Source organism: Peromyscus eremicus, chromosome X, assembly GCF_949786415.1.
Source record: "Peromyscus eremicus chromosome X, PerEre_H2_v1, whole genome shotgun sequence".
Taxonomy (NCBI): domain Eukaryota; kingdom Metazoa; phylum Chordata; class Mammalia; order Rodentia; family Cricetidae; genus Peromyscus; species Peromyscus eremicus.
In genome coordinates this window covers 124,565,258-124,637,346 of record NC_081439.1, presented here as the reverse complement: position 1 = coordinate 124,637,346, position 72,089 = coordinate 124,565,258, and the positions used below count along the sequence as shown (strand labels likewise).

Here is a 72,089-nt window from a genome sequence, read left to right as displayed (position 1 = left end):
ACATAATATCCCTCTATAAGATGTGTAGTTCATAAGATTTTTGCCCAATCTAAAGAGGCCTTTTGCCCAAATGATGGTATCCTTTGCCATACAGAAGGATTTCAGCTACATGACCTAACATTTATTAATCCTTCTCAGTACATGTGTATGGTGACATTTTAATTGTACTGAAATGTGATTTTATTTGTATGTTAATAAATAAAGTTGCCTCTCTGAGAAAAAAGACAGAGGTGAAGATTAGTTAGTTACAGTTGAAGATTAGTTAGTTATAGTTGAAAACTAGTGAGGATAGAAAGTGAATTAGGTACATTTTAGACTTACCAAAATAGGATAGATAATGGGATTATTTTCTCTGAATTTGTCAAATACAAATAAACTAGACATTGTTTAGGTATTTATTGCTTGTATATATGGTATATAGTTATTGTGCTTTTGTATATAGTTTTTCTTATATTAGTTATAACCTTTTTCATTTTTTCTTTTTATTAAAATAGAAAAGGGTAAATATGGTGATATTTTAATTGTACTGAAATGTGATTTTATTTGTATGTTAATAAATAAAGTTGCCTGGCGGTCAGAGATAATAGCAAATCACAGCAGAAACTGGGAGGTGTTGGTGCATGCCTTTAATCCCAGCTCTTGGGAGGCAGAGCTAGGCTGACCTCTGTGTGTTCAAGGATACAGCCAGGATGGAGACACATGCCTTTAATCTCAATACCAACCATAGAAAGACCTGGAGGTCTGTACAGACAGGCAGTGATGAGGAGGTCATGTGGTTGTGTTTACAACCAATGAGAAGGAAGAATGGGAAGTCTATAAAAAAGACAAACAGGAAATAGCTCTCCTGCTGAAGAGGACAACAGCAGCAGTGAAGGGTAAGGTTTTTAGCTCTGACATCTTGGGCTTTCATCTCTGCATGGGCTCTGTGTTTCTTATTTAACAAGACCGTTCATCTACATTTGGCGCCCAACATGGCAAGAATTCATTAAAAACCTCTTGGCTTGGCTTGGCAGCGGGTCCAGTTTCCCACCTAGGCGGCCCAGCTCCCTAGCTCGGGCCCAGCTCGGCTTAGTTCTCAGGCTCGACTGACCATAGCTACAAGCTGTTACCACAGCTGGAGATACTTGCTTAAAGCCAATGCTACAAACAACTCAGGCCTGCCTTGCCAGAGCTACAACTAATTGCAGTGGACAGAGCTTAAGGAAGCCTGAGTCCAGGCTCAACTTGACTCAAGTGGGAACATATGGTTGGATATAAGCTTTTAGCCAGAACATGTGGCTCCACTTTCTTGCTTTCTCTCTCTCTCTCTCTCTCTCTCTCTCTCTCTCTCTCTCTCTCTCTCTCTGGATTCATACCTCAGACATTAGGTAGCTGTTCTGAAATTCCCTCATTTTTCTACTGTTCTACGCAGACTTGGTAAGTCAATTAAGATATCAGATATTTTAAAGAAATTTCTTTTCTAACAGTCTTAGAAAACCTGTTAAACCTGTAAAAATGAATTATAGAGAAATTCAAATTCAGACAGAAGAAATTAACAGTGAAGTTGTTTCAAAATTGGATCATAAGGTTACAGAAAGAAAGCCTGTTTTCACACAATCACCTTTAATTTATCCGGTAGCCTTACAGCAGGTACCTGGTGAAGAAAATGGACAAAATACTTGGATTCCAATTAAAATGTTAGACTTACAGAGATTTAAGGAGGCAATAGCATCTTATGGCATGCATGTCCCCATATGTAAAGCAAATGTTAAACACCTGGTCAACTTATAATAGGATTATAAAACAGGACTGGCAGAGCTGGCACATACTGTTCTGGAACCCAGACAACAGCTCCAGTAGCAAATGTGGTTCAAAAATGAGGCTAAAAACATAGAAAAACAATGGAGGGATAAAAGTATAGAAGTCTTCCAGGATCAGCTTGTTGGAGAAGGCCAATATGCTGTAGTACAAACACAATGATTATATGATATCCAAACCTTGATTTTATGTCAAATAGCAGCCTTGAATGCATGGGACAGAGTTGAGGAACCAGGAAAGAAAACTGAGTCATTTACAAAGGTTATACAGGGCCCAAAAGAATCTTTAACAGATTTCTTACAAATATTGACTTCAGCAGTAAAGAGAATGGTCCCAAATTCAGAAGCTAGTCAGATAATAATTGAATCGTTGGCTTTTGAGAACACGAATGCAGCATGTAAGAGAAAAATCAGGCCATTAAATGCAAGATCTGCACCCTTGGAAGATTGGATTAGAGACACAGTTAAAGTTTAGGCTCATGACCATGATGATATGTGGGTAGGAGAAGCAATTTTAAAAGGTTTGAGGAATGTTAGATGTTTTGGATGTGGAAAGCAAGGAAATTTGAAAAGGGATTGTAAACAGGGCATTCCTAGAAACAATGTTTCTTCAAGGAATAATGGCAACAGAATGCCACTTCCTTCTGGAGTATGCAGAAGGTGTGGTAAGGGAAAATACTGGAACAATGAATGCAGATCAATAAGGGACAGGCAAGGTAATCCTTTGCCTCAGTCTTTGAGAAACTCCCAGAGGGGCCTCAGGCAGACCCCCACAGCAAATCCAGTTCAGACCTTTCCTGCAGTCGTAGAGGAAACCCCTACTCAAAGCAATTAAATAATCAAATGCCTAAGGGAATAAATCAGTCTGCTGAGGCTAATGAAAGAGCTGAGATAGAGAGAACAAAAAATTCAGGAGAAAACATAAAGAAAAATTTTTGGCAAACTTCGATAAATGAACAAAGACCAAAATTAACAAAAAGAATAAATGGTGTTTTGTTGTCTGGTCTGGTAGACACAGGTGCTGACATTACCATAATTGCACCACAATTTTGGCATCCAACTCGGCATCTTCAGGAGGTAAACATTCAGCTGTTAGTGATTGGAACATTATCTCAAGTGAAACAGAGTGCAAGATGGCTCGAATGTATAGGTCCAGAAGGACAGAGAGGAAAAATAAAACCATATGTGGCTAAAATAGCTATGAACCTGTGGGGTCGAGACCTGTTGCAACAGTGGAATACTCAGATTAACATCCCTCCAACCTCAGAAAAAAATCATAAACTAGCACATGTTTCTGAATGAAATATTAGAAGATATTATTCTAATGAGTTGTCACCAGACATCCATATTATACAAGAAGAGGGCACAACAACTGATGATCTTCCAAAAACACTAACACCTCTACCTTTAAAATGGTTAACAGACAAGCCTGTATGGGTTCAGCAATGGCCTTTAACAACAGAGAAACTCCAGGCTCTAGAAGAGCCGGTAGAAGATCAGTTAAATCCTCAGCATATTGAAGAATCAAGCAGCCCTTGGAATTCTCCTGTATTTGTTATTAAAAAGAAATCTGGTAAATGGGGAATGGTAACAGACCTTAGAGCAATTAACAAAATAATTCAGCCAGTGGGCTCTCTACAATCTGGAATGCCTTTGCCTACTCTGTTACCAAAAGGATGGCCTCTCTTACTTATTGATTTAAAAGACTGTTTCTTTTCAATACCCTTACAAGAAAAAGACAGAGAAAGATTTGCCTTCACGGTGCCAACTTACAATAATTCTCAACTGGTTAAAAGATTTCAGTGGAGGCTCCTCCCACAGGGAATGTTGAACAGCCCAACCCTGTGCCAATATTTTGTACAACAGCCATTGGAAGTGATACATAAAAATTCCTAAGTCTATAATTTATCATTATACGGATGATATTTTGCTAGCTGACTCAAATGCAGATACTTTAGAAAGAATGTTTGAAGAAGTAAAGAAAATTTTGCCTTGCTGGTATTACAAATTGCTCCTGAAAAGATACAAAGAGGAGATTCTAATAATTATTTAGGACATAAAATAGAGCTACAAAAAAATTAGACCCCAAAAGGTGCAAATTAGGAGAGGTCGACTACAGACACTTAATGACTTTCAAAGAATATTTGGAGACATTTCTCATCTAAGAACTATTGTTGAGGTAAAAAATGATGAACTGAATAATTTGTTCACAACCTTAGAAGGTGACAAGAACTTAAATAGTCCAAAAGAATTATCACCTGAAGCTGAGAATGAATTGGCCTTGGTAGAAAAGAAAGTACATGAAGGACACGTGGATTATATTAATTCAAAGCTGGATTGCATTTTGGTTATTTTACCTTCTAGGCATTCTCCTACAGGAATATTAATGCAGAGGGAAGATATTATAATGGAATGGATATTTTTAGCAAATAAACCAAACAAAAAATTAAAAACTTATGTGGAAAAAATCTCTGACTTGATTTGGAAAGGAAAATGAGACTTTGTCAATTAGCAGGAATAGACCCAGAAGAATTTGTCATACTTTTAACTAATGAGGACATTGAAAAACTATGGACAGAAAGTGAACCTTGGCAAAGAGCTTGCAGTAATTTTTTCAGATAAATTAACAGCAAATATCCCAAAAGCAATAGAATTGATCTTATAAAGAGAGCTGATTAGATCTTGTCTTGAATTATATGTGAAAAACCCATATCTGGAGTTTGTACATTTTATACAGATGCCAACAAACAAGGAAAGGCAGGTTACAAATCAGAAAATTTAAGTAAAGTGGTTCAAAGTCCTTATAATTCAGTTCAAAAATCAGAATTGTATGCTATTTTGTTGGTATTAATGGATTTTTCAGAACCTCCCAACATAGTAACTGAATCTCAGTATGCTGAAAGAGTAGTATTACATATTGAGACTGCAGAATTTATCCCTGATGCTTCAGAATTAACTTCACTATTTATTCAATTACAAGATACAATCAGGAAAAGGAGTCATCCTTTATATATAACTCACATTCAATCCCATACTGGTCTGCCAGGCCCTCTAGCACAAGGCAATGATGAGATTGATAAATTATTGATAGGAAATGTGCTGGAGGCCTCAGAATTTCATGAAAACACATCATGTCAATATTAAAGGTTTAAAAAAGGATTTTTCCATAACCTGGCAACAAGCCAAAGAAATAGTAAAGAAATGTCCTACTTGATCCTTCAAAAATCAAACGCCATTACCAGCAGGATGTAACCAAAAGGGTACTCGGAGGAATTAAATCTGGCAGATGGACATGATTCACTTTGCAGAATTTGGAAAATTGAAATACGTACACCTTACCATCGATACTTATTCAGGATTTCAATGAGCAACTGCCTTGAGTTCTGAAAAAGCTGATTCTCTAATCACTCATTTGCTAGAAGTTATGGCCACCATGAGCATACCTGCACAAATCAAAACTGACAATGTTCCATCATATGTCTCTGTTAAAATGAAACAGTTTTTTTGCTTATTGCAATATAAAGCATATTACAAGTATACCTCATAATCCTACAGGTAAAGCAGTTATAGAAAGATCAAACAGAACTCTAAAGAATATGCTAAATAAACAGAAAGGGGTAACAAAACCTCCCAGAAGTAGACTGCATAATGCTCTATTAACTTTGAATTTTCTCAATGCCAATGAGAAAGGAACAACAGCTGTAGAGAGACATTGGGTAATAGAAAAAAATACAGAATTAAATCAGCCTATATACTTTAAGGATGTGCTGACCTCAGAATGGAAAACAGCATATGTGTTACATTGGAGATGAGGTTTTGCTTTTGTTTCTACAGGAAAAGATAAGCTGTGGGTACCATCAAAATTGATAAAGGTTCAATTTGAACAAGAGAGACCTCTTAATTAGAGGAGGTGATAGTTCATCAACCAGCATGACCATCCAATTTAAACTAACTTATACCAGTAACACATGCCTTTTCATTTAATCAGATAATAATTTGCCAAAAAGGAACATCCCCAAAATTAGTCTTGGGGAAAGGTTTTTGTTTTTATCTTTTAGGAGAATGAAGGTTAAGGAATCTGAAGAACACTGGACAAATGAGACAACTGAAGAAAAGGGACAAATCGTGTATCCCAGGAAACAGAGTGAAATGGCGTATGGGTGTATCATCTAAAAAATTTTATAAGTCTTCCTAAATGTTTGTTTCTGCTTTTCTCTAAAGAAATTTAGCATTATTAGTCTTCTAATAGTCCCAGTTCAATTAAAATTTAAAGCTGACTTTGGAGTTGGAGAATGGCTCTCTCCTTCTTTAAACTCAAGCATGTTGTTAAAAGGAAAATGCAAACTCCTTGTATCATGCCAGAAGAAAAGAGCCATCTTCTGCTATGGGACAGGAGAAAAAAAACAAATTAATTAAGGGATTATTTTATTACTAATCTCAACTCATTGATTCTACTCTGATTCTTTAAACTTTTCTTAAAGCATGAATTTTATATCAAAATTTACAAGATTAATATACAGATATATATATATATATATATATTAAACTTTTTTAAGATATGAATGATCATATAGAGTACTAACTAACTCTAGAAAAAATGCTTCAATTAGCTGCTTATATATGTCTTTGTGTTCGAGTCTCTTATCAATTTTCTGCAGGAAATCATGGCCAGGCCTAACATCAACTGAAGTCTCCAGAAAGAAGATGGGGCCCCACAACAACAATTCCATGTGGATAAAAATAATATCACTAAGCTGACAAACATCATCTACAGATCAGCTTTAACTACAAAGTGCTCAGAGCAATTTTGAGATGACTAGCTGTGATGATCCAGTCTCAAAGACTACTTGAATAAGGACTTGAGATAAACCCTGGACTTTGGCATTATACCCAGACTGGATAATGAAGGATATAGTTACCCCAAAAATTTGACCAAGGAACTCATACAGCTTATAAACATCTTCAGCAACATAGCAGGATACAAGATTAACTCAAAAAAAGTCAGTAGCCCTCCTATATACAGTTAATAGGGTGAGAAAGAAATCAGAGATACATCACCCTTTACAGTAGCCACAAAAAATATAAAATACCTTGGGGTAACTCTAACTAAACAAGTGAAGGACCTATATGACAAGAACTTTCAGTTTCTGAAAAAAAGAAATTGACGATGATGTCAGAAAATGAAAAGATCTCCCATGCTCATGGATAGGCAGATTTAACACAGTAAAAATTGCAATCTTACCAAAAGCAATCTAGAGATTCAATGCAATAACCATCAAAATACCAACACAATTCTTCACAGTCCTGGAAAGAACAATACTCAACTTCATATGGAAAAACAGAAAAACATAGGATAGCCAAAAGTGTCCAGTACAATAAAACAACCTCTGGAGGCACCACAATCCCTGACTTCAAGCTCTACTATAGAGCTACAGTAATAAAAACAGCTTGGTACTGGTATAATAACATGTAGAAGGCTGCAAATAGATTCATATCTATCACCGTGCAAAAGTCTTAAGTCCAAGTGGATCAAAGACCTCAACATAAATCCAGTTATTCTGAACCTGATAGAATAGAAAGAAGGAAGTAGTCTTGAATGCATTGGTACTGGAGATCACTTCCTAAATATAACACCAGTAGCACAGACATTCAGAGAAATAATTAAGAAATGCAACCTCTTGAAACTGAGAAGCTTTTGTAGAGCAAAGGACATGGTCAACAAGACAAAGCAACAGCTTACAGAATGGGAAAAAGGTCTTCACCAACCCCCATCTGACAGAGGACTGATATCCAAAATATATAATGAATTCAAGAAATTAGACATCAAAATGCCCCACAGTCCAATTAAGAAATGGGCTATAGAACTAAACAGAGGATTCTCAACAGAGGAAACTCAAATGGCTGCAAGACTTTTAAGGAATTGCTCAACATCCTTAATCATCAGGGAAATGCACATCAAAATGACTCTGAGATACCACCTTATACCTGTCAGAATGGCTAAGATCAAAATCACTGAAGACACCTTATGCTGGAGAGGATGTGGAGCAAGAGGAACTCTCCTCCACTGTTGGCGGGAATGCATGCTTATACAGTCACTTTGGAAATCAATATGGCACTTTCTTAGAATACTGGGAATCAATCTCCCCCAAGACCCAGCTATACCACTCTTGGGCATATACCCAATTAATGCTCAGTCATACCACAAGGGCACATCCTCAGCTGTGTTCATATCAGCACTGTTTGTAATAGCCAGAATCTGGAAACAAAGTAGATGCCCTTCAACTGAAGAATGGATAAATAAAATGTGGTGCATATACACAATGGAGTACTACTCAGCAGATAAAAAACAATGACATCATGAGGTTTGCAGGCAAATGGATGGAACTAGAAAATATCATTTTGAGTGTGGTAACCCAGACTCAGAAAAACAAACATGGTATGTACTCACTCATAAGTGGATAGTAGATGTAAATCAAAGGATGACTACGTTGCTACTCACAATTCCCTGGAGTCTATCTAGTAAAGAGGACCCTAAGAAAGACACAGGAATTGCACAATGACTGAGAAATGGATAAGAGCTACATGAGCAAACTGTATGTGAGGGGGGGATAATGAAGGGCAACATTTGGGGGAAAGAGCTTAGGGGATTGAGGATCCCAGCTGGATCAAGAACAGAGAGGGAGAACAAGGAAAGGGATACCATGATAAATGATGACCCCATGGGAATTGAAAAAAGCAAAGTGTTAGAGAGGTCCCCAGAAATCCACAAAGATACTTCCACAATAGACTACTGGCAATGGTTGAGAGAAAGCCCGAGCTGGCCTACTCTGGTGATCAGATGGCCAAACACCCTAACAGTCATGATAGAACTCTCATCTAATGACTGATGGAAGCAGATGCAGAGATCCATGGCCAGGCCCCAGATGGATCTCCAGGAGTACAACTGGCGAGAGCAAGGAGGGATTACACGAGCAAGAGATATTGAGACCATGATTGGAAAAAGCACAGGGACAAATAGCCAAACTAGTGGAAACATGAACTATGAATCAATAGCTGAGGAGCCTCCATGGAACTAGATCAAGCCCTCTGGATAAGTAAGATAGTTGATTAGCTTGAACTATTTAGAAGGCCCCCAGGCAGTAGGACTGGGACCTGTCCTTAGTGCATGAACTGGCTTTTTAGAACCTAGGGCCTATGCTGGGACATTTTGCTCAGCCTGGGTGAAGGGAGGAGGGGACTAGACCTGCCTGGACTGAATCTACCAAGTTGAGCCAAATCCCCAGGGGAGTCCTTGCCTTGGAGGAAGTAGGAATGGGGGGTGGATTGGTGGGAGGGCGGGGGGTTGATGGGAGAAGAAAGGACAGGGGAATCGGTGGCTGATATGTAAAATTAAATTAATTATAAAATTTTTAAAATATTCTTAGAAATACTAAAAGAAACAGCAAAGAGGTGTGTGACTCTTTGTAAAATATTTTCAAATGGTTTATTGAAGGATATCAGCTATTAAATAATGTTTATATTTTTACTTCAAAAATTAAGAACAAATATGTTTCTGGATAAGTATCTATTCCTGTACCAAATGCAATCTTGTACCAAAAGCAATGTACCCATGGTGAACTGAATGCATCCCTAAAATCTAAGTGTTGGATACATATTTCCAGTGTAACAACATTAAGGGGTTAGACTTTTAAGAAATAATTAACAGAGCTGAAGATGTCTGATAACACTCATGTCTTTTGTTTTTACTTTTCCAGTCTTTTTGGGAATAAGCTTGTAATACAAAGCATGCATTCTCTGAGATAAATGATATTGGACAATTTCTTTCAATGAAAGAAAGGAGAAAGAAATCAAGGGAAAAAAGAAAAGAAAGAAGTAAAGGAAGAAAGGAGAGACTGGGGTGTGGTGATATATTATATATCCCAATAAAGCTTACCTGGAGATCAGAGGACACAGACAGTCACTAGATTAGACAAAGAGGTCAGGCAGTGGTGGCACACACCTTTAAATCTATCAAGCTGGAGGCAGAAATCTATCTGAATCTCTGTAAGTTCAAGGCCATACTGGGCTACATGAGAGAAACAGAAACAGGCAGTGGTGACACATGCCTTTAATTCCAGGAAGTAATATGTCAGAGCAGAGAAAGGTATATAAGCCATGAGGAAACAGGAACTCACTCTCTTGTGAGAGTGAGGATTTCGTAGAGGTAAGAACTAGTGGCTGGCTGTTCTGCTTCTCTGATCTTTCAGCTTTCACCCCAATATCTGGCTCTGGGTTTTTGATTATAAGATCTTTTAAGATTCATATTACACTAGGGGGCAGCGGGCAGGATGAAAAGCTCTGAAATGTAGAAAACAGAGAATCAGTCAAAGAAGGAACAGCATTTCAATTAAGATGTGCTTAGTGACAAGTGCAAGAGACTGCAGTACAGAGGATGGTATCTAAGGTTAGAAATAACCTGAGAACCTCAGAAAGATACACACTGTACTTTCAATATGAAAAATCTGTAGAGATATGAGGAGAAGCAGGAAAGACAATGTTACAAATTGGGGGAAAATAACCAGATGGAAGGAGGGGTAGAAAATAAGAGAAAATTAATAAGTAACAGTAATTAAGAAAACAATGCTGGAGAGCCCACCAGCACCCAATTGGACTAAGAGGTGAGTCTTTATCCTTATACCCAAACACCCCAGCCCCTAGGCCTTGATCCCAGGGTCACAACTCTGTACCCCTACACCACCACCGATTGCAGTCCCAGTTTCAGGCCAGTCAGCAGAGGCAGACCTACTACAGACAGGTCAGACTACCACCATCCCACAACAGACCCTGTAACACAAAGCCTCACCCCTCCCAAGTCCCACCCACCCTCCGAGACTGAAATTGTTCCCTGAGACAGAGCCTGCCAGTGCCAGATTGGACTAAGAGGTGAGTCTTTGTCTAAGTGGGGTCCAGGGGCACAACCCTGTGCCCCAACACCACTACCCATTGCAGTGGCAGTCTCAAGCCAATAGGCAGGCCTCCTGCAGATAGGTTTGACTACCATCATCCCCTACCAGACCCTGTAACCCACAACCCCCATCCCTCCTAACCCACCCACATGCAGAGATTGCAGCTACTCCTGAGCCAGAGTCCACTAGTGCCAATTAGACTAAGAGCTGCTCCCTGAGACAATCAGCACCAACTAGACAAAGAGTTCCCACTGGACAAAGAGTATCAATCAGACCAAGAGAGCCTCCCTCAAATACAGACACCACTTGCACCAAGTGGAGAAAGAGATGAGTAGTCACCAGTGCAAAAATACAGCCAACAACATAAAAACCAATATGGCTCCATCAGAACCTACATCAGCAAGATCAGAACATCCCAACACAGAAGAAACAGAAGAAATTGACATTAAAAATGACCTTAAGAGGATGATAGAGATCTTTAAAGAGGAAGTGAAAAAATTTCCTTAAAGAAATTGAGGAAAAGTCAAACAAAAAAGGAAAGAAATCAGTAAATCCCTTAAAGAAAGCCAAGAGAAAGCATTTAAACAAGTGTGAGAAACAGTCCAAGATTTGAAAACTGAAATTGTGACAATAAAGAAGACACAAATTTGAGGGAACACTGGAAGTGGAAAATTTGAGTAAATGAACAGGAACTACAGATGCAAGCATAACAAACAAAATGTAAGAGATGGAAGATAGAATCTGTGGCATTGAAGATTCCATAGAGGAAATAGATTCATCAGTCAAAGAAAACACTAAAGCCAACAAAATCATGAGTCAAAATGTACAGAAAATTTGGGATACCATGAAAAGACCAAATCTAAGAATAATAGGGATAGAAGAAGGAGAAGAATACCAACTCAAAGGCACAGAAAATATATTCAACAAAATCATAGAAGAAAACTTTCCCAACCTAAAGAAGGAAATGCCTGTAAAGATAAAGAAGGTTACAGACCACCAATTACAATGGATCCAAAATAAAGTCCCCTTGGCACATAATAATCAAACCACTAAACATACAGAATAAAGAAAAATATATTAAGAGTGGCAAAGGAAAAAGGCCAAGTAACATACAAAGGCAGACTCATAAGAATAACATCTATGCAGTCACTAAGAGACCATGAATGCCAACCCAGACTATTATACCCAGCAAAACTCTCAATCAACATAGATGGAGTAAACAACATTCCATGATAAAACCAGATTTAGACATTATATATCCACAAATCCAGCCCTACAGAAAGCACTAGAATGAAAAATACAATGTAAGGAAGTTAGATACACCCATGAAAACACAGACAATAGATAGTCCCACACCAACAAATACAAAGAAGGGAAACATACAAAACTACCACCAAAAATAACAGGAATTAACAATCACTGGTTGTTAATAACCATTAATATCAATGGTCTCAATTCACGCATAAAAAGACACAGGCTAAAGACCTGAAAAGCGAAACAGAAAAAATGAAGAAGACACAAGCAGAGGGAATGCGGGAAATAGAAAATCTGAGTAAACGATTGGGAACTTCAGATGCAAGTATAATCAACAGAATGCAAAAAATGGAAGAGAGGATCTCTAGCATTGAAGATACAGTAGAAGAAATAGATTCATCAGTCAAAGAAAACACTAAAGCCAACAAAGTCATGAACCAAAATGTCCAAGAAATTTGGGACACCATGAAAAGACCAAACCTACAAATAATAGGGGTAGAAGAAGGAGAAGAATACCAACTAGAGGGCACAGAAAATATATTCAACAAGATCATAGAAGAAAACTTTCCCAACTTAAAGAAGGAAATGCCTATGAAGATACAAGAAGCCTATAGAACACCAAACAGACTAGACCCCCCCAAAAAAGTCCCCTCGCCACATAATAATTAAACAACTAAACGTACAGAATAAAGAAAGAATATTAAGAGCAGCAAAGGAAAAAGGCCAAGTGACGTACGTATAAAGGCAAACCCATCAGAATAACACCCGATTTCTCAATGGAGACTTTGAAAGCCAGAAGGACCTGGACAGATGTAATGCAGACACTAAGAGACCATGGATGCCAGCCTAGATTAATATACCCAGCAAAACTTTCAATCATCATAGATGGAGTGAACAAGACATTCCATGACAAAGCCAGATTTAAACAATACTTATCCAAAAACCCAGCCCTACAGAAAGCACTAGAAGGAAAATTCCAACCTAAGGAAGTCAGATACACCCTCAAAAACACAGGCAATAGGTAAAGCCATAGCAGTAAACCCCAATGAAGAGAAGTACAAACACATCACCAACAAAAAATAACAGGAATGAACAATCACTAGTCATTAATATCCCTCAATATCAATGGACTTAATTCATCTGTAAAAAGACATAGGCTTACAGAATGGGTATGAAAGCAGGACCCATCTTTCTGCTGCATACAGGAAACACATCTCAAATTCAAAGATAGACACTACCTTAAAATAAAAGGCTGGGAAAAGACTTTCCAATCAAATGGTCTTAAGAAACAGGCGGGTGTAGCTATCCTGATATCCAGCAAAATAGACTTCAAACTAAAATCAATCAAAAGAGATCAAGAAGGATATTACATACTCATCACAGGAAAGATCCACCAAGATGAAGTCTCAATTCTGAACATTTATGCCCCAAACACAAGGGCACCCACATATGTAAAAGAAACATTACTAAAGCTTAAATCACATATAAAACCCCACACATTAATACTGGGAGACCTCAACACCCCAGTTTCACCACTGGACAGATCTCCCAAATTGAAACTTAACAGAGAGATAAAGGACTTAACTGATGTCATGACTCAAATGGACTTAATTAATATCTACAGAACATTCCATCCTAACAAAAAAGAATATACCTTCTTCTCTGCACCCCATGGAACCTTCTCTAAAATCGACCATATACTTGGCCACAAAAAAAATCCAAACAGATACAAAACAATTTGAATAACCTCCTGTGTTCTATCAGACCACCGTGGTCTCAAATTGGATTTCAACAACAACAAAAACTACAGAAAACCTACAATCAACAACAACAAAAACTACAGAAAACGTACAATCCCATGGAAACTGAATAATACCCAACTGAATCACCAATGGGTTAAGGAAGAAATAAAGAAAGAAATTAAAGACTTCCTAGAAATCAACGAAAATGAAGACACCACATATCCAAACCTATGGAACACTATGAAAGCACTAAATGCTCACATAATAAATAAGTTGGAGAAATCTCACACTAGTGACTTAACAGCACACCTGAAAGCTCTAGAACAAGAAGAAGCAAAGTCTCCCAGGAAAAACAGACGCCAGGAAATTATCAAAGTGAGACCTGAAATCAATAAAATAAAAACAAAGAGAACAATACAAAAAAATTAATGAAATAAAGAGTTGGTTCTTTGAGAAAATCAACAAGATAGACAAGCCCTTATCCAAACTAACCAAAAGACAGAGAGAGAGCATCCAAATCAACAAAATTAGAAAAGAATAGGGGGACATAACAACAGACACTGAGGAAATCCAGAGAATCATCAGGTCATACTTCAAAAACCTCTATTCCACAAAACAGGAAAACCTAAAAGAAATGGATAATTTTCTGGATAGGTACCACATACCTAAGTTAAATCAAGACCAGATAAACTACTTAAATAGTCTAATAACCCCTAACGAAATAGAAACAGTCATTAAAAGTCTCCCAACCAAAAAAAGCCCAGGACCAGATGGTTTCAGCGCAGAGTTCTACCAGATCTTCAAAAAAGAGTTAATACCAATACTCTCTAAATTGTTCCACACAATAGAAACAGAAGGAACATTACCAAACTCCTTCTATGAGGCTACAATTACCCTGATTTCTAAACCAAACAAGGATACAACAAAGAAAGAGAACTACAGACCGATCTCCCTCATGAACATTGATGCATAAATACTCAATAAATTACTGGCAAACAGACTCCAAGAACATATCAAAACAATTATCCAACATGATCAAGTAGGCTTCATTCTAGGGATGCAAGGATGGTTCAACATACGAAAGCCCATCAATGTAATACACCACATAAACAAACTGAAAGAAAAAAAAACACATGATCATCTCACTAGATGCAGAAAAGGCATTTGACAAAATCCAACACCCCTTCATGATAAAGGTCTTGGAGCGATCAGGAATACAGGGAACATACCTAAACATAATGAAGGCAATTTACAGCAAGCCAACAGCCAACATCAAATTAAATGGAGAGAAACTCAAAGCAATTGCTCTAAAATCAGGGAATGAGGCAAGGCTGTCCACTCTCCCCATACTTATTCAATATAGTACTTGAAGTTCTAGCCAGAGCAATAAGACAACATAAGGAGATTAAGGGGATACAAATTGGAAAGGAAGAAGTCAAGCTTTCCCTATTTGCAGATGACATGATAGTACACTTGAGCAACCCCAAGATTCCACCAAGGAACTGATACAGCTTATAAACACCTTCAGCAACATAGCAGGATACAAGATCAACTCAAAAAAATCAGTAGCCCTCCTATATACAATGGACAAAGAAGCGGAGAAGGAAATCAGAGATACATCACCCTTTACTATAGCCACAAATGACATAAAATACCTTGGGGTAACACTAACCAAGCAAGTGAAGGACCTATATAACAAGAACTTTAAGTCCCTGAAAAAAGAAATTGAAGAAGATGTCAGAAAATGGAAAGATCTCCCATGCTCATGGACAGGCAGGACTAACATAGTAAAAATGGCAATCTTACCAAAAGCAATCTACAGATTCAATGCAATCCCCATCAAAATACCAACACAATTCTTCACAGACCTGGAAAGAATAATACTCAACTTCATATGGAAAAACAAAAAACCCAGGATAGCCAAAAGAATCCTGTACAATAACACAACCTCTAGAGGCATCACGATCCCTGACTTCAAGCTGTACTATAGAGCTACAGTAATAAAAACAGCTGGTACTGGCATAAAATCCGACATGTGAACCAATGGAATCGAATTGAAGACCCTGAAATTAATCCACACACCTATGAATATATAATTTTTGACAAAGAAGCCAAAAGTGCAAAATGGAAAAAAGAAAGCATCTTCAACAAATGGTGCTGGCAAAACTGGATATCAACATGTAGAAGGCTGCAAATCGATCCATATCTATCACCGTGCACAAAACTTAAGTCCAAGTGGATCAAGGACCTCAACATAAGTCCAGCTACTCTGAACCTGCTAGAAGAGAAAGTAGGAAGTAGTCTTGAATGCATTGGCATAGAGACCACTTCCTAAATAGAACACCAGTAGCACAGACACTGAGAGAATCAATCAATCAATGGGACCTCTTGAAACTGAGAAGCTTTTGTAGAGCAAAGGATACAGTCAACAAGGCAAAGTGACAGCCTACAGAATGGGAAAAGATCTTCACCAACCCTACATCTGACAGAGGACTGATATCCAGAATATATAAGGAACTCAAGAAATTAGACATCAAAATGCCCGACAGTACAATTAAGAAATGGGCTATAGAACTAAACAGAGCATTCTCAACAGAGGAAACTCAAATGGCTGAAAGACATTTAAGGAATTGCTAAACATCCCTAGTCATGGAAATGCAAATCAAAACAACTCTGAGATACCACCTTACACCTGTCAGAATGGCTAAGATCAAAAACACTGATGACACCTTATGCTGGAGAGGATGTGGAGCTAGGGGAACTCTCCTCCACTGCTGGTGGGAATGCAAGCTTGTACAACCACTTTGGAAATCAATATGGTACTTTCTTAGAAAATTGGGAATCCATCCCTCCCAAGATCCAGTTATACCACTCTTGGGCACATACCCAAGGAATGCTCAACCACAGCACAAGAGCACTTGTTCAGCTATGTTCATATCAGCATTGTTTGTAATAGCCAGAACATGGAAACAACCTAGATGCCCTTCAACTGAAGAATGGATAAACAAAATGTGGTACATATACACAATGGAATACTACTCAGCAGAGAAAAACAATGACATCATGAGGTTTGCAGACAAATGGATGGATCTAGAAAAAATCATCCTGAGTGAGGTAAACCAGACTCAGAAGACAAACATGGTATGTACTCAATCATAGCAGGATACTAGATGTAGAACAAGGATGACTGGACTGCTACTCACATCACCAGGGAGGCTACCTGGAAAACAGGACCCCAAGAAAGACATGGGGATCGCCCAATGACAGAGATATGGAATGAGATCTACATGAACAGCCTGGACATGAGTGGGGGTAGTGAAGGGCGAGGGACGAGGGAAAGAGAGCTTGGGGGAGCGGGAGATCCCAGCTGGATCAACAACAGAGAGGGAGAACAAGGAATAGGAGACCATGGTAAATGAAGACCACATGAGAATAGGAAGAAGCAAAGTGCTAGAGAGGCCCACAGAAATCCACAAAGATACCCCCACAACAGACTGCTGACAATGGTCGAGAGACAGCACGAACTGACCTACTCTGGTGATGGGATGGCCATACATCCTAATTGTCATGCTGGAAACCTCATCCAACTACTGAGGGATCTGGATGCAGAGATCCATGGCTAGGCCCCGGGTGGATCTCTGGGAGTCCAATTAGCGAGAATGAGGAGAGTTTATATGAGCGAGAATTGTTGAGACCAAGGTTGGATAAAGCACAGGGACAAACAGCCAAACGAACAGAAACACATGAACTATGAACCAATGGCTGAGGTGTCACCAACTGGATCAGGCCCTCTGATTGGGTGAGACAGTTGATTGGTTTGATCTGTTTGGGAGGCATCCAGGCAGTGGGACCGGGTCCTGTGCTCATTGCATGAGTTGGCTGTTTGAAACCTGGGGCCTATGCAGGATGGCTTGGCTCAGCCAGGGAGGAGGGGACTGGACCTGCCTGGACTGAGTCTACCAGGTTGATCTCAGTCCCTGGGGGAGGCTTTGCCCTGGAGGAGGTGGGAATGGGGGGTGGGCTGGGGGGAAGGTGAGGGGGGCAGGAGGGGGGAGAACAAGGGCATCCGTGGCTGATATGTAGAACTGAATTGTATTGCAAAATAAAAAAAAAAAGACACAGGCTAACAGAATGGATATAAAAACAAGATTCATTCATATGCTGCATACAAGAAACACACCTCAACTTCAAAGACAGACACTATCTCAGAATAAAAGGCTGGGAAAAGATTTTCCAATCAAATGGATTTAAAAAGCAAGCTGGTGTAGCCATCCTAATATCTAATAAAATAGACTTCAAACTAAAATCAATCAGAAGAGATCAGGAAGGACATTACATATTTATCACAGGGAAAATCTGACAAGATGAAGTCTCAATTCTGAATATTTATGCCCCAAATACAAGGGCACCTACATTTGTAAAAGAAACATTACTAAAGCTTAAATCACACATCAAACCCTATACACTAGTAGTGGGAGACTTCAACACCCCACTCTCAACAATGGCCAAGTTTGCCAAACAGAAATTTAACAGAGAAATAATGGAACTAACAGACATTATGACCCAAATGAACTTAATAGATATCTGCAGACTATTCCACCCTAACACAAAAGAATATACCTTCTTTTCAGCACTCCATGGAACCTTCTCTAAAATCAACCACATGTTTGGTCACAAAGCAAATCTCAACAGATAAAAAAAATTGAAATAATCTCCTGTATCTTATCAGACCACCATGGCTTAATGTTAGGTTTCAACAACAACAAAGTTACAGAAAGCTTACAATCTCATGGAAACTGAATAATGCCCAATTGAGTCACCAAAGTTCAAGGAAGAAATAAAGAAAGAAATTAAAGTCTTCCTAGAATACAATGAAAATGAATGTACAACACACACAAACTAATGGCACACCATGAAAGCAGTGATAAGAGGAAAATTCATAGGTCTAAATGCTCACATAAAGAAGTTGGAGAAATCTCACACTAGTAAATTAACAGTACACCTGAAAACTCTAGAAAGAGAAGAAGCAAACTCACCCAGGAGAAACAGATGCTTGAAAATAATCAAATTGAGGGCTGAAATCAATAAAATAGGAACAAAGGGAACAATACAAAGAATCAATGAAACAAAGAATTGGTTCTCTGAGAAAATCAACAGGCTAGACAAGCCCTTTTCCAAATTAACCAAAAAGCAGAAAGAGAGAGCATCCAAATTAACAAAATCAGAAATGAAAAGGAATAAATAACAGACAATGAGGAAATTCAGAGAATCATCAGGTCATACTTCAAAAACCTGTACTCCACAAAATTGGAATATTTGAAAGAAATGGATAATTTTCTGGATAGGTACCCCATACCTAAGTTAAATCAAGACCAGATAAACTATTTAAATTGACCAATACCCCCAAAGAAATAGAAATGGTCATTAAAAGTCTCCCAACCTAAAAATCCCAGGACCAGATGGTTTCAGTGCAGAATTCTACCAGATTTTCAAAGGAGAGCTAATATCAATACTCTTCAAATTGTTCCACTCAATAGAAACAGAAGGAACATTACCAAATTCTTTTTATGAGACTACAGTTACCCTGATACCCAAACCACACAAAGATGCAACAAAGAAAGAGAATTACAGACCAATCTCACTCATGAACATTGATGCAAAAATACTCAAAAAAATACTGGCTAACCGAATTCAGGGACACATCAAAACTATTAAATACCATGACCAAGTAGGCTTCATCCCAGGGATTCAAGGATGGTTCAACATATGAAAATCTGTCAATGTAATCCGCCATATAAACAAACTGAAAGAAAAAAACCGCATGATCATCTCATTAGATGCTGAAAAAGCCTTTGATGAAATCCATCACCCTTCATAATAAAGGTTCTAGACAGATCAGGTATGCAAGGAACATACCTAAACATAATAAAGGTAATTACAGAAAGCTGACAGCGAACATCAAATTAAATGTAGAGAAACTCAAAGTGATTCCACTAAAATCAGGAACAAGACAAGGCTGTCCACTCTCCCCATACTTATTCAACATAGTACTTGAAGTTCTAGGTAGAGCAATAAGACAACAAAAGGAGATCAAGGGGACACAAATTGGAAAGGAAGAAGTCAAACTTTCACTATTTGCAGACAATATGATAGTATACATAAGTGACCCCAAAAATTTTACCAGGGAACTCCGAAAGCTGATAAACTCCTTGAGTAAGGTGGCAGGATACAAGATTAACTCAAAAAGAAAATCAGTAGCACTCCTATAAACAAATGATAAATGGGCTGAGAAAGAAATCACAGAAACATCACCCTTTTCAATAGCCAAAAATAATATAAAATACCTTGGGGTAACTCTAACTAAGCAAGTGAAAGACCTGTATGACAAGACCTTTACGTCCCTGAAGAAAGAAATTGAAGAAGATATCAGAAAATGGAAAGATCTCTCATGCTCATGGATAGGTAGAATTAACATAGTAAAAATGGCAGTCTTATCAAAAGCAGTATATAGATTCAATGCAATCCCCTTCAAAATCCCAACACAATTCTTCACAGAGTTGGAAAGAACAATACTGAACATTATATAGAAAAACAACCTAGGATATCTAAAAGAATTCTGTATAATAAAGCAACTTCTGAAGCCATCATGGTCCCTAACCTCTAGCTCTACTATAGATCTATAGTAATAAAAACAATTTGGTACTTGCATAAAAAAGGCACATTGACCAACAGAATCAAATTGAAGACCCTGACATTAATCCACACACCTATGAACATAAGATTTTTGACAAAGAAGCCAAACTATGCCAGGGAAAAAAGAAAGCATCTTCAACAAATGGTGTTGGCATAACTGGATGTCAACATGCAAAAGAATGCAAATAGATCCATATCTGTCCCCATGCACAAAACTCAAGTCCAATTGGATCAAAGACCTCAACATAAATTCAGTTACACTGAACTTGATAGAAGAGAAAGTAAGAAGTAGTCCTGAACACATCAGCAGAGGAGATGACTTCCTAAATATAACACAAGTAGCACAGACCCTGAGAGAATCAATTAATAAATGGGACCACTTGAAACTGAGAAGCTTTTGTAGAGCAAAGGACATCGTCAATAAGACAAAACAACAACCTACAGAATGGGAAAAGATCTTCATCAACCCCACTTCTGGCAGAGGGCTGATCTCCAAAATATATAAAGAACTCAAAAAGCTAGACTTCAAAATATGGAACAATCTGGCCGGGCGGTGGTGGCGCATGCCTTTAATCCCAGCACTCGGGAGGCAGAGCCAGGCGGATTTCTGTGAGTTTGAGGCCAGCCTGGGCTACCAAGTGAGTTCCAGGAGAGGCGCAAAGCTACACAGAGAAACTCTGTCTCGAAAAAAAAAAAATATGGAACAATCCAATTAAAAATAGGCTATAGTGCTAAACAGAGAATTCTCAACAGAAGAATCTCAAATGGCTGAAAGACATTTAAGGAATTGTTCAACATCCTTAGTTATCAGTTAAATGCAAATCAAAACAACTCTGAGATACCATCTTACACCTGTCAGAATGGCTAAGATCAAAAACACTGAAGACAGCTTATGTTGGAGAGAATGTGGAGCAAGGGGAACACTCCTCCACTGTTGGTGGGAATGCAAACTTCTACAGCCACTCTGGAAATCAGTATGGCGGTTTCTCAGGAAGTTGGAAATCAGTCTTCCTCAAGACCCAGCTATATCACTCTTGGGCATAATATACCCAAGGAATGCTCAATCTTACCACAAGGACACATGCTCAACTATGTTCATATCAGCATTATTCATAATAGGAAGAACCTGGAAACAACCTAGATTCCCTTCAACTGAAGAATAGATAAAGAAAATACATCCATATACATATACACAATGGAGTACTACTCAGCAGTAAAAAACAATGATAATATGAAATTCCAGGCAAATGGATGAAACTAGAAAATATCATCCTGAATGAGGTAACCCAGACTCAGAAGGACAAACACAGTATGTACTCACTCATAAGTGAAAACTAGATGTGAAGGAAGGGATGGTCAGACTGCACCCCAGAGCTCCAGAGAGGCTAGCTAACAGGGAAAGACTCTGGGAGGGTCACATGGATGGCCCTGCAAAGGAGAAATGGATGAGATCTACATGAGCGCACTGGGAGTGGGGAAGGGGGTGGAGGGTGAGGAGTGGGAGATGAGATCATAGGGAAATGGAAGTGTCGAGCTGGAAAAGGGACAGAGTGGGAGGGCCGGGAAGAAGATACCATGATAGATGAGGACATGGGGATAGGAAGAGGCAGGGTGCTTGGGAGGCTGTCAGGAATCCACAAGGATGACCCCACCTTAGTCTGCTAGCAGTGGTCCAGAGGGTGCCTCGACTGGTCTACTCTTGTGACTGGTCTAGTGAATACCTTGTCACCATAGAGCCTTTGTCCAGTGACTGGTGTTGGCAGATGCAGAGATCCACAGCCAGGCACCAGGCTGAGCTCCAGGAATCCAATCATTGAGAGAGAAGAGGGATTCTGCTGGCTGGAGATGTCGAGATTATGATGAGAGATGAGAGGCCACACTAGTGGAAGCCCATGAACTGTAGACTACTGGCTGTGGAGCGCCCATGGGACTGGACTAGGCCTTCTGGACATGGAAGATGGTTGATTGGTTCAAACTGTTTATGGGGCATCCAGGCAGGAAGATCAGGATCCATTCCTGGTGCATGGGCATGCTTTTGGGAGCCCAGTGCCTGTGGTGTGATGCCTCGCACAGCTTTGGTGCAGTGGGAAGGGACTTTGACCTGCCTAGGCTCAGTGTGCCAGGCTCTGCTGACTCCCTGTGTGAGACCTTGATCTGGGGGATGTGGGGATGTGGATGTGGGATGGCTTGAGAGGGAGGGCTGGTGGTGGAGGAGGGAGGAGGTGGGATCTGTGGGTGGTATGTATAGAGAGTAGAATATTTCTTAATAAAAAAAATGAAAAAAAAAGAAAAGGAAACAATGCTCTATTCACCACTGAATAGATTTGTAGTCTGTATTCTTTTGTTCATTGAAGATGTAATTAAACTAGGGGGCACATTCCAGCCCCAGTAAGCAACAGAAAATTGGCAGCTTTGTCCACATGATTCTGGCTTTAGAGTTAAGGATAGTAGAAAGGAGTTAAGATCCTGTGATTCTGGTTACCTGGAGCTGAAAAATCAAATGTGTGTAACAAGATACCAGAACTACTAAAGCAAAATTTTGCTTTGCTGGGATACTTGATGCAAGTCAGCTGGAGCTAAGAAATTAGCAGTGATTAAGAAGAGAACAGCATCACTGGGATGGAATCTTTTGGTAAGTGTTTCCTGACAGTGTACAGAAGCTGTGTTCCAGAGGTGGCCAAGGTTGTAACTCCTGCTGTCAGTCAGATTTGGCAATGTGCGTCTCCCAGGTGATAATGGTTTTGAAGGCATGAAGGGGTCATGGAGAGCCCCTGAGGCTTGGCACTGTGAGAGGCCAGGATAGGCAATTGTTGAAGGTGTAGCCTCCCTGGCCATTGAAGTCTCAGGACTGAAGGGGTCATACAAGGAAGTTGAGGCTAGGCACCATGATGAGAGCCTATGATAGCCTACTGGTTAAAGTGAAGCCAAGTTTCAGCAAAAGACTCCAGTGCTTTGAAGATGCCTATACCATAGGATGACTACCAAGGACAGCAGTAGCAGTGGAGTGAAGCCAGCTAGAGCCTAGAAGATGAGATGTGTGTATTGCAGAGGGGAGAGCTGGAGAAGTGACACAAGCCCTTTGAAGGAAGATCATGAGCTTATCCAAGATACTGGCCAGGTGGAATTTTGTAATTACCCAAGATGTTAAAAATGCCAGAGTTGTGGAATGCCTGCTGAAGATAGTGGCTAACAGGGAATGAAACCAACTCAAGAGAAAGAAATGTGTTGCAGTTGACAAAGCTAAAAGATATTGGAAAAGTGGAGAGCATTTTGACATCGGACATGGAGATGAAGAGGTTGGAGTTTGCCCAGCTGGTTTTCAGTCTTGCTTTGGTCCAGCATTTCCTCATTATGCTGCCTTCCCTGCATTTTGCAATGGTAATGTATATCCTATGCCATTATATGATGGAAGTATATAATCTTTTTATTTTGAATTTCTACAGATGATTACAGTTAGATTGTCATGCATCTCAGAAAAGACATTGAACTTAACATTATTGACACTATGATAGACTATGGGGACTTTTGAAGTTAGACTAAATGCATTTTGTATTATGATATTGTTATAAGCTTATGGGGTCCAGGGAGTGCAATGTGGTTGTTTGAATCTAATTGGACTTCATAATCCCATAATCCCATAAACTCATAGGGAGTGGCACTATTAGGAAGTATAGCTTTGTTGGAATGGGTATGGCTTGCTAGATGAAGTGTGACACTGTGTGGGTGGACTTTGAGGTTTCTTATGCTCAGGATACTGCCCAGTGAGTAAGCCAAATTCCTGATGCCTGCAAGATGTAGGACACTTGGCTATTTCTCCAGCACCATGCCTCCCTGCATGCTGCCATGCTCCTTGCCATGATGGACTGAACTTCTGAAGCTGTAAGCAAGCCACACTCAACTAAATCTTTTCTTGATAAGAGTTGCCACGGTCATGTTGTCTCTTCATAACAAACTGGCTATCATGAATAGAGCAGCAATGAATATGGTTGAGTAGGAATCCTTATTGTACGATGAAGCATCCTTTGGGTATAAACCCAATAATGGTAGAGTTTGATCTTAAAGTAGATTGATTCCCAACTTTTTTTTTTTTTTTTTTTTTTTGGTTTTTCGAGACAGGGTTTCTCTGTGTAGCTTTGCGCCTTTCCTGGAACTCACTTGGTAGCTCAGGCTGGCCTTGAACTCACAGAGATCCGCCTGGCTCTGCCTACCGAGTGCTGGGATTAAAGGTGTACGCCACCACCGCCCGGCTGATTCCCAACTTTCTGAGGAACCATCATATGGCCATCCTACCAAAAGCAATCTACAGATTCAATGCAATCTCCATCAAAATTTCAAAACAATTCTTCACAGACAGAATAATCCTCTACTTTATATGGAAAAACAAAAAACACAGGATAGAGAAAACAATACTGTACAATAAAATAACTGCTGGAGGTCTCACCATTCCCAATTCAAAGTTTTACTCCAGAGGTATAGTAATAAAAACCACATGCATATAGTATTGGCATAAAAAAATAGGCATGTTTATCAATGGAATTGAACTGAAGACACAGCTGTAAATCTACAAGCCTATGGATACCTTATTTTTGATAAATAAGTCAGAAATACACATAAGAAAAGACAGCATCCTCAATAAATGGTGCTGGTCAACATGGATATCTTAATGTAGAAGAATGAACATAGGCATGCACCACAAATACTGTTTTAAATAATCTCAAAAGGATTTTTTTCTCACTGAATCTTCAACATACTTATTGACTTGATTCAATTTATTCCTAAGCATGGGGTATATGAATTAGTTCAAAGTTAGGGACTTAAACAAAGCAATTACAATAGTACATACAGGAAACAAATCAGAGTTAGTGGGAAACTCTCAATAAATAAATGACTATAATAAATAAAAGGATTTAGACCTAACCAATAGGTTTGTGTTTGATTTCCACAACTATCAAAAAGAGTTTCTTAGAATTGTGTGAATAGATATTTTTTTCTAACTCACTAGTTTTAATTGCTGAAATTGTACTTTCTAAACTTATACTTATTGGTTTGAATCTAAATTCTCTAAGATTCAACCCCATTAATACTTAATAAATGGATCCAAGGAACATCTGATGGTGAGATCTTTTTATTCAGATTTCATAATTGTTTGCCTGAAAAAAATAAATACAGAATGTGTCTCATTTCACTTTAAATAAAATATTACATACTCAATATTTACTCAATTTAGTGTACAATATTTTTATTATAAGTTGGTTACATTCCAATCGACTCCTAAAATACACTCACTTCTTTACAAAGTGATGGTAAATTTTTAAAATCATATTTATACATATATAAAATCAGTGCCATTCAAACACTATTAATCTTTCTGTCTAACACTTCCTAAGGGCAATAAACAAAAAAATTCCCCTTTTCATTAGTACTGTCTTATATCATTTAATAATTAGCTGTTAACATCCTTTATTCCTCTTTGAGTTTCCTATAAGACAACTTAATAATGTTGTCAAAATTATCTTTTAACTTTGAAAGTCTTGTAAAAATTAAAAATTCAGTGTTTTTCTCACATGTTCTGAAGGTTTCAATTACTTGTAAAATGACTTGTATTAGTACATATATTATACATTAATATATATTGTATTATATATACCAATATGTAGATAATATATTAAATATATTAGTATTATATTAATATAATTAAATAATACATGTATTAGTATATATTACATATACACCTATATATATATATATATAATGTTTAAATATATTAAATGTATATATTGAATATATTAAATGTTTTCTATGATTTACATGCAATCAATTTTCTCCCTCACATTCTTACCTTCCTTTTCCACAATTCAACTTGAGCTAGACACCAAAATTACCACTTCCCTATTATTTTCACATTGATAATACATTATCAAACTTCCCAGAAATTGCTTCCCTTTAACCTCAGGGAAATACAAAGTTTCACGGTTTACATATAACATGACTAGAAACTCACCTGTGTGTCTTGTGATTTGTAAATTTTCTTCACAGAGTTGTTGATATGTGGCCACATTCTATTTAATGAAAGTGGGAAGGAATCCTTCTTCTACGAAAAGACAGGAAGAAAGCGATGCATAATTTTATGAAGAATATTATCAAAATCAGGAGCAGGAAAGTCCAAGAGATTATAATTGCAATAAGCAGCAGTTCTCTTGTTTTAAAATCTACATTCTTATCCATGAGTAAAGTTATTGCAGAAGTTATGACAAGAAGAAAGAACTGCCAAATATCTCTTGACAGTAACTCTATTCCTTCCCTTTCAAGCAAGCTTTCAACAAATCTGCAGGGCTTCATGGGCATTACTAATTACCTCACAGAGCCACCCAGCTGTGTGAATTATCATGTCATCACCATGAAGGAAAGCAGTAGCCAGAGCAACTAGCGAGGGACACAGACAGTTTACTCTTGACCAAAACCCTCTTACTTAGTCTCAAACTACAGCAGTGCCAGATATTTGAAGAATGGAACAAGATATTTATTTCGTTTTCTTGCTCTTATTTCCATACCTTTATAATCAAGTTGTAAATCATTCATAAATTTTAGTACTCTGATTTTATATTTTTCTACTAACATATAAAACATATTCAAGCATATACCAACAAATTCTTCAACTGTATATGCTGTGTATAAGTACAAAACCTTAGATTTAGCTTTTTTTTTCTATTAAGAAATTTTCTATTCATTTTACATACCAACTACAGATTCCCCTCCCAACCCCCATTCCCACCTCCTGCAAGGCAAGGCCTCCTGTGGGGAATTAGCAGAGCCTAATATACTCAGTCGAGGCAGGTCCAATCCCCTCCCTCAAGACCAAGGCTGTGTAAGGTGTCCCACCCTAGGCAGTGGGCTCCAAAAAGCCCACTCATGTCCTAGGAATGGATCCTGATCCCACTGCCAAAGGTCCCTTAAGCAGATCAAGCTACATAACTGTCTCACCTATATAGAGGGCCTAGTCCAATCCCATGGAGGCTCCAAAGCTATTGGTCCACAGTTCATGAGTACCCACTAGTTTGGTTTGGTTGCCTCTGTATGTTTCCCCATCATGATTTTGATGCCCCTTGCTATAGAATCCCTCTTCTTTCTCTTTGACTGGACTCCTGAACCTCGGCTGGCTCTTGGCTGTGGATCTCTGCATCTGCTTCCATTAGTTACTATAGGTGAAGGCTCTATGATTACAGGTAGAGTATTAATAATCTGATTACTGGGGTAGGCTAGTTCAGACACCCTCTCTGCTATTGCTAGTACTCTAAGGTGGGGTCATCCTTGTGGATTTCTGGAAACTTCCCTAGTACCCAGTTTCTCCCTATCCCATGGTGTCTCCCTCTATCATAGTTTCTCTTTAATTGCTTTTCCATTTGATTCCAGTTCCAGCTAGACCATCATGTTCCCTTATGTTCTCAGCCCCCATCCCCTACCCTTCATTGCCCCCCTCACACCAATATCTCATCCATTTCCCCTTCCCAGGGTGATCCATGTGTCCCTCTAGAGGTCCTCCTTGTTAACTAGCCTCTCTGGAGCTGTGGGTTATAGTCTGGTTATCCTTTGCTTTTCATCTAATATACACTTATGAGTGAGTACATACCATGCTTGTCTTTCTGAGTCTGGGTTACTTCACTCAGGATGATATTTTCTAGTTCCATCCATTTGCCTGCAAATTTCATGATGCCATTGCTTTTTACTGCTGAGTAGTACTCCATTGTGTATATGTGCCACATTTTCTTTATCCGTTCTTCAGTTGAAGGGCATCTAGGTTGTTTCCAGGTTTGGGCTATTATGAACAATGTTGCTATGAACATAGTTGAACATGTGTCCTTGTGGTATGATTGAGTGTTCTTTAGGTATATTCCCAAGAGTGGTATTGCTGAGTCCTGAGGTAGATTGACTCCCAATTTTCTGAGAAACCACTATACTGATTTTCAAAGTGGCTGTACAAGTTTGCACTCCCACCAACAGTAAAGGGGTGTTCCCCTTGCTCCCCATCCTCTTTAACAAAAGCTGTTATCAGTGTTTTGGGTTATAGCCATTCTGACAGGTTTAAGATGGTATCTCAGTGTCATTTTAATTTAGATTTCCCTGATAACTAAGGATGTTGAACAATTTATTAAATGTCTTTCAGCTATTTGAGATTCTTCTGTTGAGAATTCTCTGTTTAGCTCTGTAGCCCATTTTTTAATTGGATTGTTTGGCATTTTGATGTTTAGTTTCTTGAATTCTTTATATATTTTGGAGATCAGCTCTCTGTCACATGTAGGGTTGGTGAAGAACTTTTTCCATTCTGTAGGCAGTTGTTTTGTCTTACTGACCATGTCCTTTGCCTTACAAAAGTTTCTCGGTTTCAGAAGGCCCCATTTATTCATTGTTGCTATCAGTGTCTGTGCTACTATGTTATATTTAGGAAGTGGTCTCCTGTGCCAATGAATTTAAGACTGCTTCCTACTTTCCCTTCTATCAAGTTCAATGTAACTGGTTTATGTTGAGGTCTTTGATCCACTTGGACTTGAGTTTTGTGCATGGAAATAGATATGGATCTATTTGCAGTCTTCTACATGTTGACATCCAGTTATGCTAGCACGGTTTGTTGAAGATGCTTTCTTTTTTCCATTGTACAGTTCTGGCTTCCTTGTCAAAAAACAGGTGTTGCCATAAAAATTGACATGTGGATTAATGGAATCAAATTGAAGATCCTGACATTAATCCACAGAGTTATGAACACCTGAATTTTGACAAAGATTTAACTTTTAATTCATCTAAAATTTCTTTCTGCTGCAATCTTTTTTTTTTAAGTCTGCTGCAATCTTTACTTAGAGACTAAGTTTAGTCAGAACAGACTGAACTACACTTCACAATTTCTTTGTGTTTATTTCATTATAAGTCAATCTTTGTAATTATTCTAATACTATACCAATTTACTCTAAACTTCTGATCTCATATTATATAATAAGAATTGTGGTTGGAGACTCAGGTGCTTGTGCTTTGGTCTTATTCCATAGTAAATCACTCAGTACCTGGATAGCAATGACAAACATTAGAAAATGTTAAGGAAGAATAACAACAAACAGAAATGCAATAACATATTCAAAGGCTCCAATTTTCTAATTTTAAATTTATTTTACATCCCAAATGCAGTTTTCCCTGCCTCCTCTCTTCCAGTTCCCTCACCAACCTCCCTTTTGCCTCCTCATCTACTCCTCCTCCATTTCTGTTCAAAAAGGTGCAGGCCTCCCATGGATATCAACAAAACATAATGTACTAAGTTGTGGTAGGGCTAAGCACCTTCCCTTGTTTTAAGGCTGGACAAGGCAACAAAGTATGAGGTATAGGGTCCCAAACACTAATAAAAGAGTTAGAGACAGCCTCTGTTCCCTGTAGCTGAAGGTTTTTTTTAGTCCTATTTAGAACCAAGTAAACACTCAGATGCTTATGTTATTTAACTGTTTGGCCTAATGGCTTGGGCTTTTTTGTTATCTAGTTTTTATATCTTAAATTAACCCATTTCTATTAATCTATAAGTTGCCTCATGGCTCATGGCTTACCGGTACATTATGCCTTACTTCTCATGGTGGAGGCTGGTGGCATCTCCTGACTCAGCCTTCCACTTCCCAGAATTCTCTTCTCTCTTTGTCCTGCCTATACTTCCTGTCTGGCTACTGACCAATCAGCACTGTATTTATTAACCAATCAGAGCAAGATATTCACAGCATACAGATATCCACAGCACTTTTCCTTTTTTTAAGGAAAGTTTTAACTTTAACATAGTAAAATTACATATAACAAAACAATTATCAATCAAGAATTATAGTTATAATATCTAGTCTATTTATATTTGGCAATTTTAAAGAAGATATGCTATCTATCTTATATTTGTCAGTCTAAGTTTTCATATCTAACTTATCTTTTATCATAACTAAGGAAATTATAACTCTCTAGTCTTTAACTACATCAAAGACCTCAGAAGGATATAATATTACCTGAGAAATGGAAGAAGGAGGCAAGCAACTTTTGGAAGTCTTGAGAGAGGAGACAGAGACAGCTGGCAGCCTAAACAGTCATCCAAAGTTTCACTGTAAAGTTGGGGCATCTGTCTTCAGCCCACAGGCCTAGAGTCTCTTAGTCACTTCTCTCTGTGTCCTGTAGAATGCCTGGCAGTTTCTTCTGCAAAGCAGGAACGTGAAGGACCATTTTGTCAAGCAAAGTTCAGTTGTATGGCCAGATGTATGTTAATAAAAAAATAAATACAGTGAGGGACAGTTATCCAATTACCCCAAATGTATAGGGAAAGTTGTGCCCAAGATTGAGATGGAATTGTGAGATTACTGTACACATAACAATGAAATGCATGGTAAATGGGGAGAATCATATTTGTTACTAGACAAGAAGTTTATAAAAAGATGTAACCAGTTCATTCAAAAGGCAGTAATTCCATAATACCTTGCATGATGGTTTCCTCTAACAGAACCCTTAGTTCTGATAGGTTGACCTTCTGAACTCTAGTTGTCACTGCAGTATACTCTCATGGACTTTTGCTAACAGTGACTCTCAATATTTATCTTCCTGGGCCTGGATTATCTCACTCAGTATGGTGTTTTTCTAGTTCTATCCATTAATCTGCAAATTTCATGATGCCATTGTTTAAACAGCTAAGTAATAATATATTGTGTAAAAGTACCACATTTTCTATATCCATTCTTTGGCTGAGGGGCATCTAGGTTGTTTCCAGTTTCTGGCTATTATGAATAAACCTTTACTGAACATGGTTGAGCAAGTATCCTTGTGGTGTGATTGAGCATCCTTTGGATATATGACCAAGAGTGGTATAGCTGGTTCTTGTGGTAGATAAATCCCCAGTTTTCTGAGAAACCACAATATTGATTTCCAAAATGGTTGTATAAGTTTGTACTCCCTCTAGCAATGGAGGAGTGTTCCCCTTGCTCCACATCCTCTCCAGCATGAACTGTCACTTGTGGTTTTTATCTTAGCCATTCTGACAGGTGTAAGATAAAATCTCAGAGTCATTTTGATTTTAATTTCCCTGATGGCTAAGGTTGTGGAACATTTCTTTAAGTGTTTCTTAGCCATTTGAGATTCTTTCATTGACAAATTCTTGTTTAGATCTGTTGCCTATTTTTAAACTGGATTATTTGCTTTTTTAATGTCTACTTTCTTGAGTTCTTTATCTATTTTGGAAATCAGTCCTCTGCTGTAGGATGTCCTCAGCAAAGAACTGAGCCCTCTGGTGTGGGACAGAACAAAACCAGTATTTTTATTTAAAAGCAGGTTGATTATAAATGCAATCCCTTTCTAAAGAAGAAAAGGGGATAGTTTAGAATTAAGGGGTAGATTACTGAACCTACTTTTAAAGGACAACTTGTATAAAATGTTTTACATTGGTATAAATTTTAGTTTATTGACACAAATTTAAAGTTGATTTTGTTCATATATATATATATATATATATATATATATATATATATATATATATATATATTCTTTAAGGTATTATGCTTATGTAACTCATTTAGATTTTAATGGATAATTAAGAAATGCAGATTAATAATTGGTCTTCTATGATAGTCAAATTTATAGTCATGTTGTTTTCTAGGTATATATACATATAATTCAATTAGGTATTTAATCCTCAAACACTTCAAAGACCTACAAAATATGGCATTTAAAAAATTTTAAAAATTTAGACATTCTGGACAGTGAGACCTATCTGCTCCTGGCCGTACCAATTTACTTCAGAGAAGAGGATGGGCATCGAGGACACTCTATATGGAGTTTATCTTCTTCTTTACAAAAATAGCCATTTGCAGAAGAAACTGTTTTTGCCTAGACTGCTTGATTGACTGGACATGCAGGACCCATAGGAAGGTGACCACTGAACTTTGCTTGACAAAATGGTCCTTCAGGTTCCTGCTTTGCAGAGGAAACTGCCAGACATTCTATAGGACATGGAAAAAAGTCACTGAGAGATTCTAGGCCTGTGGGCTGAAAACAAATGCCCCAACTTTACAGAAAAACTTTGGATGAGTGTCCAGGCTGCCAGCTGTCTCTGTCTACTCTTGCAAGACTCCCAAAAGTTGCTTGCCTCCTTCTCCCATTTCTCAGGTAATATTATATCCTTCTGAGGTCTTTGATGTAGTTAAAGACTAGATAGTTATAATTTCCTTAGTTATGATAAAAGATAAGTTAGATATGAAACCTTAGACTCACAAATATAGGATAGATAGGACATCTTCTTTAATTCTGCCAAATACAAATAGATTAGATATTGTAAACCGACTAGATATTGTAACTGTAATTCTTGCTTGATTATTATTTTGTTATATGTAATTTTACTATGTTAAAGTTAAAATTTTCCTTTTTCAAAAAACAGAAAAGGGGAAGTGCTGTGGGATGTCCTGAATGCTGTAAATACATGTTGCTATGATTGATTGATAAATAAAACACTGATTGGCCAGTAGCCAGGCAGGAAGGATAGTGTAGATGGGACAAGGAGGAGGAGAATTCTGGGAGGTAGAAGGCTGAGGCAGGGAGACATTGCCAGCAGCAGTGATGAGAAGCAACATGTTAAGATACAAGTAAGCTACAAGCCATATGGCAACTTATAGATTAATAGAAATGGGTCAATTTAAGATATAAAAACAGCTAGCAAGAAGCCTGAGCCATTAGGCCATAGAGTTTGTAAATAATATAAGTCTCAGTGTGTTTACTTGGGGGACATGAGTGGGAGAGATTTGTACTGACCATGGGCCAGGCAGGATCAAGAAAACTTCAGCTACAGCCCTCTGTAAGGAAAAGGACACTATTAATATAACAAAGTAGTAGCCTACAGAATAGGAAAAGATCTTCACCAATCACACAATGGCTCCACTTTTAAGAAGCCTGATCACTGATAGGCATTTGTGTAATGGACATACATAAAATATAATGAAACCTAGGACTTTTTCATAGCAATGATGGCAAAAAATTTTGGGGAGTAACTGACAAATAACTGATGTTACTTAAGGCCTACTCCCCAAAATGGAGCCCATACCCAACACTGCTTGGGTGAACAAGATCCTGAAACTTGGTAGTCCGTGGCTCTAGGGCAAATCAAAATAATACTTTTTCTTAAAAAAAGAAAAAAAATAGTTATAAAATGACTTCTCGTGATATTCTTCTAGACTCATAGATCAGTGCTTTGTTCAACTATCATTGGAAAAGCTTTCTCCTGCAGCAGATAAGGACAAATACTAAGACCCAAAATAAGACATTACACACACACACACACACACACACACACACACACACACACACACAAAGAGGGAGAGAGACCTTGGGATATTAAGCCCTAAATCATATGTCTCCATCAAATCCCTATCTTCAGGGAACTTTACAGAAGAGGAAACAGATACAGTATGAGATCCAGAGGGGATGGAGGACACCAAAGAAACAAATTCCTCTAAATAACCAGAATCAATGCATATATGAACTCATGGAAATGAAACCAGCAAGCACAGGGCCTTCATGGGTCAGTAACAGGTCTTCTGCAAATATACTATGGCTTCCAGTTTAATGTTTTCACAGGATTCCTCAATGAGTCTCTGATTTTTGTGCTTTATCGTGGCAGTTTTTCTTCTGTTGGTTTGCTTTGTCCAACTTTGATAAATTTTGTTTTAACATATTATACTTTCCAAATGAATGAATGAATAAGTGAATAAATGAATGAAATCCTAATCACTGGGGAAAAAGTTAACAACTGAACTGCCACTTAATATTTGCTAAGAGAAGGGACATCAGTTTTCTCCAATAGAGTGAGTGACATATTAGTTTTCTCTAACAGAGTGACACTAGGTACATCAACCAATCCAGGGCAGGCCTCATGATCAACATATAATAGACTCCTGAGTTTCTTTATGTGTTTTTATTTGGTTACAGTTTGGTGTTTTGTTTGTTTGTTTGTTTCTTCTTTTTGAGTGGTATTTTCTTGGTCTTGTGTGATTTTGTTGTATTGAGTTTGTGTTTGTTTGTTTTTTATAAAGAACTTAAAGATGGGTGGGTATGGATAGGGACAGGATCTATTAAGGACTTGGGGGATGCGAAGAATATGGTCAACGTATTTTTAAATTTGAAATTCTCTTAAATAATAAAAATGCAATATAATACTAAAAACAGCTTTGATTTGATGATATATTATAAAAAATTAATAAAAAAATATTAAATAGAAATTTTATGTTGAATTTTCTATTTAGTATATGCTTAACTGCTAACATTTTATATGTACTGGGTTAGAAAAGATATTATTTCTTCACTGTGTTACCTAGCATATCCTTAAGCTCACAGTCCTTCTGCCATAGCCTCCTATATGCTAAAATTTAAGTGTGTTACATATGGTTCCTTTTATGTTTGTAATGTAGCTTCTAGAAAATATATAATTATGTATTAAGCTCCACTAAAATTGTATTTAACACTGTTCTATATTTGTTTAGATCATACATCAAGTAATGTCATTGATGTATTCTGTATCTCTTGCCTCCATTAAAATTACTTAAAAATATTTTACTTAATTGTTTTTATACAATACTTGATCATATTCTTTCCCTTTCCCTAACTCTATTCAGGTCTTCCTCACCTTCCTACCCAATGAAATTATGTTCTCATTCTCTCTCTCTCTCTCTCTCTCTCTCTCTCTCTCTCTCTCTCTCAAAACAAAAAAAATCAAAACATACAAACAAAAACCACAGGAGGACAAAAATTAAAACAACATGAAACGTGAACAGAAATCCATGGAGTGTGCTTTGTGTTGGCCTTCTATCCCTGGGCATGAAGCCTACCCCTACCCTGGAGTGTGATGGATATACCTAGTGACAATCATTGAAGAAAAGTGATGTTTCCTTTTGCCAGCAGGTATCAATTGCAAATATCTTCTTCACAGGGCAGAAAATTTGTGTCTACTTCCTTCCCCTTCTATAGGTCTTCTGCATCCTGTCAGTCTCTGTGAGTTCAATTGTGGATCAGTTATGTTTTACATGGATGATGCTGTTTATTTGGAATCATCCACCACCTTTGATTCTTCTTATCTTTCTGCCTACTCTTCAGCATAGATCCCCGAGTCTTGAGTGAAGGGGTTTGATAAAGACCACCAATTTAGGGCTGAGTGCTTCAACGTTGTTCATTCTCTGTGCATCATACAGTTGTGGGTCTGTCTCTGTGTTAGTTCTTACACTGCAAGAAGAAGCTGCACTGATGAAATTGAGTAATGCACTGATCTATGTGTATAGCAATATGTCATTAGGAGTAAATTTATTGTTATATTCCTTTACCAGAATAATAATAGTTTTTTTCTTAGAGCATATGACATATCAAGTCACAGGTTACTGTCCACTTTAGCAGTGCCACATATGGGTTCAAACTCATGGAGTGGGTATTAAATTCAATCAAATATGATTGATTACTCTCATAGTATTTATACTACTTATTTCACCAGGATATTTTGCAAGCAGGCTGCTATTGTGGGTTACAGGACTTATAGCTAGGAGATACTGATGATTTCTTTTCTCCTCTAGTAATGTATAATGTACCTTACAGCACCATGAACACTAGACAATGGGGGTGAAGCTTCTAATTAGATACCAATCAATTATTCCAAGTTTGATAACATAAGTAAGGTATACCTTCAGCATTAGGGGCTTGCCGTCAGGTTGTGGGGGCATATACAGGAACACTTTGCCAATTAATCCACAAGATATAACCAATTTCTGACACTGGAGGTTTTACTTGGTGGCATAAGGCATCTAGCTGAGGCATTCTATTCCCCATTATATGGTGGCTCCATTTAAATTCCTTACATACTCACACTCACACTCACACACACACACATATATACCCACACACATATATGTTAGGAAACTTCTACAGTACCAGTGTTCAAAGTGGAAGCCTCTTCCATTTTAATCCTTCTTATTTCCCCTTTTATCATTTTTCTCTTTATAGCGTTGTATTCTATTATATTTTCCCCTCCTTGGATGATCCCCTCACTGCCCTGGTCCCTCACTACCTTCCTAAACTCTGTGGTCATTCTGCTTCAACACTTAAAGCTAATAACCACATACAAGAGAAAGTATGCAATATTTTATCTTTTGGGATCTGTGTTACCTCACTTGGAATGATTTTTTCTAACTCCATCAATTTACCCACAAATTTCATTTATTCTTAACAGCTGAATTGTGTAAATGTACCACATTTTTATTATTCATAGTTGATAAGCATCTAGCCTGTTTGCATTCTGTCTACTATAAATAGAGTAGCAATGACCATGGATGATCAATTTTCTCTATAGTAGAATGTAGAGTTCTTCATGTACATACCCAGGAGTCATATAATTGGATACTGAGGTAAATCTATTCATGGCTTACTGAGAAACTTCCACACTGCTTTCCATGGTGATAGTATAAGTTCGCAGTGTCAACAGCAATGGATAAATGGTCACTTTGTTATCCTTGCCAATATGAGCTATTTTTTGTTTTATTGATCTTGGCCATTCAGACTGCCATAAGAGAAAATCTTGAAGTAGTTTTAATTTATATTTGTCTGATGCCTGCAGATGTTAAATATTTTTATGTGTCTTAACATCAATTTTATACTGAACTACTGTGTAAAATATTGCTGAATGGTACTGATACGTTCTGATTCCTCATTTAACTACAGATCTTGTTTAAATTCAAACAAAATTAGTTTTTATATTGTCCCATGTATCAACATATGATATAAGTGATTTTTGTTAGCTCTTCTTGGCTATAAGCCATTGTTAACATATATGAAAATAAGCTACTTTAGTCAGTGGGAGAAACAGAGAGCAGATACTCCACCTTTTCATGAAGGGCCATAATTTTACCCTCTTTAGTTGGCATAAGCAATATTCTTGCTATTGTAGCAGCACATCTTGTATACACATGTCACAGCAATGCTGTAGATTTGGGCTGTGATATCTCCCTTAGAGATTAAATTACTTGAAAATTATGTAGCTGAGATAGGATGATTTTCTCTTCTACTATTCTTTTCTGGAATCCTTAGTACTGTAATTTCTTTTCAAGAAAAATGCAACTTAATGGCTCCATGATATTCTCTGAGCTCTGTGTAAGTCTGATATCACAAAGACAAAGAAATATTTCCAGTTTACACTGCCCTTCCTTCCACTGTCATCAGACAGTAAAGATAAGAAAGAAGAAAAATTCCTTATGACTTCTTTCTTTATTGTCAACTAGAATAAATTGTCTCAAATAAAGACTAAAGTTCTATTTTGAAGTTAAGATTGTTCTTTAGTCTGTTAAAGTTTGTGTCTAACCATACTGTATTAGAGTCATCAACATTATAGATACTTTGGCTAGGTGTAATATACTTACGTACTACTTTCATTTAAGACTTGATTATGAAGTTCTGATGTATCACAGACTGCTTGAGAAAGCCTGGTCCTACAATATACTTAGTGACTAAATGTATCCAAACTTTACACTTCAAAATCATGTTGAGATCAAAATGCCCTATTGAATCACTCCAAAGAAATATTGAGCATGTAATTTCTGAATGATGCATACTAAATAATATGATTACTTAGAAACCTGGAAATATGCAGCATGTTGACAAATTTTCCATAGCAATCTATAATCTCTTGTCCTTTTTCCTCCATTTGATCACCTTTAACATGATATATAAAACATATCTGTAAGAGAAAGTTTCTATCCCACCAGCAACCCCCAAATACTTGTCAGCCACTTCACAGTTACCACACAGAAGCTTATATTAATTATGAACGATCGGCTGGTAGCATAGGCTTTTTACTAACTAGCTTTACACTTAAGTTAACCCATATTTCTTGTCTATGTTTAGCCACATGGTTTGGTACCTTTTCTTAGTCATGCATTTTCATCTTGCTTCCTCTGGCTGGTGACTCCTGACTCCACCCTTCTCCTCAGCATTCTCAGTTTGGCTTTCCCACCTAACTTCCTGCCTAGGTACTGGTCCTTCAGCTTTTAATTAACCAATGAGAGAAATACATATTCATAGTGTAGAAAAGGATTATTCCACAGCATTTCCCCCTATTGTCTAATTAAAAAGGAAGATTTTACTCTTAATATGGTAAAACTATATACAACAAAAGTAGTTATTAATTAAGAATTACAGTAACCCTATCTAACCATTTGCATTTGGCAAAATTAGAGAAAATAATTATCTATCTTATTTTGGTGAGTCTAAAGTTTTATATCTAATTTGTCTTTTATCATAACTAAGGAAAACTATAATTATAACTATCTAGTCTTCGACGCTATCAAAGAGCCCAGAAGGGTGAAATGTTACCTAATCACAGAGACCTCAGGCTGCCTGGACACTCACCCAAAGTTTCTCTGCAAAGTTGAGGCATCTAACTCTTGCCTACAGGCTTAGCATGTCTGACAGACTTTCCTGTGAAGCAGGGAATTTTCAAGGACTGTCCTACCTTATCTTGGCAAAATTTGACAGTCATCTTTCTGCTGGTCCAGTTTGGACCAAAAATGTCAGTAATTGAGGCAAAGACAGGTTCTTTGCCACATGACTAGTTTTTGAAATAAAGGAAACTAATGGTACATGATGTTTCTTCATTGCCCATCATGCTCTTTGAAGTAATTGGTGCTGCCAGGAGCAGATATGTCTCACTGTTGAGGAAAGTCTAAGTTTTTAAAACATTTTACATACCATATTCTGTAAGTCATTGAAGTGTTTGAAGATTGACTATCAATCTGAAATATATCTATGTATGATTTTGAAAACCTAATTAATATGACTGTAAGTTTGCTATTAAGATGATTATTAATCTGTATTTCTGAATTATACATTACATTTTTATGTAAAATTATTTTATTTTATGGCCATTAAAGTTTTTTTAAGAAATTTTTACACTCATTCTACATATTAACCAGAGATTCCCCTCCTATTCCTCCTCCCACTCCCTGCAAGCCTTTACCCCCATTCTTATATTACATTTTTAAATATGCAGCATAAACATAATGCCCTAAACAAGAGTGGAAAGACACATACAGTATAACAAAATTAACTTTAAAATTGTATCAATAAACCAAAATCCATACCAATGTAAAATATGTAAGATTAGTGGTTGTTTTTTGGATTAAATTATATTTAATAATCTACCCATTTATCCTATCATTTCTATATCCCTCCTTTTTCTTTTCAGAAATCTAATCCTTCAATCGAATATCCTTTGTTTAGCTTTATCCTTGATGATTATACATAACAACTTGTAACCATCCCCCCTAAATGATGACAAACATTCATAATTTACTTTTGGGAATGTGGGTGTAGTTCTCTAGACTACTTCCTGCTGAGTGGGGTACTGGTAATACTTGGGGGACCCTGAGAAAATTTAGGATTAAGGTCAAGTCCTGAATGGAGAATTGTGTGAGGCTGGATTGTTTTAGTCATCAGCCTTGAAGCTGTTCTGGATGCAGAACTCAGAGAAAACTACAACATAGATGCTCTGGAACACTGGAACATCTAGGCCATCCATTTGCATCAGAGATTTTTCAAGGGGTCTTCCTTGATCAAATCTATTTTTCCTTACCCAGAATGAATCCACAGCCTCTCATTTCCTGTGAAAACAAAAGAATAACCTCACCTCCAAAGTAACATGTCTTTTGACTTAAATTTTGAAGTCAAGGCATTTTCAAAATATATAGGTTGGATTAATCCAATAACATTTATAATCAAATGTCACTTAGTATCTATGGCTCCTTCCTTAATATTCAAACATTTCAAAGACAACACAATAACACACACTATTCAGACTGTGTATTTCCATCTTTACTTTTTTTTATATTACTTTACTCCCCTTTTAAGGACTTTATTATTTTTAAACTATATATTTCTTTTTTATGATTGTCTATACTTCTCTTTACTCTACCAAGCCTATGTATATTTTTAACACACTGTAAACCATTTAGAGATTTTTTTTGTCTGAATCTGTCTTTACTGAATATCTTTTATCTTTTTCCAACCATATGAATCTTTAAGCTTCTAATCAGTGGTGTGGCTAGGACTATAGTAGTATAGCAGTGGCATTGGTGGCTGGCTCCACCACATTCTTTGGCTTCCTGAACATCTAGCTTCATGGCAGAGGTACTTGGGAGAGCCACATTTATCACCCCACTATGAGAAGTTTCTAGGTCTATATCACCACTGAGTAGATACCACCAGCTGCTCATAAACACAATGCAACTGTCTGGTAGCAAGGCCTCTTAAAACAACTGCCCATTTTTGCTGCTAATGCTGAGTCAAGAAGCCTTCTCTTAAAGTAGCTGCACCTCTGCTTCCTGCCAACAAACAAAGCTGACCCAAGAAAAAGCAGTTACTGAGAAGCTATGCTTGACTCTGTTCTTGTGTGTCTAGAATCCTTTTTTAAGCTCTGTCAGGTTTTAAAGTGGAAATTCTTGTCAAACATTTGGGTGCCACATGTAGGCAGAAGTTTCTGTCCCACAAGGAACCCCAAAATACCCAGCAGCCACTTCCCAAATTACCACACAGAAGCTTATATAAATGCTCAGTCAGTAGCTCAGGTTTATTACTAACTAGCTCTCATGCTTGAATTAACTCATATTTCTTTTTTTTTTTTTTTGAGACAGGGTTTCTCTGTGTAGCTTTTCGCCTTTCCTGGAACTCACTTGGTAGTCCAGGCTGGCCTCGAACTCACAGAGATCCGCCTGGCTCTACCTCCCAAGTGCTGGGATTAAGGCATGCGCCACCACCGCCCGGCGTTAACTCATATTTCTTATCTATGTTCAGCAACCTGGCTGGTACCTTTTCTCAGTCAGGCATTCTCATCTTGCTTCCTCTGAGTCTGGCTGGTGACTCCTGACTCCACCCTTCTCCTTCTCAGCATTCTTAGTTTGGCTTTCCCACCTAACTTCTTTCCCGGCTACTGGTATGTCAGTTTTTTATTAACAATGAGAGTAATACATATTCATAGCATAGAAAAAGATTATTCCAGAGCACATATCAAAATACATTTTATGTTTATGGAGTTGTTGATTACATAACATACAATTCGCACATATAAATGAAACAATTTAAAAGTTTGTTTTACTATATTCACAGTTTGTAAAAACATTATCAAAATTTTAGAAAATTTTCATCATTTCATAAAGAAACACCACACAGATTAGTGTTCAATTCCTATACTCTCTAATCCTGCACATCAACAATAAGCAATATTTTCTTCATAAATTTATCTATCCTGAATGCTTCCTGTATATGAAACCATAAACCATTTGACTTTTTTTCTAAATGACATCACTTAACATTATGACTTCAAAAGTTTACCATATTGTATCATGAATCCATACTATACTTTTTTATTATTAAATAGCAATCAACATGGATATACAATTTTATTTACCTATTTTGTAGTTTATGGCTATTGAGTTGTTATTATTTTCTATGTTATAAATTTTATTTGGGAACATTCATGGCAAGTGCTTGAAAATTTATGTTTATTTATTTTGATTGAACTCTAAGGAGAAAAGTTGGGTCCTAAGAAAATTGTGTATTTAATATTTTAAGGAATTTTCAATCTCTTTTCTATAGAGGATCAACCACTATAGTGGGGTCCTGCCAATTATGAATATATTTTCTTGTTTCTTCACATTTTAGGTAAAATTTATCATTTAGGATACATGACAGTCATCCTAGTATTGTTCACAGTCACTTGCCTAGATGTCCTTTTGTTCTACCAGGGTAGAAATGGTGGTCAAGCAAGAATCATTTAAAGTGCAGATCTCTGGTAGCTTTTACTTCAGTCAGCACTTACCAACAGTCACCTACAACATCAGGCAAGTAGGAAAGGCAGCAGGAGAAAACTTATTGTGTTATAATACTGGTGAGTTTAGGCATCCCGTATCAGGACTTATAGCCTTATAGTTGTTATATCTCCTGTATGGGTCTAGAATATGGAGATTCTTCTGTAGAAGTAACTGTCTTATTAAATAAGAAACACAGAGCCACAGCCATTGCAGTACATTGAGCTCCATAGAGACAGCGCCGGGGCAAGCGCTCAGTGCCTCGCGGAGGAAAATCAACTAAACATGGGCAAAGGAGATCCTAAGAAGCCAAGAGGCAAAATGACCTCATATCCATTCTTTGTGCAAACTTGCCAGGAGGAACACAAGAAAAAGCACCCAGATGCTTCTGTTAACTTCTCAGAGCTGAAGGCCATGTCTGTTAAAGAAAAGGGGAAATTTGAAGACATGGCAAAGGCTGACAAGGTTCTTTATGAGAGAGAAATGAAAACCTACATCCCCCCAAAGGGGAGACCAAAAAGTTCAAGGACCCCAATGCAACCAAGAGGCCTCCTTCAGCCTTCTTCTTGTTCTGTTCTGAGTATTGCCCCAAAATCAAAGGAGAGTACCCTGGCTTGTCCATCAGGGATGTGGCAAAAAAACTGGGGAAGATGTGGACCAACACCGATGAGGACGAAAAGCAGTCCTATGGGAAGAAGGCTACCAAGCTGAAGAAGTAAGAGAAGGATATTGCTGTTTACAGAGCTAAAGGAAAACCCAATGCAGCAAAGAAGGGGGTCGTCAAGGCTGAAAAGAGCAAGAAAAAGAAGGAAGAGGAAGATGAGGTGGAGGATGAAGAGGATGAGGAAGAGGAGGAAGAGGAAGATGAAAATGAAGAAGATGATGATGATGAATAAGTTGGTTCTAGCACAGTTTTTTTTTCTTATCTATAAAGTATTTAACCCCCTGTACACAACTCACTCCTTTTAAAGAAAAAAAATTGAAATGTAAGGCTGTGAAAGATTTGTTTTTAAACTGTACAGTGTCTTTTTTTGTACAGTTAACACACTACCAAACGTGTCTTTAGATAGCCCTGTCCTGGTGGTATTCTCAATAACCACTAACCTTGCCTGGTACAGTCTGGGGGTCGTAAATTGGCATGGAAATTTAAAGCAGGTTCTTGTTGGTGCACAGCACAAATTAGTTATATATGGGGACGGTAGGGTTTTTTTGTTTGTTTGTTTGTTTTTGTTGTTGTTTATTTTTTTTCATCTTCAGTTGTCTATGATGCAGCTTATACGAAGATAATTGTTGTTCTGTTAACTGAATACCACTCTGTAATTGGAAAAAAATTGCAGCTGTTTTATTGACAATCTGAATGCCTCTAAGTAAATACAATTTTTTTTATTAAAAAAAAGAAAGAAAGAAAGAAACACAGAGCCAATGTAAAGATAAAAGCCTAAGAGGTCAGAGGTCAGAGCCTTACCCTTCCTGCTTCAGTGATCCTCTTCAGCCAAGAGAGACCTACTTCCTGTGTGTTTGTCTTTATATAGACTTTCTGTTCTGCCTTCTCATTGGTTGTAAACCCAACCACATGACCGCCTTGTCACTGCCTGTCTGTACAGACCTCCAGGTCTTCTATTGTTGGTATTGAGATTAAAGGTGTGTGTCTCCAATGCTGGCTGTATCCTTGACCACACAGAGATCTACCTAGCTGTGCCTACCAAGTGCTGGAATTAAAGGCATGCGCCACAAATGCCCAGCTCTGCTATGTCTTGCTATTAGCTCTGATCCCCAGGAAACTTTATTTATTAACATACAAATAAAATCACATTTCAGTACAAATAAAATATCACCATATTCTTCAGACCTTGACTGCTGCTGATAGTATAGCTACAATCTTCTAAGCAGCCCGTACATATCAGAATTCCATATCACTTCATGGCAGTCAATGTTATCTTTTGTGCAGGCTCAGGAAGTCAAAACTTTTCAGCCCTTGATTCTATCTAGTGTTACAGCTCATGATTCTATCTAGTGTTACAGCTCATGTGACTTAGATCTGATATGCTTAATTTTAAAGGCTTGGCAGTTATCTAGAACATTTTAGAACTGGAATTGCAATTTTGTTTCATTTTGTTTTTCCAGGATTCATTACAGCCTGTTTGCCATATTCAGGCTCAGTCTTCAGCCTTCTCTTATCTAGTTCTTCTGGCCATCTTCCTACCCTCATTGAATTCAAACTGCTCAACTACTTCTTTAGCTGTCAAGGCAATTACTTACTTTGCCCTTTTATAGCTTAGCCTGATGATAGCAATTACTATCACTGCAATCCCCTGTCATTGCTTTATTGGGAATATTGCTTCTTTCCTCATGTTACTAGCTCACCCCATACTATTATAAGTAAGTGAGAAAAGCCTTTTATTCAGACCAATGGAACAACCTGCTTCTTTAACTAAAGAAGGAATTCATATCAATCAAAGCTATTTATTCTTTACCAATCACAGTCATGTGCTTCAACTAATCACAGTCTTGCCCCCTAGCAGGAATCACAGCCATTTAAGGCTGTGTCACAGACCAATCATAGCCTTGCTTCTTAACGCTAGTCACAACAGTCCTACTATGTGTAGAAATACTATCCATTTGGGCAAAAAAGAAATAGTTGTTTGGCCATCTGGAGTCCATCAAAGCTTGTGAAAGCAAAAATCTAGCATAAACTGTTTCAGATGACCTTATTTGAAGTTATGCTACACCTTCAGGAGCCAGGGCAACCAGTTACATATATAGGGTAGTTTTCTCAATGTGTCTGAAATGTTCCAAATGGCTGGTGCTGGCATAAGGAGAATTTAGCTGGCTGTTTGGTCAGTTGTGCTTTTGCTTAAAGCAAATAGAATAGCAAGGGAAAGTCCAATAGCTGCTAATTAGGAAATCACATTGCCCCATGACCCAAGTCTTTGCTTGTTCACAGGAAAATAAACAGCAGAAATAATGGTGTCACTAAGGATTAAAAAAAAATCATTAACATTATAGTAAACTGAATAGATTTTTAACAGTGCTTTAACAGTGCTTAACACCCACCCAGTGCTCTCAGGAGAAATGAGTGTATTTCTGCTCTCTCAGTGTTATATTACATGTCGCTATAATTCTGCTTTGCATTTACTTGATGAATAATTATTCTGATTATCTTTTTAAAGGCTTATTGACTACTTGTTTAATTCTCTTCAAAGACACCTGTATTGAATTAAAAAGTAAGTTATTATTGAGTGTATTGCATATGCTTGCCACATGTGCACAGCTGTGCATCTTCAGTGAGTGTGTATGTGTGTGTGTGTGTGTATGTGTGTGTGTGTGTGTGTGTGTGTGTGTGAGAGAGAGAGAGAGAGAGAGAGAGAGAGAGAGAGAGAGAGAGAGAGAGAGAGAATAGCTTTTAGGGGTCTCTTTCTCCTTCCACAATGTAGGTTCCTGATACCAAACAGGTCATCACGTTTGGCAGCAAGAGCCTTTACCCAATGAGCTATCTTGCCAGCCTTCTGTTGAAAATTTTAGCCCATATTTATAGTTTATTTTTTGTTATTGAGTGATAGTTTTGTACATATTCTTAATATAATTATTACTGTATACATTATTTGAAAAAATATTCTCCCACTCTATTAGTTGGTTTTTGTAATATTCTTTGAATTATACTCATTTTTCACTTTCATGAAATTCTACTTAAATAACTTTCTTTTATTGTTTATACTATTGATATTTATCTGTGAAATTCATACCTAATTATAGCTGCAAAATCATGTTTCTGTTTTTCAGTAAGAGTTTTATAATTTTAGTTTTGATATTTCAACATCTCATGTTTTTTGTGTGATTTTTTTATGTGTAGCATGAATTAATTAATATTAAACCTCTGAATAATTATCTTATAAGCAGCTGTGGGATCGCAGGTGGGAGAGATTTTTCCAGACCATGGGGCTGAGCAGGACTAAGAAACTTCCACCTACAATTGGCACCCAACTTGGGCCAAGCATTTCCACCTAAAACATGAAAGAACTTAAAAAGAGATTCTCGTTCATGTCTCTCATTACTGGCCGTAGTACAGCGACCCATCTCCTGGTTGTGGCAGGCTTTAGCAACAACATGGTGGGCTCATATGGTCTCTCACTGGCTGCAATACAAAGAGGCTCCTTCCAGCCACTGCCTGCAGACTTTGGATTGTAGCCTCGAGCTTAAAAACACAGGTGAACACTACTTAATACTGCTTCCCAAAATTGGGGAGATAAGTGTGACTCCTTGGTACCTGTGCTATGTTGAAAAACTAAGTAGAGTGAAGCCAGCTGCCAGGGCTGCTGCTGCTTTCATCCTAGCCATGCAGCTTAGCAGTCATCCTATCATATCTGTATCCCCTTTTCTTCTTTAGAAAGAGATTACATTTATAATCAACTACCTTTAAATAAAAATAAACATTATAAACAATATGTTGGAAATTTGGGTGTAGCTTTTCATACTACTTCCTGATGATTGGGGGCTACAGCAGCTGTGAGTTCATGAATGTACCAGTCATGTCATTTCCAGAAGACAGAACCTTACAGAACTCCTGCCTACATTCTGGCTATTACATTTTTGCAACCTCTTTCAGGATGTTTCCTGAGCCTTGGTAAAGGGTGGGAGGTTGATAAGGAGGCTCCACATAGAGCTGAGTGCTCAGAGCCTCTTATTATTCACACTTCAACTAGATATGAGTCTGCATTGATTGTTGCTTGGTACAAAAAGAACTTCTCTGACCAAGGTCAACAGCTACCCAAACATATAGGCATAAACATAAATATTTGGAAGGCCATTTGACAACATAGTCATATAACAATAATAAGCTCTACTATAAGGTCTTCCTAGATTTCACTCCATGACATCCATAGGTATGTGCTTTATCTTAGGGTCTCCATAGGTTCTACTCTATGACCTCCACAGCTAAGGAATTTTGACCAGGACTATAAGACTAGGCATGAAATTCCCTCTTGTGGAGCAGTTCTCAAATATAGTCAGAACATCTTTAGTTATCCCTAGTTATGCCCCTATTATACCAGTAAACTCACTTTTGCCTGTCAGATCAGTATTGTAGCATAAAGGGTCCAGCACTGGATAAGACCACTGATATATTTTTTACCATAGCAGGTTATATAGCACTTTCCTGAACTACAAAAATTAACCCATAAGAAGAAAATTTCTAGGTCACTTTGAAATTGACTTCTCTACATCCTTCTGCAAAAGTGCATACTGTCTTCAGCAAGAGTGTCTTACCATGTAGTTGTGGTTGTTAACCAATGGCAATGTCAGGAGCTTATGCTGTTTTGGAGATCTCTGAGGCTTCCTTGACCAGTAACACATAGAGAAGCATTTCATGCCTTATACTGTGATTTTTGTTTAATAACCCTTGTCTTCTGGGACTGATATTTCCTGTTCATGCAGAGTAAGTACCTTTGAGCTCTTTTAAGTTTTATGTATTTTTAAATCAGCTTGCTAATGAGTGTTTTTCCACGGGGCTTTTTAATCCATCTTTAGCTTTTATTAATTGTCAATAACTTCCACTTCTCTCCATTCCCCAGCTTTCGTTTCTGCTTAATCCTTTAAGCCTCCAGTGTTTTTTCTCCTTCTTTTATGCCACAGTTATTCTAATATCCCTCAATTATATATGTTTTTAATTGGGTCAGGAGATAGTAGGATTCTTTATGGGTTTTTTTTACACACCCTTTCTTAAGGTCAACCCTCCCTCTGCACCCTATGATTTCCCCCCATATTCCTGTACCCCTATCTGTATAAGTTTTCTTATAATTATTAAAATAATTAGTAAAGTTTTTTCCTCTCCTTTGTAGTTGATTTTTAGATGTCAAATCAAGGTTGAATTGTAGCAAAATCATGGTTAGACTTCTGATTCCTTTTTTTAATATCTGCCTACATTTTGGTTGCTGAGCTTCTTATGATTAATGACTCACACTGTGATGTGGCTATGACATGTTGGTCTCCAGCTCATAGTACTACAGAAGGATTATTTGACCATATATCTGCTAACTTCCTCAATGCATGAATCCCTTAACTAGTTCACTATTTAAATGTCTATTGGGGATTGACTGCCTTTGTAGGGTATATAACATCCCTGGACCTGTTTTCCTTCTATTTGCTCCCTGGATTTTGTAAAGTGAGAAGCTTTTCTTTACCACACCTTTCCATCATGATGTTCCTACTTTATCATTGACTAGATAGCTATGGAAATAGCAAGACAGTGACAGAACCATCAGAAACCAGAAGCCAAATCAGTATTTCTGTTTTTAAAGTTGTTTTTTCAGATATTTTGCCCTACCAATGTGAGATAGAAATGAAGGATATTATTTTTTGTTGTTGATATGCTTTGAATTTTTGTTGGTTTGAAACTCAATCTCATTATGTAGCCTTGACTGGCCTAGAACTTTCTATGTATACCAGAATGGCTTCAGACTCACAGTGATCTGCCTTTCTCTGCCTCCCAAGTACTCAGATTAAAGGAATGCACCAGCACATCTTGAAAGAGATATTACTCAATAGCCTTTCTTTTGTTTTTGTATATTTTAGTTTGACTGTTCAAGGTATTATGAGTCACTGAATGTGGTTAAAAAAAAGTGTCCTCTCCTTTTTCTCCTTTCTAAAATAGTTTGTAAAAGCATTTCTTCCTACTTAGAAATTTAAAGGAATTCACAAGAAAACCAATATGGTTTTGAGAAATATGAGAGAAATATGGAAATTATTGACACAAACACTTTGCTTCAAGTCTTTTCTAATTTGTTATTTACTTACTTTTATGTAATCTTTCTTTCCATTTAGAAATTCTTCATTTCATGAAGCTTCAATAATTTGTTACCACACATTTATTTAAAATTGGAAAAAAAATTCTTCTCTTTTATTTAGGATTTTGTTAATCTCAGACATCACTTTTTTTCTTAGAAATCTTAGGTTAAAGTTTGCCCTAGTTTTTTGTTTGTTTTTTTTTAAATGTTGGCAAAGACCCATCCATTTGCGTTGTCAATTCTTTTATTATTTCTATTTCATTTTTACATTAGTTTTTCTCTAAATTGTATCATTACTTACTTTTCTACTCCCTGCTAGCCATGTAGCTTCTTAGCCTCCATGTGTCTAACCTCACACCAGCTCTTCTTTCTCTTCTACATTCTCTTTCTCCAGGTGGCTGCTGAGATTTTACAGTTTGCTTGACCTGAGGTTTTTCTTTTAAATTTATTAAAATTTTCCTTGTGCTTATATTTGAATCTATTCTTACCCTAGTAAACTTTCCTGAGGGTCAGAGGACAGAGCCAGCCACTAGATTAGACATAGAGGTCAGGCTGTGGTGGCAACCACCCTTAATCCTATCACTCAGTAGGCAGAGATCCAGAGGGATCTATGTGAGTTCATGGACACACTGGAAACAGAGCCAGGCAGTGGTGGCACACACCTATAATCTCAGTACTGGAAAGAGCATGCTCCTTTAATCCCAGGAATTGATATCTGGGCAAAGAAAGGTATATAAGGCATGAGGAAACAGGAACTCACTATCTTTAGGCTGAGTTTTGTAGACATAAGAACTAGTGGCTGGCTGTTCTGCTTCTCTGAATTTTCAGCCTTCACCCTGATATCTGGCTCTGGGTTTTTTATTAAAAGACCATCTAAAATTTGCACAACAGTGGGTACATCAGTGAGGCAGTTACAGCAACGTGAAAGAAGCTTGTCTACAGGCTCAAAATGTTATCTGATGACATTCTTAACTTTTGGAATTGTAGAGGCTAGTGGTCTGAAAGTTAGTAGATTCCAAAAGTTTTTTAATCTCTTAGTTGCCAGATGTTAGTTCAGGCACAGAGTTGGGCAAGGAATTGCTTTTCTGGAAGATAGAACCAGACCTTGATGAAGGAATTAGCCTCTGCATCTGAAATATTAGAATCTGAAATTCTAATCTGTCAATAGGTCCCTGCAGTCATAGCTGCTTTACAGGGATTATTACCCACACAGTACCTTTCTTTATATTTTCTTACTAGTTTTTGTTCTGAAGTTTGTTTTTTCATCTATTAGAACTGCTATGCCTGCTTGTTTATTAGTTCCATTTGCTTAGAATATCTTTATCCTTCCTTTTGTGTTTTTTGGAGGCAGCAGAAAGATAGATCCTGTTTTCTAATCCAATATGTTAGTATTTTTTGGAGAATTAAAGTTGTTACTGTTAAGAAAGATGTTTATTCATTCCTCTTTGTTTATTTTGCAGTGTCTTCTTGGACCTCTTTTGATTAATTGTTCTGCAATTATTTAGTCCCTGCAAACTGTTTTTTAAAATAATGTTTGAACTATGATTATGTTTAGATTCTTTGCTAACATTAGAGAGTATGTATTTTTATTAACACATGCAATTAAATATTATTCCTTTGGGGAGTAAAATTATATTTATGTAGAGGACTAAAGTGAAAATAATTTAAAATGAATTTTAATAATCAGGGAGATTGTAGGGATCAGATAAGTCCTTTAATTAAAACAAAAGGCTCTTGATACTGAAATACCTAGTGGTGTGAATGGAGAACCTGAATAGTCATATAAATGTCATTGCAAGATACAATGTTAAACTACAGAAAGGCATCTCATCATACAAAATAAAAAATAAAAAGTATTTTGTTTTATTTGATGATTATAAACTAATTCATTTAATGTTCAAAGTGAATTTGTTAATTTTTACTAAATTTTGCTTTTTATGTATGGCAAATCTTCAAAGTCGCTGGGCGGTGGTGGCACACGCCTTTAATCCCAGCACTCGGGAGGCAGAGCCAGACGGATCTCTGTGAGTTCGAGGCCAGCCTGGGCTACCAAGTGAGTTCCAGGAAAGGCGCAAAGCTACACAGAGAAACCCTGTCTCGAAAAACCAAAAAAAAAAAAAAAAATTCTTCAAAGTCTCCTTTTTTTCTGATTAATTCAGCATGACTTTGCTGCTTAAGAAACAGGATAGCACTAGAGAGGCAAAAAGTGTAAAACAAATTCCTAATGAGTGAAATTTGCATAATAAGCAGGAACAACTACATTCAGCAATTCCTTCCTTAGGAATTCCTTATAAACAGCCAGTGCTTTCTAAAATTTTCAGCATCTATTGAAATAAAAACATAAAGAGTTTTTATTTATTTTTTCCAATCTCATCCTTAATAAAATTCAAAGTTTAAGAACATTATAGACACTAGGAGACAGACACCAAAGAAACCCTTCCCACAAACCTTCAGAAGCAATATGGCTCTGCTAACAAAACTTCTAGCTTTTAGAACTAGAAAATAACACATTTCTGTTGTTCTCTGGCACCCAGTGTGTGATAATTTATTGTAGGAGTCCTTGAAAAGACCTATATTGCACATGAATCAACATAGTAACAGTTTTTGAATGAGTTCATTCTTGATACTGTTCTCTTTGTCATTTAAAATATCTGTTAAAAGTCTTAAGATCATAAATATCAGCAGAAAAGTGTTTGCAGAACATGGATAAGACTTTGGATTTCATTCCTACCACTACTAAGCAAACAAACTAACAAATCTCCAATGATTTGGGAGATTGCTCACTGGGTAAGAGAGATTGCTGTACAAACATGAGGACCTTAGGTAAGGTACTCAGAATCCATGTGAAAAGATATGTATTGCTACATAAATCTATAACTCCAACACTGAATGGAAGTGAAGAATGAGTTACTGGAAGAACACTGAAACATTCTATCCAGTCTGTCACCTTAGCCAGGTGTCTCAGTTAGGATTTCTATTGCTGTGAAGAGATACCATGACCAAGACAACTCTTATCAAGGAAAACATTTAATTAGGGCTGGCTTACAGTTTTAGAGGATGACTTGGGAGGTAGCTGCAGGAGAATCAAAAGTTAAAGGCCCATTTTGGCAGCATAACAATTTCAAGACCAGCCCAGGATATTTTCTGTTAGACATGGTTATTCTTGTTCATTCCTGTAATCTAGAACTCAAAAAACAGAAGCAAGAGGATGTTTGATGAGATCAAATTGGGCTACATTGTGAATTCCAGGCTAGACTGGAATGTGTCAAAAAATGTATTATTCTTGTGAATGAAACTTTAAAAAAGAAGCTGTGTCTGCAGAGACTGATTGATTGATTAGAATTTCAGTACTGTGGAAAGATAAGAATATTGCAGGTACAGAGACTAATTACCTATCTTGGCCTGGCTTGCCCTTTGGAACAGCCATTCTTTATCCATCTCTGTATCTGAACTAACATCCTATGTCTAATGAATAAAAACCTTTGTAATCTATTGGCTTAGCAGACAACTAGTTTCTACAAACACAAAAGCTAAAAACACTATCATGTTGTATCTTAGGCTTATAGACAACCCCCATCTTTCTGTAACCACATCTTTCATGTATCCCCAACATCTTTTAAACTTACCTTGATTCATGACTTTTATTGTTATAAAGAACTCTAAAACTTCTTGAAACTGCTTCCACATTAAAATGTAGAATTTGAGGTAACTGAAATCTGTGTTTCTGGTCCATGGTTTTTCAAAATGGCTCCAGAATATATCTTTGGTTGATTACCTTTAAGATGAGACACATGATTTTTACACTGATATTTTCTTGCCATATATATTTGATATTATAATACTTCTTAGGTTTGAATGTCAAGTTTATTCTATAGGGTTCAGAAAATTTTGGCAATATATTTGTTGAATAGTTTCTTTATGCTTTTCATTTTTATCTCTACTTCTTTATTTTTAGGTTTTTTATTTTATATTTGTGAGTATTTTGCCTGCATGTATGCCTGTGCACTGTGTTCATGCTCAATGCTCATGGTAGTTATAAGAGGCATCATATTCCCTGGAACTGGACTTACTGATGGGTTTGAACTACTGACATAGATGCTGAGACTTGAACCTGGGTCCTCTAAAGAGAATCAAGTACCCTTAATTGCTGAGACATCTGTCTAGCCCCTCAGATACTTCTTTTATCCTGTGAGTTCTAAGGTTTTGTCTATTTTTTTAAACATTCTAAAGTTTGTAGACATTATGGTCAGGCTCCTTTTACTTTTTTCTCTTTATCTTTAAATGTACCTTTTCTCCATTCCTGTTATTCTTCCTTCTGTTTCTTGAAGTCTATTTGCAGTACTTTCCTCTATGGTTTTTTCCCATTTACTTCTTTTATTTTAAAGTGTAAAATAATTACATAAGTTTCCCTTTCCCTTTCTTCCCTTCAAACTCTCCACATGACACTCCTTGTTCCTTTTCAAATTCATGGTCTCTTTGTTCACCCACTAAGTATTGTTATATGCATAGGACATCTTATGCTCATGGATTGGTAGAATTAATAATCTGAAAATAATCATTTTACCAAAAGCCATTTACAGATTCATTGTAAAGCCAATCATAATTTCCAGCTTATTCTTCACAGAAATAGAAATGAAACTACCCTGAAAATCAAATGGAACCATAAAATACCCTATATATTCAAAACAGTACTGAGCAAAAAGAAGACTGGATGAATTATCATTCCTGATTATAAAATATATATCACAGAGCTATAGTAATAAAAACAATACAGCACTGGCACAAAAGTAGACATGTAGATCAATGAAAAAAATCAGACCCAAATATGGGTACATTTAACTTCAGCCATTTAATATTTGACAAATATGTAGATGAATTTCTATGCAGTCTTATTAAATAAAGAATATGGAGCCAAATATAGGGGTGAAAGCCTTAGAAATTGGGGAGTAGTGGGAGCCACCAACCACCTTACCTTACCAGCTCTGTAACTTCCAAACTGTGAGCTACTTCCTGTCTAATCTGCACCTATATTGCCCTGCTTTTCTGTCCTCTCAGTGGCTCTTAGTCGAGCCACTTCACTTCCTTGTCACTGCCTGTCTGTACAGACCTCCAGGTCTCTATGGTTAGTACTGGGATTAAAGGCATGTGTCACCACTTTTGGCTCTGTTCCCTAGTATGACCTTCAACACACAGAGACCTTGCCTGTCAAGTGATCAGATTAAGGGTGTGTGATATCACTGCCTGACTTTTGTATTAATGGCTTGCTATTTCCTCTGAACTCCAGGCAAACTTCATGTATTAACATACAAATAAAATATCACCATGTTTCCTCTATTTTGTCTAATAAAAATAAAAAATTATAACTAATATAAGAAAAACTATATAGAATAACTACAATAACAATATACAATATGTACAAGCAATACATACATCAACAATGTCTAGTCCATTTGCATTTGATAAATTCAGAGAAAATATTCCATTATGTATTCTATTTTTTGGTAGGTCCAAAATGTACCTAATTCACTTTCTATCCTAACTTGTATTACCACAGAAAACTACCTTATGATGTTTTTCACCCTAATAAATTTATCTGGGGTCAGAGAACAGATAGACATAGAGGCCAGAAAATGGTGGCACACATACCTTTAATCCTAGCGTTTCAGGGGCAGGGATCCATCTGGATCTCTGTGAGTTCAAAGCCACACTGGAAACAGTCAGGCATGGTAACACATTCCTTTAATCTTAGGAAGTAATGGCAGGAAGCAGAAAGGTATATAAAGCATGATGACCAGGAACTAGAGGTTTTTTTAAAGCTCTTAGGCTTTTAGCAGCAGTATAGCTGAGATCCATTTGGATGAGAACTCAGAGGTTTTCAGTCTGAGGAAACAAGATTAGCTGAGAAGTTGGAAGTTGGAAATGTGAGGTTGAATGTGACTTGTTCTGTTTCTCTGATCTTTCAGCGTTCAGCCTAATATCTGCCTCTGTGTTTGTTTTTATTAATAAGACCATTTAAGATTCATGTTACACAAAGATGCCAAAAAACATAAGCTGGAAAAAAAGAAACCATCTTAAACAAACGTTGCTGGGAAACCTTGATGTTCACATGTAGAATGATGAAATTAGACCTGCATCTATTGCCTTGTACAAAACCTAAACCAGAATAGATCAAAGATCCAAATCCAAAATCTGAAACTCTAGAAGAAAAGGTAGGCTGTACCATACATTATATACGTATAGGAAAAGACTTTCTGAATAGGACTCCATTTGCTAAATTAAAGCCAGCAATTGACAAGTAGGACTTCATAAACCTCAAAATGCTCTGTACAGCTAAAGAAATATCAACCAGGTGAATGGGGGATAATTTTTACCAGTTATAATAACTGAAAAAGGATTGATATCCAGAATATATAAAGAACTCAAAAAGCAAATAATCAAAAAATCATATGAGCCATTAAAAAAAAATATTGCCTAGGACTTGAACAGAGAATTCTCCAAAGAAGAAACAGAGATGGCTAAGAAACATCTCAAAAATGTTCATTATCCCTACCAATTAGATAAATGCAATCAAAACAACCAAGATTTCCTCTTACTTTAGGTGGAATGGCAAAATTAACAAAACTATTGCCAACAAATACTGAAGAGGGTGTGAGGATAGAGAACTTTTAGTCACTGTTGGTAGGATTACCAACTGGTAGAGCCACTATGGAAGCCAGTGTGGAGAATTCTCAAAGACCTAAAAATAAATCTACCATATGACTACTCCTTGGCATATGCCCAAATAACTCAACATGCTACTCCACATGTATTTGTTCAGCCACATTCATTGCTGCTTAATAGCTAAGAAATGGAAAAAGCCTGAATGTCCTTCAGCTCATGAATGAATAATGAAAATGTACACATACACCACTGAAAATTATTCAGATGTAAAGAAAAGTGAAATCATGAACTTCTCATATAAATGTATATAACTAGAAAAGATCACATTGAGTGAGGTAACACACACCCAGAAATACAAATGTTATATATTCTTTCTCTTTGGAGTTTCCTAGTTCCAAATCTTCAGATGTGAGTGTATAACCTGGATTAACCACAGAAATCAAAAAAGTAAAAAGGGGCCATTGCCTGTGATGGAGGGAGTACCAGAGAAGGGAATATTGATTCATTGAATTGATTTACTGAAGTCTTCATTTCTACAGTCAACAAGCAAAGTAAAACTCAAGACTATACACATTCACTGCTGAATACTATCTGCTGTGGGATGTCTTTCTGTATGCTGTGAATGTGTGTTATTCCCCTTGGCTAATAAATAAAGCTGCACTGGCCTATGATAGGGCAGGATGGAGTCAGGCAGGAAAATCCAAGAGAGACAGGGAGAGGAAAAAGGAGAGTGGGAGGAAACATCAAACCACTGTCCAAGGAACAACAGATAATGGGATGGCAGTAAAGACATGGGATATGTGGTGATACATAGATTAATAGTTATAGGTTGAGTTAAATTATAAAAGCTAGCTAACAAGAAGTCTGACCCATAGGCCACACAGTTTGTAAGTAATATAAGTCTCTGCGCGTTTACTTGGGACCAAGTGGTTCTGGAACATTGGTGGGAGAGATTTGTCCCGACTGTGGGGCTGGGTGGACTAGAGAAAATTTCAACTACAGCTATTAAATATTCAAAGAAAGATAAACATACATGACACTTCCTAATCATATCATAAAGTAAAAATATAAAGAACACTAGTAAATTCATTCTGTGAAGTCATCATCCATCAGTGACACCAAAACTAGACAAGGACACAATACCAAAGGAAAGCAAAAGGCCAATTTGCTTGATGAACGTAGAAAAAAACTCTCTATAAAATTCATGTGAACCAATTTCAAGGGTATGTTAAGATCACATACCATAAACAAGCCCATTTCATTTCAGAGATACAAAGATGGTTCATCATAAAGAAATCAATAAATATAACAGTTCATAAATAGACTTAGGAGAAAAAATTACATAAAGTCAATAAGGGTAGAAAACACCAATATTTCTTCATAATAAAAAGTCTGAAGAAACTAGAAGTATGATAATGTAGGATGGTTTGTGATCAGTTGTTATGATATTTCCAGCATTGATCTTTTCATATAATATTGCCTTAACTATTGTGGGTGGTTTTGGACATCCATGTTGGTATTGAGATTATGTTTTCTACTTCTTGAAAGAATGACATTAGAATTTCCTTGGAGAGTCCATTAAATCTGTACATCACTTTAGACAACATAGCCATTAATTCAGCAAATTTATGATTAGTACTATGGTATTACCATTAAAAACTCTCCTGTAGGGGCTGGGGAGATCACTCAGTGATGAAGGACACTTGTCCTTGCAGAGGACCTGGGTCCAACACCCACATGGCAGACTAGAACCATCTGTAACTTCAGTTCCAGGGAATTTGACTCCTTCTTCTGACCTCTCAGGGTGTCAGGCACATACACGGTACACATGCATACATGCAGACAAAAAACTCATACACATCAAATAAATAAAAACTGAATTGTAAGACAATGGAATAGAAGATACCAGAACAAGTCTAGGTAGTGATAGCCATCTAGGCTTTGATGTAAAAGATAACATACATTCAAGGACAGCCTCTCCAAAAGTTGTCATAACAGGATATTTGTAGCCACTCAGACACAAGTAAACACACAGAGGCTTATAATAATTAAAACTCCTCAGCCATTAGCTCAGGCTTACTACTGACTAGCTCTTACACTTAAACTCAGACCATTTCTATTAATCTATATGTTGCCAAGTGTTCTGAGGCTTTACCTGTGTGCCATTACTTGCTGCCCCCCAGATTCCAGGCTAGCATCTTCTGACTCAGCCTTCCTCTCCTAGAATTCTCCTTGTTTGCTTATCCCACCTATACTTCCAGCCTGGCTACTGGCCAATCAGCTTTTTATTAAACCAGTGTACAAAAGAATTATCCCACAGCAGATATTCATACATTTTCTAAAGGGAATCATGGGACTAGAGAGATGACTCAGTAGCTAAGAGAGCTTGTTCTTCCAGGAGATGCTAGTTTGATTTAGGATAGTCATGTCAGATTGTACACACCTATTTGTAATTCCAGTTTCATGGGTATCTGATGGCTCTAGTTGATGGGTTCACAACATGCCCCCACGGTTGGGCATGTTTGCATATGCCTGGTGGACCTGGACACTTCTGCCTAGCCAGTTCCAGGTCAAGATAGCCATTTCTGGGTCAAGGCATCTCGTGTGACCAGGATCCATGACTTTGCATGGTTACATAAGCGCGCAACATAGCAATGTGATCTATGCACATGCATGGAGTAGTTACGTCGACCTGTGCACACCCAGCCTTTATAAGTCGGTGCCATATTCCCGGCTTTCTCTCTCTCCTCTTCTTCTCTACACATGTGTCTTCCACAGGCCTGGGCACTCTCTGTCCCTTTCATCTTAATAAAACTCTTATTAGAGGATTCTGTTGTGTTTCATGACATTTCCTTGCAGGGTAAGAGCGCAGCAAAATAACTAACATATGGTGTCGTGAAACAAGCGGGTGCTTCTGAGCACCCTACACCTGGAAACCCATAAATCGGGGACTGCTGCACACAACCGGGGACTCTGCTCCATACGCGACAGACCGCTATCCATTCACCTGGCCGCACATAAATTACATCCAACACTGCTTTCTTCGATTGGTGAGTCCTCCCACTTTTCGGCCAGTGTAAACAGTTTCCTGAATCTGTGAGAATGACCGTTGAGTGTCTGGTGCCTCACAAGTATTCTTGAAACAGGCGAACCCCCAGCCACGGTCTTTATTGTCTATGGTCGGCCTTATTGCAGGCCTAAATTTCTAGCCATCTCCCATGTCTGCAGCCTGAGATATTTCTTGCAGTGGGACCACTGCCATTGGGTGCATCCTGGGGGCCACGTGAGGGCGACACATTCATCCGGCTTGATGAAGCGGCAAACGCTGTACAGATTCCCAGGGAACCCTTGCCTCATGTGGCGCCCCCCCCCCCCGCTTCTGTAGCTGATGAGCCAATTAACGGCCTGTGCCCGGTATCCATCCTTGGCCTTGAGGATGCCTGGGGCCTTGGCTCTGGATTACATTTGTTTTTTTATTTTTTTATTTTTCTGCCTCTCCATTGCAGACATGTGAAACAAGGCTTCCACCCATATTAGTCCTTCGTCTCCATTAGGCTGTCTTCTTGAAGCTTTAAAACCTCTCAGCTTAATGCCTTAATAAAGATTCCTAAGCTGATCCATCTCTGTACTAAGAAATGGCACAAATATGCTTTAGAAAACAACAAAAAATGGCTGCTGAGCAGTTCCTTAGATCCCGATATTTTACGGGAGTTATCTAATTTCTGTCAGGGTGCAGGAAATGAAAAGAGTTGCTTTCTTCTTTCTCAATGCTAAACCGTCTCTTCTAGATTTCTTCTCTCCTGCTCATATGCTCCTAGCTATACCTAAAGTGGAGGATTCTCTGACTCTGGAATCTCTGACTCTAGATCTTGCTAATGAACCTCTGATTAAGGTTCATGTTCTCAGAACTCTCTCAGATAGAAAGTAAGCTGGGTTCTTATACTTCTAATTCTGCTTCCTTTATTAAACAGTTTCAATATATAACTCAATCTTATAGTCTCACCTTTCATGATATATACATGATACTTTCTAATAACTTACTTCTTGAGAAGCGCAGGCAGGTATGGGAAATGGCTAGGACCTATGCAGAGGACATTCATCAGACTAACCTTTCACACCCCCCAGGAGCTGAGATGGTTCCTAACCAAGAACCACACTGGGACTATAACACCCAGGATGGCTGTCTAGCCAGAGATAGGTTTATTACCTGTCTCCTGACAGGTCTCCGTAAGGCTGCCCTAAAACCAGTAAACTATAAAAAACTAAAAATGATAATTCAGGATAAGGATGAAAATCTGTCTCACTTCTTAGAGTGGCTCACCAAGGCTCTACTTCAGTTCATTACCTTAGACTTGGAGAGCCCTGAGGGCAGGCAGCTGCTAATGACCCACTTTGTCTCACAGAGCTTCCCTGACATTAAGGATAAACTTAAATGTTTGGAGAACAGTTCTCTGACTCCACAGACAGATGTGCTGGCAATAGCATTTAAGGTGTACCATGGGAGAGATGAAAAAGCCCAGAAAAGGAACTGTCAGATGCTGGCAAGCACCATCCAACCAGCTCCCTGAAAGCCATCTGGTCCTTGTTTCAAGTGCAGGAAAGAAGGCCATTGGGCCCGGGATTGCACAACCACCCCACAAAGGGCACCAACAAGGCCTTGTCCAAAGTGTTGCCAAAAGGGTCACTGGTCAGCTGACTGTCCTAATGTCCCAAGCAACATAGGAACGCCAGAGGAAGACCACCCTCTGGCTGACTTTCTAGGCTTGGCCTACAGCAAGGACTGACGCTGCCTGGTTTCTGCCCCGGCCACTCCCATCTCACACAGTGAACCAAGGGTAATAATAAAAGTAAATGGGTGCCCCATCTCATTACTTTTGGACACCGGAGCTACCTATTCTGTCCTGAGAGAGTTTGGGGGCCCACCTTTCCTGCTTGTCTCCCTATTGTCAGGGTTGGGGGACAGCCTTACCTACCTCATCAGACACCACCACTTAATTGCATTTTCAGAGGCATCCCTCTCTCACACACATTCTTAGTGGTGCCAAGCTGCCCTGTACCTTTAATGGGGAGGGATCGTCTAGCTAAGGTGGGAGCATCCATTTCTTTTGCTCCACACATTCAACTCATCCCTGACATGCCAGCAGCTCCCCTTCTCCTTCTCTTAGCCACTCATTCTACTGGCTCTAACAGTTCTTTTCCCTTGCCAGCCTCTCCTCTTGTGGAGGCATATCCGGTTTCTAATAAGTGGGCTCAGACAGTTACAGACCTCCTTCTCTGAGAAAGTATTCCTTGGTTTGAGGTTCCTGCTTCTCTTCAGTCTGACAATGGCCCAGAGTCTACCTCTCAGATTTCTCAGACACTAGCTAAGGCTCTTAACATTCCTTGGCATTTTCATATCCCATACCGTCCTCAATCCTCAGGAAAGGTGGAGCGTACCAACCGGTCTTTAAAACTATTCTTACTAAGATGTCACAGGAACTTCATCTTGACTGGGTAAGATTATTGCCTCTAGCTCTTCTCAGGCTCAGGGCTCTTCCTAAAAAGCCACTTTCAATTTCTCCCTTTGAACTAATGTATGGAAGGCCAGTTCTAACACCAGGTCTTTTATCCAACCCTCCAACTGTTTCAGATAGTCTGGTAACTCCTCTTTTATGTCACCTAAGATCTATCCTATGGAGCTACGCAGACTATTCATTACCTCAGCTGTGTGACAATAATTGTCCACCTCCAATACACATTGGGAATCAGGTTCTTCTCTTCCCTCCAGGCCAGTGCCCTTCACCCCTTTCCCCTAAGTGGCAGGGACCCTTCAAGGTAATTCTTGTGACTCCTACAGCTGCTAAACTCAAGGGCTTTCCTCACTGGTTCCACTTGTCTCATCTAAAACCTTTTATCTCACCTCCATCCCAGAAAAATCTCTCTTCATATACAATAAAACAAACAGGGCCTCTTACTCTCAAGCTCCAGAGGACATTAGGATCCACTGCCTTGTCACCAATTCCAGAGGAATAAGATATCACCCCTTCATTTCCCAACCAGGGCCTCACAGTGCAGGAGACAAAAGGGACCATCAAAAATATCCAGGCGCTTTTTCTATGTCAACAGTATCTTGTTAAACAGAAGGTTCCCAACCATAGCATGGATGGACAGCTGCAGAACAATGGGAAGGCAGAACGTCATTCCAGGACCTCCCCACCACCATCCCAGGACTTCGCAAGCTACCCTCCCCATTTCCCCCAAGAGCCAACCGATGCTCACTATTCAGCCAGAAGCAGTCTTTGAGAGAAACGTCGCCCCATACCCACTCAACCACAATTTTTTCTCTTTTTTTTAAAAGGAAGAGTCAGGGATGATGGGTTCACAACACACGCCCATGGTTGGGCATGTTTGCATATGCCCAGTGGACCTGGACACTTCCGCCTAGCCAGTTCCAGGTCAAGATAGCCATTTCCAGGTCAGGGCATCTCGTGTGACCAGGATCCATGACTTTGCATGGTTACATAAGCACATAACGTAGCCATGTGATCTACGCACATGCATGGAGTATTTATGTCAACCTGTGCATGCCCAGCCTTTATAAGCCAGTGCTGTATTCCCAGCTTTCTCTCTCTCCTCTTCTTCTCTACACACGTGTCTTCCACAGGCCTGGGCACTCTCTGTCCCTTTCATCTTAATAAAACTCTTATTAATGGATTTTGTCATGTTTTGTCACATTTCCTCACAGGGTAAGACCACCATGAAATAACTAACACTAGTCTCAGCAGGCATTCACACTCTTGTATAGACACACATGCAATTAAATATAAAATATATCCATATATCTTAAGTTACATGAAAATTAATTCACTATGAATCAAAGATGAGAATTTCATACCAGAAACTCTTAAACTTCTAGAGGAAAACACTTTAATACAGAGGTTTAAGCAATAATATCATTAAAAACTCAATAACAGAAGAAATCATACCATGAATTAACAAATAAGATTCCATAAAATTAAAAGGCTTCAATAAAGCAATCATCAAATGGAAGAGACTACCTATAGAATGGGAGAAAATCTTTACCACCTTTGTATTTGACATATGATTAATATTTGTAATTTCTAAAGAACTTTAAAGCACCAAAGTTATGCTATAATAAATAGGTTTATTAACTTAATATGCTTAAAAGGAAGTAGTAGTAGTGGGGATTCATGTAGTCACTATGGAAATAAATTTGGAAGCTCCGTACAAAACTTAAAAAGGGAGCTATAAAACAACCTAGCTATACAATTACTAAGTATACACACTGTGGAATCTAAATAAGAACATGAGAGAGACACTTGTGCATTTATATCCACTGTACCAAAGTTCTTTGCAAGAATCACAATAGGAATCCAGCTTAGAGGTTCATCAACCAACAAATGAAAAAAAAAATTTTGGTACATGTATAAAATGGATTTTATCAGCAGAAAAGAATGAATTATAAAATACACAGAAAAATATATAGAACTGAAAATATTTTTGTAGCTAGAGTTTTCCAGCCTAGGCCACAGTCAGGACAAATCTGTCACCCGCCAGTCCTAGAGTCGCTCAGACATATTGCTTACAAACTGTATGGTCGTGGCAGGCTAATTGCTAACTGTTCTTATATCTTAAATTAATCCATTTCTATAAATCTATACCTTGCCAAGTGGTTCGTGGCTTACTGGCATCTTCACATGCTGCTTGTCATGGCGGTGGATGGCAGTATCTCCACCCACCTCCCTGTTCTCTCAATTCTCCTCCCTGTTAGTCCTGCCTATACTTCCTGTTTGGCCACTGGCCAATAAAAGTTTTATTTATTGACCAATCAGAGCATTTGACATACAGACCATCCCACAGCATATTTTAAGTGGCATGGGCTAGATTCAGAAAGATAATTACTTCATATTTCTATCACATGCACAATTGAAATATAAAGTTTTGTGTGTGTGTGTGTGTGTGTATGTATGTGTGTGTGTGTGTGCGGTGTAGTATACTTCTCCTGAGCTCCTGGCCTGGTTCCAGAGAGTAGCACCTAGCCCTAATCCTTCCTTTGTTTAGCCATACCTTTTGTTTTTCTTACCTTTTGTTTCTCTTATCATATGTGAATCTTGTCTGAGAGTTAAGGATCAGAGAGTCTTCCAAGGATCAAACGCCTATTCAAAACTTGGTTTAGGAAACACAGAAAACCTTGGTGCCTGAGAAATCAAGTAATTTGCACTTGGCATTTTGTCTCTGGGAGCTCTTTTTAGGTTGCTTTAAAGGCACAGAAATTAACTGGCTAAACTGTAGAGAGAAATAAATATTCCCTAGGCAAAGGGATAGTGCTTTAGTCCTTTGAGGCTGGACTCCCCTGCAGCCATGAAAGGCTATATACTGTAGCTAGAGTTTTCCTGCCTAGCCCACAGTCAGGACAAATCTTTGTCACCCACCAGTCCCACAGCCGCTCAGACCCAACCAATTAAACACAGAGACTTATATTGCTTCCAAACTGTATGGCCGTGGCAGGCTTCTTGCTAACTGATCTTATAGCTTAAATTAATCCATTTCCATAAATCTATGCTTTGCCATGTGGCTTGTGGCTTACCGGCATCTTCACATGCTGTTTGTCATTGTGGAGGCTGGCAGTGTCTCTGATTCAGCCTTCCACGTTCCAGCTTTATTCTCCTCCTTGTCCTGCCTACACTTCCTGCCTAGCCACTGGCCAATCAGTGTTTTATTTATTGACCAATCAGAGCAACACAGTTGCCATACAGAACATCCCACAGCAATATACATTCTTTGTGTGTGTGTGTGTGTGTGTGTGTGTGTGTGTGTGTGTGTGTATGTGTGTGTGTATGTGGCTCCAGCTGTCTTTATTTATACTTCAAAAAGACAGGAATATTTTTTCGTACTAACAAACAAGTTTTTCCCATCCTCTAACATTAACCTCTGGCAAGAATAAATATGTCAAATATATTTTTTTCAAACTTTTATGTTAAAACATCTTTAAACCAAAAACAACACATCATTTTGCTAGCAATCATCCACAATCAATCAATCATCCACAACACTTCCTCTTTTTCTTTTTTTTCAAAATATAAGTTTTAACTTTAACATAGTAAAATTACATATAACAAAACAATTATCAAGCAAGAATTACAGTTACAAAATTAAAGAAGATATCCTATGTATCTTATATTCGTGAGTCTAAGGTTTTATATCTAACTTATCTTTTATCATAACTGAGGAAATCACAACTATCTAGTCTTTGACTACATCAAAGACCCCCGAAGGATATACTATTACCTGAGAAATTGGAGAAGGATGCAAACAACTTTCGAGAGTCTTGCAGGGTAGACAGAGACAACTGGCAGCCTAGACAGTCATCTAAAGTTCCTTTGTAAAGTTGGAGCATCTGTCTTCAGCCTACAGGCCTAGAGTCTCTCAGTCACTTCTCTGAGTCCTGTAGAATGTCTGGCAGTTTCTTCTGTGAAGCAGGAACCTGAAGGACCATTTTGTCAAGCAAAGTTCAGTGGTCACCTTCCCATGGGTCCTGCATGTCTAGTCAATCAAGTAGTCCAGGCAAGAACAGTTTCTTGCCCAAATGGCTATTTTTGCCAAGGTGAAGATAAACTATATAGAGAGTGTCTTTGGTGCTCATCCTCCTCTCTGAAGTAAATCAGTGCTGCCAGGAGCAGACATGTCTCATTGTCCAGAAAGTCTAAATTTTTAAGACATTTTAAATGCCGTATTCTCTAGGTCTTTGAAGTGTTTGAAGATTACCTACCTAATTGAATTATATCTATGTATACCTGGAAGACAACATGACTATAAGTTTGACTATCATAGAAGACTAATTATTAATCTGTATTTCTTAATTATCTTACAATTTAAATGAGTTACATAAACATAATATCTCAAATGAGAATAGAAATATATATACAGTATAACAAAATTAAGTTTAAACTTGTATCAATGAACTAAAGTCCATAGCAATGTAAAACATTTTAAACAAGTTGCTCTTTAAAAGTAGATTCAATAATCTACACTTTCATCCTATCATATCTATATTATATCCCCTTTTCTTCTTTAGAAAGAGATTGCATTTATAATCAAACTGATTTAAATAAAAATATTGGTTTTTATCTGTCCCACACCAGAGGGCTCTTCTGATATGGGACAAAAGAATATCTTAATCTTTTTTTTTTTTTTTTAGCTATATGTTTGGGTTTAGAGAAGGAGTGAGCCAATTCCATCTCCAAAGCCAGTTTGGTATAATTGGGAATTTGGGCATAGCTTCTCTTGCTACTTCCTGCTGGATGGGGATGTTGTATCTTACGGGGACAAAAAGAAAATTTTAGGATTATGGAGTAGTCCATGAGGGTGTATCATCTGAGCCAGTTGCCTTGAAACCATTCTGGAAGTTGGATCATCTGGGACATGGTGTCATTGGAGACGTTTCCAGGGGTCTTGGCTGGTCAAATCTGATTTATCTTAATCTGGAACAAATACACAGCCTCTGGCTTTCTGTGCCATTTGTAGCTAGAGTTTTTCTCTCTGGGTCCTGCCAAGCCCTGGCAGTCCCATAGACCACATATAAAATAAACATACAGATAGTTATATTATTTAAACTGCTTGGCTATTAGCTCAGGCCTACCATTGTCTACCTCTTAATCTTATGCTCGGCCCATTTATGTTAATCTATATGTCACCACATGTTCTGTGGCTTTACCTCTTGCCTTTACATGATGCTCCCTGGATGGCAGGCTGGAGTCTCTCCCTCTCCACCTTCCTGTTCTCTCAATTCTCCTCTCTGCTAGTCCCACGTATACTTCCTGCCTGGCTACAGTCCAATTAGTGTTTTATTTATCAATCACTCATCCATAGCACTTTATGGTAAGAACTTTAAGTCTCAGAAGAAAGAAATCATAGAAGATATCAGAAAATGGAAAGATCTCCCATGCTCATGGATAGATAGAATTAACATAGTAAAAGTGGCAATTTTACCAAAAGCAATCTACAGATACAGTGCAATCCCTATCAAAATCCCAAAACAATTCTTTACAGACTTGGAAAGAACAATACTTAACTTTATGTGGAAAAACAAAAAACCTAGGACAGCTAAAAGAATCCTGTATAATAAAGCAACCTCTGGAGGCATCACAATCCCTGACCTCAAGCTCTACTATAGAGCTATAGTAGTAAAAACAGCTTGGTACTGGCATAAAAACCAACACATGGGCCAATGGAATTGAATTGAAGACCCTGATATTAATCCACATACCTATGAACATACAATTTTCAACAAAGAAGCCAAAATAGTACCATGAAAAAAGAAAGCATCTTCAACAAGTGGGGCTGGCATAACTGGATGTCAACATGTAGAAGATTGCAAAAAGATTCATATTTATCACCATGCACAAAACTAAAGTCCAAGTGGATCAAAGACCTCAACATAAATCCAGTTACACTGAACTTGATAGAAAAAGAAAGTAGGAAGTAGTCCTGAACACATCAGCAGAGGAGATGACTTCCTAAATATAACACCAGTAGCACAGACCCTAAGAGAATCAACTAATAAATGGGACTACTTGAAACTGAGAAGCTTTTGTAGAGCAAAGGACATCGTCAATAAGACAAAACAACAACATACAGAACGGGAAAAGATCTTCATCAACCCCACTTCTGGCAGAGGGCTGATCTCCAGAATATATAAAGAACTCAAAAAGTTAGACTTCAAAATACTGAACAATCCAATTAAAAAATGGGCTACAGAGCTTAACAGAGAATTCTCAACAGAAGAAGCTTAAATGGCTAAAAGACATTTAAGGAATTGCTCAGCATCCTTAGTCATCAGGGAAATGCAAATCAATACAACTCTGAGATACCATCTTACACCTGTCAGAATGGCTAAGATCAAAAACACTAAAGACAGCTTATGTTGGAGAGGATGTGGAGAAAGGGGAACACTCCTCCACTGTTGGTGGGAATGCAAACTTTTACAGTCATTCTGGAAATAAGTATGGAGGTTTCTCAGAAAATTGAGTATAAGTCTTCCTCAAGACCCAGCTATACCACTCTTAGGCATATACCCAAGGAATGCTCAATCTTACCACAAAGACACATGCTCAACTATGTTCATAGCAGCATTATTTGTAATAGCCAGAACCTGAAAACAACCTAGATTCCCCTCAACTGAAGAATGGATAAAGAAAATGTGGTACATATGCACAATGGAGTACTACTTAGCAGTAAAAAACAATGACGTCATGAAATTTGCAGGCAAATAGATGGAACTAGAAAATATCATCTTGATTGAGGTAACCCAGACTCACGAGGGCAAACAGTATGTACTCACTCATAAGTGGATACTAGATAAGAGGGAAGGGATGGCCAGACTCCAAACCACAACTCCATAGAGGCTAGCTAACAGGGAAAGACTCTAGGAGGGACACATGGATGGCCCAGTGAATGAGAAGTGGATAAGATCCACATGAGTGGACTGGGAGTGGGGAGGTGGCAGAAGGTGAGGAGTGGGGCATAAGAACATAGAGAAATGGAAATGTCGAGCTGGAACAGGGACAGAATGGGAGGGCAGGGAAGAAGATACCATGATTGATGAGGGCATCATGGGAATAGGAAGAGGCAGTGAGCCAGGGAGGCTCTCAGGAATCCACAATGATGACCCCCGCCTTGGAGTACTGGCAGTGGTCTAGGAGGTACCTGGACTGGTCTATGCTGGTGACCAGTCTAGTAATACCCTAACCATCATCACAAAGCCTTTGTCCAGTGACTGATGGAGGCAGATGCAGAGATCCATGGCCAGGCACCAGGCTGAGCTCCAAGAATCCAACTGATGAGAGAGATTCTGCAGGCAAGGGATATCAAGATCATGATGGGAGGACATGCAGAGATGACTGGCCACACTAGTGGAAGCCCATGGACTGTGGATTTGTAGTTATGGAGGCCCCATGGGACTGGACTAGGCCCTCTGGATATGGAAGACAGTTGTTTGGCTCGAACTGTTTGGGGAGACCCAAGCAGGGGGATCAGGGTCTGTTCCTGGTACATGGGCAGGCTTCTGTGAGCCTGGTGACTGTGGTGTGATGCCTTGCATAGCCTTGGTCCAGTGGGGAGGGGCCTGGACCTGCCTATGCTCAGTGTGCCAGGCTCTGCTGACTCCCTATGAGAGACTTTGATTTGGGGCATGTGGGGATGTGGGGTGGCTAGGGAGGGAGGGCTCAAGGGTGGGAGGAGGGAAGAGGGGGAATCTTTGGGTGGTATGTAGAGTGAGTAGAAAATTTCTTAATAAAGAAAAAGGAAAAAAAAAGACATGTTATATATCCATAATCTCTCTATTTTTAGAAGTTTTATTAACATGTTACTCATATGCAGCCATGATATTCATTATGGTATTTTTATACATACAAAGCAGATTTTTATCATATTCACCCATGTTACACTCTCTTGTCTTTCTCTCACTTGATTATTTCTCTCTCTCTTTACCAAACTAGCACCTTGTGTTTTCATGTATTTTCTTTTTCCACAACATGTATTTTCACATTTTCTCTGCCAAGCACTAGTTTTAAAGATGTGTTTATATTGTTACATGTAGATTCTCTTGAATGATATTAATAGTGCTACTTTATAAAATGTTTGGTTTCATTGTTTTATTAAGATAAAAACATTACTTTTCTAACTACCACAGGTTAGGAGTTCAAAGTCAAGGATGCTAGCAGTTGCAATGTGTGATGAGCATTCTACCTCCAGGAAGGCTTTGTTATGACATCTTTCCATAGCAGAAGACAGGCCTTTAGCTAGTTACCTTTCTTATATTTATAAATTTTAAAGCCATGTAGAAAAATGGAGACAGCATGGCCTAATCATTGCCTATAGGCCTATAATTTACTGCCAGTCCTGGTGACTAATTTAAACAGAGGCACTGCCCTCTTAAGAAAATTTACTTTTTGAATATTACTTTTATCTATTACACTGTACCCTGAACACATACTGAACAAATGAGTTGAACTCAACTCTCAAAAATACATTAAAAACTGATTGAAGTAGGAAGTTCTTCATGAGTGCTACCACAAACAGAGGAGCTATGTAAAGTTGCTAGTTTCTGGGAGATGGAGAGTCAATTTTCCCAAAGGATGGGATTCCTGATAGGTATACCATGATCCAGAGGATGGCCTCACACCCAAAAGTATACAGACTTATGTATAAAATTAAAATTGGTAGGTTATTGTTTAAGAACAGGAAAAAAGAAGATACAAAGTTGAGAGGTGCAGGAAGGTATAGGCAAGTGTGAGAATATAAGAGGAAGAGTTGTGTATGAATATGATCAAAATTCAGTGTATGTAATTTGCAGAACTAATACAAATATTTTAAAATTTACTTGTGTGTACATAGTAGTATCTTCTCTTATTAATGTATTTGGCAATTAGAAACTGGATAATTTTACTAGACAATGGTATACTTTATCTAATTAGTTTATTTTAGAGAGACTGTGTGTAATCCATATCCTCCACTTTCATTTCCTCACTTTTTTAATTAAGAAAACTTTTATTCATTTTACATACCAACCACAGATCCCTCTCCTTCCACTTGCCCACAGCCTTCTCCCCTGAACCTACCCCTCATACCCTCCTTCAAAATGGTAAGGCCTCCCATGAAGAGTCAATAAAGCCTGATACATTCAGTTGATGCAGGTCCAAGCCCCTTCCCCTGCATCAGGGCTGTGCATGGTGTCCCACCATAGGCAAAGGGTTCCAAACAGTTAACTTATGCAACAGGGATCAATCCTGATCCCACTGCCAGGAGCCCCCCAAACAGACCAAGCAATACAACATTCTCACATATACAAAGGGCCTAGTCCAATGCCATGCAGGCTCCATAGCTGTCAGTCAAAAGTACATGAGCTCCCACTAGCTTGATTCTGCTGTCTCTGTAGATTTTCCCATCATGATCTTGATGACCCTTGCTCATAGAATATCTCATCCCTCTCAGTTGGACTCCTGGTGCTTGACTGTGGATCTCTGCATCTGTTTGAACCTGGAAATAATCTAGATGCCCCTTAACCAAAGAATGGATGAAAAAAATTGTGATAGATTGCTGTGGGATGTTCTGTATGGCAAATGTGTTGCTGATTAGTCAATAAATAAAGCACTGATTGGCCATTGGCTAGGCAGGAAGTGTAGGCGGGACAAGGAGGAGAATAAAGCTGGGAAGTGGAAGGCTGAGTCAGAGAGACACTGCCAGCCGCCACCATGACAAACAGCATGTGAAGATGCTGGTAAGCCACGAGCCATGTGGCAAAGTATAGATTAAAGGAAATGGATTAATTTAAGCTGTAAGAACAGTTAGCAAGAAGCCTGCCATGGCCATACAGTTTGTAACCAATATAAGTCTCTGTGTTTACTTGATTGGGTCTGAGGCTGTGGGACTGGCAGGTGAGAGAGATTTGCCCTGACCGTGGGCCAGGCAAGAAAACTCTAGCTACAATAGATGTACACAATAGAGTACTATGCAGCTCTAAAAAACAATGACATAATGAATTTTCCAGGCAAATTGATGGAATTAGAAGATATCATCTTAAGTGAGGTAACACAGACTCAGAAAGATAAACATGGTACAAACTCACTCACAAATGGATGCTTAATATAAAGTAAAGGATAACCATTTTTATTAAGAGATTTTCTATTCATTTTACATATCAACCATGGATTCCCCTATCCTCCCTCCTCTCACCCCCCAGACTTACCCCCCAACCCACTTCCCATTCCCACCTCCTCCAAGGCAAGGTCTCCCCTGGGGAGTCAGCAGAGCCCGTTACATTGAGTTGAGGCAGATCCAAGCCCCTCCTGGCTGCACCAAGGCCTCGCAAAGTATGTCAGCATAGGCAATAGGTTCCAAAAAGCCAGCTCATGCAGTAAAGACAGGTCCCAGTCTCCCTGCTGGGGACCCCTTAAACAGTTCAAGCTAAACAAATGTCTCACTTATCCAGAGGGCCTATTCTAGTACCATGGGGGCTCCTCAGCTATTGTTTCACAGTGCATGTGTTTCAACTAGCTTGGGTAGTTGTCTCTGTACTTTTTCCAATCATGGTCTCGATATCTCTTGCTCATATAATCCCTCTGCTCTCTCATCAATTGAACTCCTGAAGCTCTGCCTGCGACTTGGCTATGGATCTCTGCATCTGCTTCCACCAGTCACTGGATGAGAGTTCTATCATGACAGTTAGGGTGTTCAGCCATCTGATCACCAGTGTAGGTCAGCTCAGGCACCCTCTCCACCATTGCCAGTAGTCTATAGTGGAGTCATCTTTGTGGATTCCTGGGGACCTTTCTAGCACTCTGATTCTTCTTAA

At 38.1% G+C, this 72,089-nt stretch overlaps 1 pseudogene; it reads left to right on the top strand.

The window, feature by feature from the left end:
• The first annotated feature begins 42,584 nt into the window (after positions 1 to 42,584).
• Positions 42,585 to 43,195, top strand: LOC131899816 (high mobility group protein B1-like; annotated as a pseudogene).
• The last annotated feature ends 28,894 nt before the right edge of the window (positions 43,196 to 72,089 follow it).